Source organism: Hoplias malabaricus, chromosome 1 (genome assembly GCF_029633855.1).
Source record: "Hoplias malabaricus isolate fHopMal1 chromosome 1, fHopMal1.hap1, whole genome shotgun sequence".
Lineage (NCBI taxonomy): Eukaryota > Metazoa > Chordata > Actinopteri > Characiformes > Erythrinidae > Hoplias > Hoplias malabaricus.
This window is the reverse complement of record NC_089800.1, coordinates 39,686,009-39,747,238: the sequence shown is the minus strand read 5'-3', so window position 1 is coordinate 39,747,238 and position 61,230 is coordinate 39,686,009. Positions and strand designations below refer to the sequence as shown.

At 38.3% G+C, this 61,230-nt stretch overlaps 2 protein-coding genes across 5 annotated transcripts; both read right to left on the bottom strand.

Annotated features, from left to right (window-relative positions):
- Positions 1–27,584: 27,584 nt before the first annotated feature.
- Positions 27,585–34,515, bottom strand: linc.pou2af1 (lnc RNA pou2af1). 3 transcript variants are annotated; one of them, XM_066680153.1, is made up of 5 exons: positions 32,799–34,515; positions 30,534–30,625; positions 30,290–30,338; positions 29,478–29,707; positions 27,585–28,835 (listed from the first exon to the last, which is right to left on the bottom strand). In XM_066680153.1, the coding sequence occupies exons 1-5, from the start codon at positions 32,803–32,805 to the stop codon at positions 28,494–28,496; spliced, it is 720 nt and encodes a 239-aa protein (XP_066536250.1). In that variant the 5' UTR covers positions 32,806–34,515; the 3' UTR covers positions 27,585–28,493. The 3 variants fall into 3 exon arrangements, with proteins under 3 accessions (XP_066536250.1, XP_066536252.1, XP_066536251.1); XM_066680155.1 differs by lacking the exon at positions 32,799–34,515 and adding an exon at positions 31,827–31,942; XM_066680154.1 differs by lacking the exon at positions 32,799–34,515 and adding an exon at positions 31,411–31,511.
- Positions 34,516–35,206: 691 nt separating this feature from the next.
- si:ch211-213d14.1 (POU class 2 homeobox associating-factor 2) lies at positions 35,207–60,515 on the bottom strand. Of its 2 annotated transcripts, XM_066685351.1 has the most exons (5): positions 60,381–60,515; positions 56,676–56,776; positions 43,696–43,735; positions 40,992–41,290; positions 35,207–37,303 (listed from the first exon to the last, which is right to left on the bottom strand). In XM_066685351.1, exons 1-5 carry the CDS (start codon positions 60,388–60,390, stop codon positions 36,914–36,916), a joined length of 840 nt encoding a protein of 279 aa, XP_066541448.1. In that variant the 5' UTR covers positions 60,391–60,515; the 3' UTR covers positions 35,207–36,913. The 2 variants fall into 2 exon arrangements, with proteins under 2 accessions (XP_066541448.1, XP_066541457.1); XM_066685360.1 differs by lacking the exons at positions 56,676–56,776; positions 60,381–60,515 and adding an exon at positions 51,470–51,567.
- Positions 60,516–61,230: the final 715 nt, after the last annotated feature.

The following is a 61,230-nucleotide window of genomic DNA, read 5'->3' as shown; positions in this document are numbered from 1 at the left end:
ATTGGTATGAGTAGATTATAGCACATGTACCATGTTGATCCACCTTGTAGATCTAAAGCCACAGCTGTGCTGGTCATCCTCTAGTCCAGAGGTCTTCAAATCTGGACCTTGGATCCAGGTTCCAGGCTGGGATTTTAAATTGGCTATCTGATTTTACCCAAGCTGCATCTGCTAATAAACCAGGCTAGCCAGCTGACAGCTGTAAAATCCTGGCCTGGAATCTGGATCCAATATCCAGACATGAAGGAGTTTGTTATACATCAGTGGTGAGAGGATTCTGGCTGAATATTTCTGGTTGGTGGACTATGACACTGAGAACAACATAGTGCATCTATATCAAGTTGACCAAATGTAAAATGTGTGTAGAAACAAAAGAAAAAAAACATTTGAAGGTTTAGGCCAATATGAGGTACACAGCAATTTATTATATTAATAAATAGGCAAAAATGATTTAAATATATTAATAAATTAAATATAAATATAACAGTAGCGCAGCAGGTAGTGTCGCAGTCTCACAGCTCCAGGGACCTGGAGGTTGACTCTCTGTGAGGAGTTTGGTGTGTTCTCCCCGTATCTGCGTGGGTTTCCCCCGGGTGCTCCGGTTTCCTCCCACGGTCCAAAAACACACATTGGTAGGTGGATTGACAACTCAAAAGTGTCCGAAGGTGTGAGTGAATGTGTGAATGTGTGTTGCCCTGTGAAGGACTGGTGCCCCCTTCAGGGTGTGTTCCTGCCTTGCACCGAGTGATTCCAGCCCCACCCCGACCCTGAAGTGGATAAGCGCTTACAGACAATGAATAAATGAATGAATAAATACAATAAATTACATAAATGTCTTAACATCTAATATACAGTAGAGATCAGAATTAGGGAACAACTTACATAAATTTTATAGTCACAGCCTATCCCAGTTTAACTTTTTGAGACCCTTCGTCCTCATATGCAGACATTACATTTCTGCTTCTCTGCACCATTCATTCATGCATTATCTGTAACCACTTATCCAATTCAGGGTCGTGGTGGGTCCAGAGCCTACCTGGAATCACTGGGCGCAAGGCGGGAATACACCCTGGAGGGGGCGCCAGACAGTCACCCGGAGCGGGAATCGAACCCACAACCTCCAGGTCCCTAAAGCTGTGTAACTGCGACACTACCTGCTGCGCCATTGTGCCGCCCTCTCTGCACCACGATATATATATATATTGGCAGAAATCTCAGCCAAAAGTTTCTACAGCCAGTAGAGTACAGTGCAGAGAGAAACATGGGCCAGGTATAAATTCTCATCGAATATTTTGTTTGAAACTATTTATGTACAATAACATCTCTAGCTTCATATGACATGGATTTTTGACAAAATATCCGTAAAAATTAAGTACACAAGTGAGGACATTAGTACTACATTACGTCATTGGTTGTGCTTCATTTTATCATTACAGGGAGAGTTTAAATGTCAAAAGCAGAACAATTGCTCAGTACATATGAGTACATTGTTTTTTGGGAGAACTACTTACTGTAGAAATCTAAAATTTAGTTTTAGGACTAATTGGGTCCTTCTGATCCAAAATGGCAAGGATAAATTTTAAATATTAAAATAAACTTCTGTCCCTATATGAAGAAATTGTTTTTTTGCAAAACGACTTTGTGTACAAAGACGAAGTTTAGTTTTTATACTTGTTAGGTCCTACTAATCCCAAATAGCTTGGAGAAATTGAAAATGCACACCAAGCTAAAGTCTGGGTCTCAAGAGGTTAAACTTATCCAAACATCAATAGAATGGAGGTATAGCAAATTCTATAAAAAAATAAAAAATAAAAAAAAATCCTTCACATTATTGGCGTTAATCTGGCCCTGGTGTTTATTTCTTCAATAATCTGACATAACTGGCAACAGTGTGATTCTTAAAATATTACAGCTTTACAGAAACTTTAATTCATTCAAGTCCACATACTGATCGTCCACATTAGACAAAAATGCAAAAGAACCATATAAAGAGAGGAAGTTACTGGGATGAGCAGTGGCTGAAATTTTGGAGAATATGTTGTTCTCATTCAGATGTTATATGGTGTCATAGTGCAAACATTCTTTTTTTGTCCATTCACAACTTTATAAAATATTCATTTATATGTAACTTTATCATTTGTGCAAGTATATTGTCTTTGTCTTTATTTTTAATTGTATTTAATCTGTATTTTAGCCAGGCTAGTGGTATGAAAATAAGAAATGTGCAGTGTATGTGGATTCCTTTTAAGAATGGGGAGATCTCTTTAAGAAATAACAGTTTCATGACAGTTTGGGAACAGTTTTTTGTTGGAAATCATTGGTTTGAAGATCAGACGTCTGGAACAGGTGATGTGCCAGTAACATATGTGTATTATAGTAATTGCTGGAGTCCTCTGTGTGCTTTCAGTAATGTTTTTTCATTGATTGTTTTGGCTGGAACCTGAGTTTTGCCCAGTATTCTATGATCAGATGACTTCTCTGTTCATCTCTATTCTGCAGTTCCACTGAACATTTAAGAGACAGTAGAACTTGTTCAGTGGAGACCTTGCACCAGGGTGATCAGGGGACAATTGCAGGAAGACGGTATTCTTCTTTCAGCAGTTGATTGTGAACAAAGCCAAAAGAAATTTGGGGTTTAACTCGTGGTGTAATAAATAGACGAGTTAACACTTGACAGTAGGCAGGTCTTTTGACTAAATAATGGGTGGAAGTTTCATCTCTTAGGAACTGAACTGAGCAATGTATTGGCTGGCCCTGTTTCATCAGAACATCATAAACTGTGGTCTGTGTAGAAACTTACACTGAAAATCTTGTCAGATATGGGTCTATGGTTCTAAGAGTGGCATGTGTCTGCATGCCAATCTAACTTTACACCATGATGACACCCAGCCCTCAAAGCCATAAAGAAGCAATATATATTCTATTGGCAGACTGTTGAGTAACTGCTCCCAGTGAAAGTGATGGGCTAGGTAACTTAGTGTTTAGCCTACAGCTAAGAAAACAGAGCATTTTTAACAGCCCAACTGCATGTCCAAAGTCCAAACCCTGAAGCTAGGCTGGAAGTGGGACTTTGTTAATCTGTATCAGTGTTGCCTCTACCTCACAAGTTAAATCTTATTTAAAAACATGAAATTTCAACTCCAGTTTTGTAAATCACACTTGCGTAAAAACTGTTGTTCACTTTTTTTTTTTAATGAGATGGTTATTTTATCTCAGGTGGTGAAATTTATGCACTGTCAAATTTAATAACAGTATCATCAACACCTAAAAATAAGCATACTTGGCTGGAATTTATTGTTCTCAGACAAGTCCAAAATTGGTAAGATTCATGAGATATATATCAACTTTTGTATCATATTTTATCTAAAAGATCTTACTGTGATTTATAAGTCGAGGACACTTTGTTTCATCATAACTTATTTAAACAATGGACGTAGTATTCACTGTCAGAAAAACAGTCACTGTGGTGGTGCCCCAATATTCAATACATTTATTTAGATAATAATATCTTTATTTATTCTATAATAATTGTAGATTTTAGAATTGTGCTGATTTCATACGTCCCAGTACAACTACAGGACTTATTTAATGTTCTTTTATTTTACACAGTTCTATAATGAAATTTTATAAATGCTCACCTCTCCTTCTGGAAAAGAGAATGTATTGTACCTTTAGGGAATGGAACAGGACTTAAACACCACTGTGGTGCTTTAAAGGTACATTTACACTGTGTTTGAACCTTTAATGACATGTAACTCTACTGTCCCCTTTTTTCCTGAGTGTATTTTCACACACATGTCCACTGGAGGCGCTGTTTCACAGCATATATTCAAAATCTCTCTCACATGCCCAGTTTTCTGTTAGGGATAGCATGACACAAATATAAAACACTGCTTTTCAAACTGTCTGGACTTTGCGGTTAGATATTTTTTGTAATTAAATTTAGGGTTGGGGTTGAGTTTTAAGGCAGCTTTTTCATACAGAGTTGCCAGATATTCATGTCAAATTCATTCAAGTTCTTTTGATAATATATGTACGTTTTCACCTTGATACCAGTGTTTTTTATGAACACTCAGTTGAATGGCTGTTAAGGAAAATCAAAGTGTTTTTTTCATTCATTCCTTGATTCATTCCTTCAATTATTTATCTTCTGTAACTGCTTCACGTTTATCAGTGCCACAGTGGGTCTGGAGCATACCCTGAACACTCACACCTGTGGATTTTGCATAGCCGATTCACATACCTAGATTGTGGGAGAAAACCCACACAGGCAAGTGGAGAACTCACCAAACTTCTCACAGATAATGACTCGAGTATTGGAACCAGGACCCCATGGCCCTGGAGCTATGGCAGCGATAGAACATAAAACAGTTTTAAGTGGGGCACCATAAAACCAACAAAATAAGCTAAATAAATAGGTCTTACAACATTAAGACCATATTTTGGGGCAAATACATTTCAGTGGAGCTCATCAGACTGGACAGTTTTGCCCTGTTGGCCACACTTTCAAAAGCTTGAGTGTAGAAGATGACCAGAAGATACAGGAAATAGAACATGACAAAAAATATCTTCAATCATTTCCTGTTTTGAATGTTATTATCTTTTCAGAAAGTTGAGCAGTCATAACATATAACAGCATGCTTTTTTCTGAAATTCCAGGTTTAATCGAGGTTTGATGCGGTCAAGAAAAAATGTTTCCATGTGTCTGGCACTGCCAGGATTTCTCCCTGGCGTCTCTTGGTACTTCAAATTCAAGGTCAACAGGATCTAGGCAAGTCTGCACACATTCTTAGTCCAAGCGGAGGAACTAAACATTCATGCCAAGGACTGAGTTGGAAAGGCAGTGCTGGAGGGGCCCACAACCTGGCAAGCTCACTCCCAGGATGATGAGATCAAAGAGCCAAGGATTTGAAGTATTATGTGGAAGTTCTCATAATTAAATCCACCTCTTTAAGTGGCTTGAAAAAACGAGCTGCCTAAGTCAAACCTACTGAAAACTAGCCCTATTAACTAAGCAGGCTTAAGACGTAGATTGCCTAGAAAACCGCTTTCACTACAATGGGATGAAGAGGTACTGTTTTCAGGAGATGTTAAAAGGTGCATGACACATCAACCGCATTGATGCCTCACACCTAAAGAGATCTCATGCAAAAGGACTGGCTTATGCTGGATGAGCTGTGGGAAGTTCGAGAAGCAGAAGTGGAACAGGTTATGGTTATTAGATTAATACTCTTGCTGGCAAAACAACACAAACATACGTGAATTTCTTTGTAATTCTACATGTTTATGGCAGTGATCCAAAAGATACTGCTATGGTTTTGGGCGTCGTTAAAATAAAAAATAAAAAAATAAAACAGAAACTCAAGAAAATATCAGATCATCTATGACTTTGCACAAGGCCAAGCCTGTGTAGCTGCTTTCTAAGAGCACATGTTGTAACTAAATGAAAAGTGGAGCTTAAGGATTAGCTGTGATCGATAAGCAAAAGATTTTAAATATAACAGGTGTAAGATCTACACATGAATATCCAAAGTACTGTGGCAGCTGGCTAGGACTGTCTCTTCACTCCCTACATTCCAGTGTCTCCTCCCCCATATCCAGCAGAAGCTGCACTGAGACTCCTGGGCTTCCCAATGCCCTGGTTTTCTACCGGCTCCTCACCTGCAACAAGGTCTGACAGTGGTAACATGAGACTTTGTGAACTCCATGCTGTATCCATGTACATGTTTGAGAAAAAATAAGGGAGAAGAGGAGAAACTGCTGTATCTGGCTGCCACTTGTGAGGCATAGATGGGAAAATTTGTCATAATTTGACATTATTTTAAAAACCCTAATTCAGCTCCTGTCCACTGGTGTTGCTTTTTCAATGAAACCACTCCAACCTGACGAAGAGCTAAAACATAAAGCAATTTTAGTTAGCAATAGTATTACACACACCCAAAACACACTGTACCAAAGACCCTACCCATGGCAACAAGAGCTTCAAAACTGAGCACATATCCTACTAAAACAAGTAACCCAGATATTCCTAACATTTCCCATAATTCATAGTTATTTTTCAATCCCTAAATCAGCTCCTGTAGATGGGTGGCAGTGTTTCACTAAAACCATGCTTAATCATGTACTTGAAGAACAGCTAAAAAAAAAAGTTAGCAATAGCATTACATACACAAAACACTGCTGTTTCTAACAATGTTGGGGATTTAGAGTGAGGTTTATGGATTTTTGGGGTTAGGTTTAGGGGTTTCAGGATTAAGGATTAGGGCAAATTTTAAGGCAGATTGTTCATGCTGATGTGCCAAAAATTCAAGTGAACATTCACAAACAAAAATGGGGTTGTATAAATGCAGCTTATGATTTGTACCCATTGTACAGACCCTGAGTTCATACTATGTGTGAACAAGCCATTGCTCAGAAAATTACATTTTCCCTAATTTCTTCATTCATACATCTTCTTTAACTGCTTGCTCCTGATCCAGGTCACAGTTGGCCTAGACAGACCAACAACACTAGAAAGATGCAAGTTATTAAACATTCACCCAGATGCTCACACCAATGAACAAGTTCACACAGCCAATCAACATGCCAACCTGTGTTTTTGAAATGTAAGAGGAACCATGGAGCACCTAGAGAAAACCCACACAGACAAAAGGAGAACACATTAAATTTGTTACTGACAGGGACCTACCCGTGACCCTGGGGCTGTGTGGTAGTGCACCCATGCCACTCCATATTGTTTACTTGTGTCTCAATATACATTCTCTGTTGGTTTGGGTAACTGTTATCTTTTCAAAATAAAAGCATGGACAGAAACACTTGTGGATCTTCTTTCAAATCTGAAGCATGTACGGTACTTAAATCTGTTCATCTGATGGCGACAGTTGGTGAAACATTTGTTTTCACATTCAATTTCCTTTGAATCTCCTTCTATACACTTGAATGAGCTTACATATAGTCTCCTCAGAAATATCTCTTGGAAAATGATTAGCATCTGCCATCTATTTTATGGTTTATTTGACTGAAAATTAAATCAATGTATGATGGTGTCTGAACTTTGAGCAGCACTGTACACACACTGTATATGTGTTTTCACATTTCAGTGAATTCTCATCTGATAAGAGTGTAGTGGAACTCCTCTGAACCTAAGAGACTGCACAGGGAACCCCCTATAGCAGTTTGCAAATAATGTGTAAGGCAGGTGCATGATGGTGAAAATGATAAGGTGCTGTTGCACTGATCCTGATTTTGCTAAAGGTCTTAAAATCTTGAAGTTTATTCAACTCTATCTTTTCCTCTAAACATTTAGTATCATTAAGCAAAACAAAGAGTAAATCTCAGGAAGTAACTTTAAGTTCTGGGAATCTGTGCCAATAAAAACATTTTTTTTGTATTTTGTAAGTTACATTAAAGTTTAACAGTGAAGAGATGCAGTTGCTCAGAGGTCATTGCAGTTGCTTCGAACTGAAGCAATAAGATTCCTCTCCTTTCCCAGAGGAAAAAAAAAAACAGTCTATCTGGTTTAAAGAGACAGAGGGAAAACTCCAGCTGGTGGGCTTAAGCAAGTGCCACGGGGAAGCCTCAGGGTCTTCTAGACTTCCAGAGTAGGCCTAATGATTAATGTCATTTTGGGGAGAGGACATTTTGGCCAGACAAACATCACCCTGGGCCTTCAGGAATCCCTATATATGCCACTGACTGTGAACAGGATTGTCAGTTGTTTCACTCAGATCTCAGATGTTATTGCAGTTGGTTAAACTTGAAGAACTTCTGTTTTAAATATGAAAACAGGTTAAAGGGCACATAAAAAAATTAACATATTTTCAGTGCTTTTGCACATTAATATGGGAATTTTGAGGCTACCAACCCACACACTGTGAAACATGAATCCCCGGAGACAGTTTTATGTGTTTAAGAACTGAATCTTAACTAGGGTGACCAGACATCCTCTTTTCGCCGGACATGTCCTCTTTTCAGGACCTAAAAAATGCGTCTGGACGGAATTCCAAAACTGTCCAGGATTTTGCCGTCCACAGTCTTCCCCCTGTCCCAATTCTTACAAAAAGCCCTAATCCCTTTCTTGAAGTGTGCACTTCGATGACGTATGATGACGTTATTGTAGGTGAGCAAAAGGGGCGCGCCGGGATCAAGTCGGAGCTCAGAGCAGAAATGGGACACTTCGCCACGCGCACCTTCTTGTGCTTACATCACTTTCAGCCGAGTGTGTTGAATGTTAAAGTCATTTATTATAGTCTCTTCTTCGTATTTGGAAGCGTTTCTGTATCACACAAGCCTTTCACTTTCTGCTCTACCTTTAAAAAACTAAAAGTCGTCACTTCTGTCCTTATAACGACACAAATACAAGGACACACCTGACCGTTACTTAATCAAGATCATCTGCGCATTTTTTTCTGTTTAACATTAAATGTAGAAGAAAACAGACCAACTCTCTGGATCATTAAAGCCGGAACTGGGGAGACCTAGCGATGCTCTGATCATTTATCAAGTCTGTATTTCTTCTGGTTGATAAAAATATGGTGCTTGCTTTTAGTAACGTTTAAAAAACTGTTGAAAGTTAGACTCGTCAGTTTCTGTCATGATCATGAGTTTTCTGGTGTAAACAAGTTACTTAAGTTCAGGGCTTTAGTTTAGAAGTTCACTATAAACAGAAAATAGCATATTTTAATGATAATAAACTGTCAAGAAATGACAAAATTATTATTTTATTATTTTTGCTTAGGGCCAAATGTTGAATGGAAATGAGTCTGTCAAAAAAAGCATTTGTTTTATATGTAGTTAAAGAGTATCTGTTTATGTATTATGTTTCTGCAGCATAGTTGCATGGTTATGGAAGCATTTGTGCTGCCAACCTGCCCCATGAACCCTGCCCCCTCTTTTTTAAAAACTCAAATTTGGTCACCCTATCTTAACAGTGTTAAAGAGTACTACATTTGAACACTCACAGTGCTAATTTAACAACAATAGTGTTGATTTAACACAGGCAAATTTGTTGTTCAGAATAAACATGCCCACACTTCTGAGTCTTTGAACTCTGAACTCTGCAAAACAGACATGATGAAAGCGGAGCAATGAGAGAACTGAGCTACAACAGCTAACATCAACAGCTGTACGTCTCTTGACTCTAGGGTGTTAATGAAATGTTTTGGTCAAAATACCACTGGGACCAAACAACACAGCGCTGTTCTTCCCCTGTCTAAACAGCCCTATTCAGAACTTTAAATGAGAATGAGCCACAGCTCAGTTCAGCGTGAGAGCCCAGGAGCGAGGAGTGGAAGCTGTGGGTTTTAGCCATTTTCGCGTAGTTCTCTTTCTTCAATGCTCTTGTTTTCGTCTTATTTAATCAGTGCTCTTATTCTCTGTGTTTATTGTGCGAGTTTTGCTCCAATTAACCTCCTCTCTGTGCTCTTGTGTAAATGTGGGTTCGGCAGTTTGATTGGAAAAAGCTCAGAGAAGCAGGTGTGAAAATTCAATTATTGCATAACTTTTGTGCCCACTTTGTGACACGTCTGTCGAGCTAGTGATTTACTGCATGTAACACAAATAAGGGACATACGATGTGGTCTGTGCAACTGTTAATATACATTTAATATTGTAAGTGGTCCTTTTTTTAATTTGTTAGCATTTGTCTGCAATATATTTACAGTAAGTTATGTGTCAACAAATTTTTACTAAGAAATTAACAGAACATGTCATTTGACCGGACTGTTCAATCCAAAGGCTTCGGTTTGCTCTCAACATTGGTAGGGACACAACGACCTGCCCTGCCTCTCCTAGCTTGTAGGTCTCTTCCTTTCAGCCAACCACATGCAAACTTGTCTAAATTTCTTGTTATGCAGACCAAGCCTCTGGGAAGACACTTCAGAAAAAACCTAACATGACTTCACTTCCAAGTTAATGCGTGCATGTCAGATGCTGGGGATGATTCTGTCCTGTCAAAATATCCATACCCTCCATTTAAACATATGACCTTGAGGCAAATTTGCATAGAGCTGCAGGAACACCCAACTGGAGATTTGATGTGTTTTCCTGCACTGGGGAGTGTAAAATCACTGATAGATTCTTAGTTTACTACACAATTTGAACACAGCAGCTGTAACACTGTTGTCTTTCTACTATTTTCAATTAAATGTATGCTTAACACGATTTGCACATCACTACATTCTGTTTTTATTACATTTTGCTCAGCATTTTCAGGGCTGTGTGTATGAATATATATAGGGAAAACAACCTAGCCTGTGTACACCTCAGATCCAGTGCATACAATACCTGACTAGCAAACTGGTTATAATTAAGGCAGGCTTAAAGGGACCATCAGTGATAGGTGAGAAGTGGAGGAAAGTGCTTAGATTTCTCAATTTACTCCCAACAGGTTCAGGCCAATCCATTCTGGCAAAGAGGCTGTGAGAAAAAATGTATCTTTGGATAAGAAACGCAATAGCTGCGAGCACACACAAAGCATGCTGTGGCCTGCCCTCTCTCTCCCTGTCTCCCTCCCAAATGTCTGATTGACCTGTACCACACATACCTTTCTGACAAGGTACAGAAATGAATAAATGATCATGTCTAATTTCAACTAAAATAGTACTTAATGACCCATTAGATTCACAAAGCCTGTTTGTGGTGTTTTGCCTGTAATCAAACAACTGAGTTAGTGCTATACTGTACTTAGGGATTTGTTTGTCCAATGTATTCAACACATATATATTCATACATTCATTATCTGTAACTGCTTATCCAGTTCAGGGTCGCGGTCGGTCCAGTGCAACACACACATATTCACACCTACGGACACTTTTGAATCTCCAATCCACCTACCAACGTGTGTTTTTGGACTGTGGGAGGAATCTGGAGCACCTGGAGGAAACCCACGCAGACACGGGGAGAACACACAAACTCCTCACAGACAGTCATCTGGAGCGGGACTTGAACTCACAGTCTCCAGGTCCCTGACTGCGACACTACCTGCTGCACGATATATATATATATAGTTTGATTAACTATTCTTCATTTAATTTAATGTCATTTTGTGAAGCATTAAAGAGCTGATTATTTATTTCAGATGTGCAATTGAACAGAGGTCATCATTTTGCTTCAGTTGTCAACCTTGACACATTCCACACTGAAAGAGGAACTAAGTTATGGCAACGTCTGACAAGCATGATCTGCTATATTAAATACATCCTTTTCACAACATGAACTGCATTTCAAAGTCTGGGCTGCCCTCTAGATAGGTTGCATTTCCTGGCTGTTTTGACTCAGAAGTCTATTCCTGTCTAAGACTGTTACTTTTTTTAATTCCGGTTACTTTTTAATCCCAATTTGAAATAGTCATCACCAATTTCATCCTCATGACAAGTACAGGCCTAAACACACACAGACGGTGAAGACAAGCACATGTTCTTCTGGTGATGACCTGGTAATAATGCAACGTCACTCGACAGTTCAACACACTAGAAGAGATCACCAAATACATGGATCGGCCACATCAGTCAACAGACACCCGCACTGGCTAGCATAAAGCCCTGCAGTCCTCTTCAAATTCAACACTTCTGTTGTCTCAACAACATCTAGACGTATAGGGAAAAAAAATAACTCAAGGTTGGTCCAAACTACACTGGGTCAATGCATCTCGGTGACAAGTAATGTAGTGCCGTAGCTGAACTTCAACACATACACAAACATACACACAGCACTTCAGGTGTTTTCTAAAGTAATTACATTTTTTTATGTGTCCACATTTTATCTAGACGGCTGAAAATCTAAGAAGTGAGATAAATTGGGCAAACCGAAGCCTTCTGTTTAAAAGTAAAATAGTTAGCATAATAATAATAATAATAATAATAAGAAGAAGAAGAAGAAGAAGAAGAAGAAGAAGAATATAAAACAAAACATACCATCTGTAATGTATTATTCTGTGGCTGAATTATAAAACCAGATAATATAAACATTCCCAAGTTCATTATTTATAGTTAATACCCTATACCCTATGAACAATCAGACCTCATAATGCTAATACCTCATAATTTAATTTAATGAAAATTAATTTATTGATGATACCATTAAATATAAAATGCAAACTCCCATCCCATGTTAAATCATAATGCTAAATTACATATGGTCTTTAATTTCACACAACATGATATTTTTAAAAACATACATTTTATTTAACTAGGCTAACATCAATGCTACACTCACAATTGTAATTAGAAAATAGAGTAATATAATCCAAATAGTATCCAAAATACACAAGATCAAGAAATGGAGTGGGGGCAAAAAAAACCTTCAAAGATTTCAATATTTACATACATAACAAAAAAAATGATAAGACATAAATAAATAAATAAATAAATAGCAATACTATTTTATGGAACACGCATATGTTTACAAACATATAATACATGTGTGCCTGCTCACAGAGCCCCTGATGTCTAAGGGGTTTGAGACTTTTATTTTAACTGCGGAGGGCCACTAAAGAACAGGTCATTGCTCAGACAGACCAATAAAGTGAAAGTAGTGCTTTAAGCCCGCCCACACTTCCCAATCAAAATAATGAACCGTATGTTCATAGAAAAACAAAGGATGACCAATTTTCCTATTTTGAATGATATACATGTCATTGATTTTAGGAAAACAAACCGTTTTCTACAACATAGTGAAACTAAATACAACAAAATATGAAAAATTTATATGAAGAAATATGAATTAAATAACGTTTTTTCATTCCTATTTTTAGCCAGAACAGGAAGTTTTTAACGTTATTAGCGCCATGTATTTTGAAACGGAGGAAATTATTCAGCTAGTAGATTAAAGATTAACATACTTGACCTATTTTACTATTCAATTAAAAATATGGTTAAGGACGACAAGGAGATTTCTGTGTACATTGAGGTCATGTGTGTCCAGAGAGGGTGTTCTAAGGCAAATGAGTAAGGTTGCCAAACCACAGCAGAACGGTGACGTTTATGTGGCACATAGTTAGGGTTCAAGCACTACAGTGCGTAGAACCCTATTGTATTTGTTACGGTTTTTCTTCTTATTAGGGGTCCAAGCACTGCAAGTTCTGGAGCCCTGTTGTTTATGTTCCGATTTTTCTTCTTTTTTTTCTTCTTTTTCTCCGATGAAACGCGATGGGCAGCCCAAACCGTAGGTCCTACAGACTTGTCGTTTGGTCAACTGGTAGTAAACCCTCCCACTACTCAGGTGCAAAGAATCAGCCCGATCAGCCTGATGGTGGCTCCCTATATCTCCTACCCTGTGTGGCGTAGAGACGAAATTCTTTTTTTCCCTGATTCCTCAGGTCAGACCCTACAAAAAAGCCTCAAGAACCCATAAGCTCCGCCTACTTAGATTTTGAGCTAATTTGCATAATATGCAAAATCGCACATGTATTTGAGCTTGAACTAGTCTCTGGAAATGTACCCAATATGGACATATGTGGTATCAGCAGAATCCTAAGAACCTGAACTTTATTAATTATTCAAAAAAAGTTGGAATTTCATCTCTGCTCGGCTTCCAGACTCAAATACAGGGGTTGAGCTCGCGTTCCAAAAATCACACAAATACAGCTATAACTCACAAACGCTTTCTTTGAAAGTTACGATACTTCACATGCTTGATCCCTATAAGGACTGGAAGACATGAGTACTTGGTTGTGCAACTGCAAGCCTAGGGGGCGCTATAACAACAAAAAAATTGTTACGCTTTACAGGATTGTCTGATTGACATGCGACTGGTATGCATGTAGTGGGTGATGTCCTGAATGAGATTCTATGACGATGATGTCATATTCAAAAAAACATGGCCGCCATTGGCCAATATACTTTCAGCAGCTTTTTAATGACCTTACAAAGGTTCTATCATCATGAGACTTGCATGGTATGTTCATGGCAGCACTTCCTAAGCCCATAAAAAGTTGCATTACGATAGCCACTAGGGGGTGCACATATTTTGATAAGTATTACAGCTCAGGTTCTTATGATTCTCTTGATACTGCATATGTCTATATTGGGTTTTGATCCAAGGACTAGTTCTTGATCAAGTATATGTCGGCTACATCTCATGTATGCCTGCAGACTCTGTTATGCAGATTCCCCCCCTCAGCCCCTCCCTCTCCTCCTCACAGACTATCACCTTTTCCCCTCCCCTCCCCCCCTGCCAGTCAGAGAAGGCCAGAGAACACAGACATAGAAATACAGATCTACAGCAATAAACACTAAAATTATGACCACCTCCTTATTTCTACATTCAATGTCCTTGTTATCAGCTCCACTGTCCACAGGAGCACTTTGTAGCTTTAAAATTACAAGGAGGGGTCCACCTCTTCCTGTGCATACTTTCATTGCTCCTTTTTCACATGTTCTTCAATGGTCAGGACACACACACAGCAGGTATGCTGAAAATATATGCGCTACTGTCTCTGCCTTTATTTCTATGATATAGACCAACAGAGTAGGTGGGTGTAACACTGTGGACAGTGAGTGGACAAAGGTTTTAAAATCTCCAGCAGCACTGCTCTGTCTGATTCACTCAAGAGCAGTACTCACACTGACCTATCACCAAAATGTCAGTGTCACAGCAGTTCTCAGAATGATCTACTAGATTGATCTACTACCTAAATCATCTCTGCTTTGTGGGGGTCCTGAACATTGGGTCAGAATCCAGGGTGAAATTCCAGAGTGAGTTCTGTGCTCTTTGCTGTCTCTGTACCCCAAGCCCAACCCTCACCTGTCTGCAGACCAGAAATTCACCCACTCATTCACTACCACTCCCTCTTAAAATCCTGCTCTGCTGAGACACCAGAACACCAAGGATCATATGTAAAAGCACTACAAAGTCTATCCTAAAGTGTGGTTCCTGTATCAGGAAATGTCATATGCTAACCTCTTGCTCTGCAACAGATTTCTTACTTTCACCCTGGTCTTCAAGGGTCAGGACACCCATACAGCAGGTATGATTCAGGTATTGGAGATATAAATCCCTCAGCATCACTGCTGGACTGGGAGTAGCCCACAATCAAACACATCCTGCTGACAGTGTTCTGTGTCCATTGATGACGGACTCAAGTACAAGCAACTCCACATCAGATCTGCTGTTTGGGGGTCCTGAACATTAGGGTGAGAAACCAGGGTGCAACTCCAGAGTGACATCTGTGCTCTATGCGGTCTCTGTCATCTGCTACTCCTCCATCTCACGCTACATCTCCAAAGAGATGCCAGAACAGCAAGGGCCACCTTACAAACACTACACAAACTTCCCCAAAAATCCCCTACTATCTCAGAACAGCTCATATGCTAGTGCTTTCTTCTTCTGCTAGTGAATACAGACTGTCACCTCTCCCCCTCCCCTCCCCCCTGCCAGTCAGAGAAGGCCAGAGAACAGAGACAAGGAAATGCAGATATTCAGCAATAAACCCTAACCACCTCCTCATTTCTACATTTAATGTCCATGTTATCAGCTCCACTGTATTTGGGCTTTGATGCGTTGGAAAAAAAGAAAAAACAAATAAAATTTACATTCTCTGGTACGGTTGATTTACGTTCTTCTACTGCAGGATTAGAAATGGAAACCAATTAACAAAAGGTACACAGACCGACAAACCACGTAGTGTTCATCCAAAGACTGCTACCAACAAAGAAACCTCAGCAATGTGTTTGGCAGCCTTTGCAAAATGTCCACGATGCAGCATGTGACATCTCACAGCAATCAGATTTGCAATGTCTCTATCTCATAACCTTCACATCATCTATGACTTTGGTGACTGCCGTCCATAGAGGGTTTTTGTCACTCCAGTACTCACCTTCTGGCGATTGACCTCACCACTGACATAAAAATTGACCTTGTCACCGAACAGAATGCCCTGTGCGTTCATGTTTGTCTAACACCCAGGTGCAAAACTTGACACATCTATCAGGGTCAGGTCATCCTCTGTTGCAGCTGGATCTTAAAGGGGTGCCACTTATTGGAATGAAAAATCTGTACAAAGGATGACTGTCTGACACCATATTCTTCTGTGAGACATTCCATGCTGTGTCTTTGCAAAGGCTGCCAAAACATTGTTGAAGTTTCTTTGTCAGTAGCGGTCTTCGAACGACCACTACATGACTTGTTGTACACAGTCCCTGTTTCTCAGAATTTGGCTAGGAGGGATGCAAAAGTGCTGTGTGAAATCTGTGGTCTTTCTGGGTGTATGTTGTGGAAGTCTGCGGCTACACTCTTAAAAATAAATGTGCTACAAATGGTTTTTGAGCGATGCCATAGAACAGGGGTAATTAATTAATATTCATTAAGGTAATGTATAACATGCATTATTATCAGTGCCATATCCTGTACATTAAAATAGCTTTATTGTTATAGCAAAACTGTATGTCGTTAACAACTGATGTCAAATCAGATTATAATATTAATTACATTTCAACATTTTTCCATATGATTTATAAATAATAATAAATAACAAATACTCTAAATAAAATGTCCTTCACTCATTTCAATAAACTGTACAAATAAAACAATGATTTTGAAAAATAAAATGCATATTTAAATAAACTTCCTAATGACTTTTAGTTGCAATTGACTTTACTGCTTTTCCATAACAAGCAATCTGATTGGCTCTTTATGCTGATGGACCGGACTCAATACATAAACAGAATCTGTGATCAGCGTTATGAGAATTTCAACCAGTTATCGTTCCCTTATTTTTAAAGTTTCTGGTTTGACCTCACACAACACTGTTGTCTCGAAAGTGAGCTTTTATCACGTCCCTTGGGCCATTTTTATTGGCCCAAGGACAGCAGTGTCTGGAGCCCCGCCCTGTATGTGTCACTCATTCGAGTCACAGTGCCCATCATAATGCACGTGTGACATGCAGAAACGCATGGGATTAGTCTGTGAGTTTCCTGGAGCGCTAAAACTGAACTGAAATGACTAGAAGAGTCACACAACTTAAAACAAACACTCCGTTCAAAAGTAAACAGCTCTTAATAGTTTATCAATTAGAGGTCCAAGTCCGTCCGCCTATTTGTTCATAACTAAACCGGTCTGACACATCTTTAATCAAAGCTTGTAAGAAGGTATACACGGATCAGCCATTACATTATGACCTCCTCATTGATTCAACACTTGCTGTCCATTCTCTCTTTTCCGCTGACCATAAAGGTGCAATTTGAAGCTCTACAATTACAGCATTTGATGTGCATACATTGTTTTTCGCGCTAGTGTGACTACAGCACTGAGAATGACCCACCACCCAAATAATTCCTGCTCTGTGGTGGTCTGCTGAGGCTCCTAACCAGTGAAAAACAGGGTGAAATTGGGAATAGAATGTATGCAGAATGACAGGTGAACTGCAGTAATTGCAAGAACATGAAATTTTGTGGTCAATGGAGCTGCAGGACGTGGAGAAACAAGAAGGAGGTCATAATATTATGGCTGATTAGTGATCTGTTAGTCTAGAATACAAAGCTATTTGAATCAAAATATTGTAATCACAGATTTTTAGCAGGCCTACAGTCACTCAACAGATACTGCTTTAACACAAATGTATGATGACTGGCTAAAGGAACTTGGCTAAAGTGTGTGTGTGTGTGTGTGTGTGTGTGTGTGTGTGTGTGTGTGTGTGTGTGTGTTAAACAGCTATTTGACAAGCAGAATTCAGGGTCTTCTAATTGGTGGAATAGTAAACATTTAAATTAGAGAATCTCATAGGGAAGTTTTAGACCTGTTCTATTTTCCATCTACATGAATGATTTATATTTAGCACAGAAAAAGCAGGATGACAAATATAAGCTGACAACTTCATCATCATGCATCAGCTCCTACAGATATAAAACCCTCAGGTCTATTACATGATGAATACGTGTCAGTGGTTGACACAAAGTTAAAAATTGAAAAACTAACAGCATGAAAATAAAAACACAACATAATTAAAACACAAAATTAAAACTATTTCCAGGAATACTTCAGTGGTTAAGATCATTGCATTATTAATGTAGGGTAATGTAATTAATTTAATGTAAATATAGTTTGTTTTTAAACCCCTCAGTGTTACTGCTGGACTGAGAATAGTCCACCGACCAAAAACATCCAGGCAACAGTGTCCAGATGTGCAGCACCAGATGAGGTACTGTCTTTGACTTTACATCTACAATGTGGACCAACGAAGGAGGTGTCTAATGGAGTGGAACAGTGAGTGGACACTGTATTAAAAACTTGAGCAGCACTGCGCACTAAAAACAATAAGTAAACAAATAATACATATAAAATACATAAACAAATGCATTCCTGTTCACATCTTATGAAGCTACTTTTCTCCATTTTGGTCAAACATCTGTAAACAAAACTGCCCATTCCCATCATTCTCACCAGGAATTATGGGTGACAGGCCTCAAATGAAATCATCAATACAGACCTCGCCAAAGGCCTAGTAAGTGTGCACAGTCGTCCACCTTCAAAGTCCTTGTGGACTGTTTAATTAGTCATTAATTGAAGCCAAAAAGAAGCCTGTTCAAGCCTGTATTTAGCAGTGATAACAATATTAATATGTGCATGTTGATTAAAAAGGAGGCATGGTGGTGCTGCAGGTAGTTTTGCAGTCACACCACCCAAGGAACCTGGAGGGAACAGTCCAAATTCACTTTATTGATAATAGCAAGCTTAACTGAGTTGCATCCCACGTAAATCATACCGGGGGAAAGCCAAAGCCCCAAGTGTATGTAGAAGTTAGTTAGTTAAAGAGGAGAAGTAGTTTCCTCCTGTTTTCTTCAGCACGAGATGGGCCACGTTTTCCAACCAGTCAGCAACGTCGAAAGCAGGAAATTGTCCATCACAGCATAAAGGTTAAAGCACTTCCTTGAACCTATTAACGAGTCCTAATGTGAAGCCGATGCTGGATTACTGGTGGGTCTCTGGTGACAAAATTATGTGCTATATGAAACACAAAGGTATAAATAAATAAATAATGGTTCTAGATAGGGCGGCACGGTGGGGCAGCAGGTAGTGTTGCAGTCACACAGCTCCAGGGACCTGGAGGTTGTGGGTTCGATTCCCGCTCCGGGTGACTGTCTGTGAGGAGTTGGTGTGTTCTCCCCGTGTCCGCATGGGTTTCCTCCGTGTGCTCCGGTTTCCTCCCACAGTCCAAAAACACACATTGGTAGGTGGATTGGTGACTTGAAATTGTCTGTAGGTGTGAATGTGTGTCTGTGTTGCCCTGTGAAAGACTGGTGCTCCCTCCAGGGTGTATTTGCACCCAATGATTCCAGGTAGGCTCTGGACCCACCGCGACCCTGAACTGGATAAGTGGTTACAGATAATGAATGAATGAATGGTTCTAGATCAAAATCAGATGTGTGATCAGTGTGAGAATTTGATGTACCGCGTGCATTATTCAAATCAACAGGCGTTGCAAACTTTTGAAAGCTGTTTTAAAGTTTTATTTTGAGCATCTTTACAATTTCTACAATTTTTATTATTTTCTAATATTATGCTGCTCAAGTACTCATCGGAAGGCTGTATACACCAGGTGGTTAAAGAGTAAATATGACTTTGTTTGTGTGCTTGGCTGAAGACTGTATACTGTCCCCAAAAGCCATTTATCAGTAAATAACATATCAATGCTTTTTAAGTAAAAAATCTGATCACAATATTTGACTTTTATTTACAAAAAACATACATTTTGAGATGATTAAAATGTATATTTGCTATTTTCTCCAGGGGAAGAAGGAGATGTCACATTTTGTAAACTCATCTGTTATCCACTATCCCAAGTTTACCAGTGGTGTATATGACTTTGAATAAAACTGAAATTCACCACCTACATCCCAGGGATAATTTTACATTGGGACGAGCATTGACTAATTTGGATCTCTAGCACACATTTTAAATTAGTATGCACAGTAATTGTACACATTATGTAAAGACATTAAAACCTACTGTATATCAAAATGTATAGTGTAGTGTATATAGTATAGTATATCAACAATTTTTGGAAAAAAATACAGTTAGGTCTTCCAGAATATTATGGGAGTTTAGATCCTCACAGAAATCAGGATAGTCACCTGGTTAGAAAAGGAAGATATCACCTGATACAGGTATTTATTATTTAGTTTTCAGCAGCACACACTTTTAATGGCTGACTGAAATTTATACCTATTAACCAGATTGTAAGAAAATGTTTTACACTCAAATGGAGGGTGTGTCCCATGTCCCAGAATCCTGAGGAGATTTTCTGTGGAATTTCCCTCACCTGTTCACACAGCTTCAGCTTTAGCTCACATTCTCCCCACCCCCCCCCCACCCCCACCCCCCCTCTCTCTCTCTGTCTCTCTCTAACTCTCTCTCTCTCTCTCTCTCACTCTCTCTCTCTCTCTCTCTCTCTCTCTCTCTCTCACACACACACACACATACACACACGCAATGTGCCTTTATAAAACAAATAAAATATGATATTTTTTTGTTGAAAAATGGCCTGACATTAATTATATCAAGCTCTAAATTGAACTGCAATGACTTCAATTTACGAGAGATATCTATTTGCAGCACTGTCCATAGGCAAACAAGACTAAATATTGCTGATAGAGCAGCACATTTCAGGAATTACATTGGGTGCAAAATATTAAATATGGCAACATATAATCAAGGCAAATTATATTATATATAAGTTATAATTACTCTATATAATTCCTTCAGCTCTTATTACTATTGCTGTGGTTGTTGTATTGTAAAACATACTACAGTGTTTCCTTTGTTCACACCCCATTAATCCTAACATTGGAACTGGTTTCTGTGTGTCATGTCCCTGATAATTCTCTCAAGCATTTTATCTTTTCTTTGACATCGAAAAATATTTGTAATTATACATTCTTCTATACAATTATGGAAGTTCAGGGTTAATTATAATAATCACGTCAAACATGACACAACAGATCAGAGTTTCCTGTATCTTCAGATTCGGGCATTGATTGATTGCTTTATTAATTAACATGTCAAAAATATTTAAATTCCCTTCATCTAAACCAAACAATTGATTATTAATCACAATATATACCGTGCATATAATATCACTTCTGATCTTCATATAAAGGCACACAGGACAATTTGCATCTCATAGGATATAAAGTTTCAAGTTTCTTTTTCTCAGTATTACCATCTGTTTTTAATTAACTTTGGTGGGTTAAAATTTATTTTATTTAACTACAGGTTAATTAGGTGAGTTAATTTTTACACTGATTTTACTTTGTACCCTCAGACCTTAGGAGGATAATTAAATTTGTCTATAATACGTAAGAGTATCCTTTAAAATTCAGATGAGTTAAAACATAAATGGGTTTGTTTTGATAATGCACTGTCTGAATTATATTGGCTCATATTTTACTTGCTGTAAAAGAGACATCCACCGATATACACCACAGAAGATACCAAAAATCGAACTAACACACACAGTTCAGGTGCCAGTCCTTCACAGGGTGACACACGCTCACACCTATGGACACTGTTGAGTCACCACCTAACAACGTTTGTTTTTTGGACCGTGGGAGGAAACTGGAGCACTCGGAGGAAGCCCACACGGAGCTGTGTGACTGTGACACTACCTGCTGCACCACTGTGCCGTACATATATATGTTCATAACATCTGAAAGTTACTTTGTGTCACCTAGATTATATGGGCATTAATCTCTTTTGATGTTTACTATAACCATCAAATTGTCATTTTGGCATAATTATCTAAAGCAGACTAGTGGCCAGCAAGGCACATTCACGTTTTACATCAAGTGACACAAAATGGCGGGAACGGCGCTTTAGTGACTGCAGATTCGATGGAACTGTGACTTTTAACCTGAGGCATGGACGTTGTTAGACCTGTTTTAGGACGGCTATAGCCTGCCCTAAATGTTCTTTAGCTCCCCCTAATTATTTCAACAAAATTTTTCTGTCTCCAGATAACAGTTGGCTGTATTGCTTTCTTGGCAGAATACCCACGAGAAGGTGTATTGAGTTTCCTGACAGTGAGTGTCATTTCAAGACAAAAATAAAGAAAAAAACATTAATTGAACACCTGTTACAATCTTTATTTAACCAAATTGAAAAGTCAATGATGCACTAGTTGAAATAGCATTATGCTAACAGAGGAAACCTGATTACTGATGAAGTTAAAGTAAGCCTGCTGAAAAAAGCCAGTTAAAATGTTCATGCATTAAACATTGCAGTATTTAGGGCAGACTGAACTGACCTCTATGTTCTTTCCTTACATTATCCCTGTATTTTAATAGTTGTTCGCAACTAATTTTTTTACTGCCTGTAGATGGATATTAAAATGTTTTGTAAAGGCAGCAGCTACTTGTAGCTTTGCTTAATCTGTACCTCATCAAATAAATTTGCAGCTATGAGGAAGTTACCCCAGGCCCCCTAATCATTAATCTCTAGCGACAGCCCAGACCTGAGGTACATGTGATCGTGTCCCTGCTTATAACACATAGCTGTGTTTTGAGGAAGTGGCTTATCTTGTAAAGTAAACAAAAATATTTCTCTGACAGGTTAAAATACATAAATAAATAACATGGAAGGCAGTTTTGTAGATTTATTTTTATTGGCTTCAACACTCGCAGGTACTTGATAATTTTGCTTCAGAATATACAATCCTGTTTTTTTTTTTTTTCATTTTAATATATCTCCTCATTTCAATTTTCATTCTTAATCAACATTCATTCATTGATTGTCTGTAACCGCTTTTACAGTTCAGGGTCGCAGTGGGTCTGGAGTCTACCTGGAATCACTTGGCACAAGACAGGAACACACCCTGGAGGGGGCGCCAGTCCTTCACAGGGCGACGCACACACATACACACACACACACACACACACACACACACACACAAATTCACACCTATGGACACTTTTGAGTCACCGATCCAACATGTGTTTTTGGACAGTTGGGAAACCAGAGCACCTGTTTGAACTTTTTTACCTGAAAGCTGTTAATCCATAAATATTGCTCTCCTGTTCCTTTTATTAAAACTTATGTCTGAGCTCACACAATGTATTTCATAATGGTCATTCAGAGTTAAAAAAATCATCAGATCTAAAAACTTAAAAGTCATGATGAAGTGTTTAAAACCAGGGGTTAAATGATGACTGTGTATTAAGACCAGGGTTTATTTATATACATTTTTCAAACATTTTTATCATTGTTATGTAAATTAAATTAAATGTAAACACTAATAAAAACAACATTTAAGTTTTATATAGGCTACATGTGGTTCACAATATTTGTTATTTGTTTAAAAGTTTAAAACAACGCTCATTTCTTAAATTACATCATAGGTAAACATTACAGTGCCTTGCGAAAGTATTCGGCCCCCTTGAACTTTTCAACCTTTTGCCACATTTCAGGCTTCAAACATAAAGATAATTTTTTTGTGAAGAATCAACAAGTGGGACACAATTGTGAAGTGGAATGAAATTTATTGGATGTGTCAAACTTTTTTAACAAATAAAAAACTGAAAAGTAGGGCTTGCAATATTATTCGACCCCTTTCAGTGCAGCAAACTCACTCCAGAAGTTCAGTGAGGATCTCTGAATAATCCAATGTTGTCTCAAATGACTGATGATTATAAATAGAATCCACCTGTGTGTAATCAAGTCTCCGTATAAATGCACCTGCCTTGTGATAGTCTCAGGGTTCTGTTCAAAGCGCAGAGAGCATCATGAAGACCAAAGAACACACCAGGCAGGTCCGAGAAACTGTTGTGGAGAAGTTTAAAGCATACAAAAAATTTCCCAAGCTTTAAACATCCCAAGGAGCACTATGCAAGCAATCATATTGAAATGGAACGAGTATCAGACCATTGCAGATCTACCAAGACCCGGCCGTCCCTCTAAACTTTCATCTCGAACAAGGAGAAGACTGATCAGAGATGCAGCCAAGAGGCCCATGAACACTCTGGATGAACTGCAGAGATCTACAGCTGAGGTGGGAGAGTCTGTCCATAGGACAACAATCAGTCGTACATTGCACAAATCTGGCCTTTATGGAAGAGTGGCAAGAAGAAAGCCATTTCTCAAAGATATCCATAAAAAGTCTCATTTAAAATTTGTCATAAACACACCTGAGAGACACACCAAACACGTGGAAGAAGGTGCTCTGGTCAGATGAAACCAAAATCGAACTGTTTGGCCACAATGCAAAACAATATGTTTGGCGTAAAAGCAACACAGCTCATCACCCTGAACACACCATCCCCGCTGTCAAACATGGTGATGGCAGCATCATGATTTGGGCCTGCTTTTCGTCAGCAGGGATGGGAAAGATGGTCAAAATTAATGGGAAGATGGATGGGGCCAAATACAGGACCATTCTGGAAGAAAACCTGTTGGAGTCTGCAAGAGACCTGAGACTGGGACGGAGATTTATCTTCCAACAAGACAATGATCCAAAACATAAAATCAAATCTACAATGGAATGGTTCAGAAATAAACGTATCCAGGTGTTGGAATGGCCAAGTCAAAGTCCAGACCTGAATCCAATAGAGAATCTGTGCGAAGAACTGAAGACTGCTGTTCACAAACACTCTCCATCCAACCTCACTGAGCTCGAGCTGTTTTGCAAGGAAGAATGGGCAAGAATTTCAGTCTCTCGATGTGCAAAACTGATAGAGACATACCCCAAGTGACTTGCAGTTGTAATTGCAGCAAAAGATGGAGCTACAAAGTATTAACGGAAGGGGGCCCCACTTTTCAGTTTTTTATTTGTTAAAAAAGTTTGACACATCCAGTAAAGTTCATTCCACTTCAAGTTCAAATCACAGATCAAAAGTTTAAACTGAGAGAATGTATCATTTTAAGGGAAAAATATGTTGTTTCAAAATTTCATGGCATCAACAAATCCCAAAAAAGTTGGGACAAGGCCATTTTTTACCACTGTGTGGCATCCCCCCTTCTTACAACACTCAACAGACATCTGGGGACAGGGGAGACCAGTTTCTCAAGTTTAGAAACAGGAATGCTCCCCCATTCATCTAATACAGGCATACATTTGTCACACTTTCCTCTTTATGATGCCCCAAATGTTCTCTATAGGTGAAAGATCTGGACTGCAGGCTGGCCATTTCAGTACCCGGATCCTTCTCCTACGTAGCCATGATGTTGTGATTGCTGCAGAATGTGGTCTGGCATTATCTTGTTGAAAAATGCAGGGTCTTCCCTGAAAGAGATGACGTCTAGATGGGAGCATATGTTGTTCTAGAACCTGAACATAGTTCTCTGCATTAAAGGTGACTTTCCAGACATGCAAGCTGCCCATGCCACAAGCACTCATGCAACTCCATACCATCAGTGATGCAGACTTCTGAACGGAGCGTTGATAACAACTTGGGTTATCCTTGTCCTCTCTGGTCCGGATGACATGGCGTCCCAGTGTTCCATAAAGAACAAATCGTGAATCATCTGACCACAGAACAGTCTTCCATTTTGCCACACTCCATTTTAAAAGACCCCTGGCCCAGTGCAAACGTCTGAGCTTGTGGAGCTTGCTTAGAAATGGCTTCCTCTTTGCACTGTAGAGTTTCAGCTGGCAACGGCGGATGGCACGGTGGATTGTGTTCACTGACAATGCTTTCTGGAAGTATTCCTGAGCCCATTCTGTTATTTCCCTGACAGTGGTATTCCTCTTTGATGTGCAGTGATGTGTAAGGGCCCGGAGATCACGAGCATCCAGTAGAGTTTTACGGCCTTGACCCTTACGCACAGCTATTGTTCCAGATTCTCTGAATCTTTTGATGATGTTATGCACGGTTGATGATGATAACTTAAAAGTCTTTGCTATTTTATGCTGGGTAACACCATTCTGGAATTGCTGCACTATCTTTCTGTGCAACAATGGTGGAATTGGTGATCCTCTTACTATCTTGGCTTCAGAAAGACACTGAAACTCTGAGAAGCTCTTTTTATACACAATCATGTTGTCAATTGACCTAATTAGTGTTAATTGGTCTTCCAGCTGTTTGCTATATGCTCAATTTCCTTTTCCCAGACACTTATTGCTACTTGTCCCAACTTTTTGGGGATTTGTTGACACTGTGAAATTTTGAATCAACATATATTTCCTTTAAAATGTTACATTTACTCAGATTAAACATTTGATTTGTCATCTATGTTCTATTACGAATAAAATATTGACATTTGCCATCTCCACATCATTGCATTCAGTTTATATTCACAATTTGTTTAGTGTCCCAACTTTTTTGGAATCCGGATTGTATATGCATATATATAACCACAACCCTGAACAGGATAAGTGCTTACAAACAATGAATGATATATCATTCATTCATTATCTGTAGACGCTTACCTGGAATCATTGGACGCAAGGCAGGAATACACCCTGTAGGGGGTGCCAGTCCTTCACAGTGCAACACACACTCATACATTCACTCACACTCACACCTACGGATACTTTTGAGTCGCCAATCCACCTATCAACGTGTGTTTTTGGAGTATGGGAGGAAACCGGAGCACCCGGAGGAAACCCACGCGGACATGGGGAGAACACACCAAACTCCTCACAGAGAGTCACCCGGAGTGGGACTTGAACCCATAACCTCCAGGTCCCTGGAGCTGTGTGACTGTGACACTACCTGCTGCACTATATATATAGTTTGATTAATTATTCTTCATTTAATTTAATGTCATTTTGTGCAGCGTTAATGAGATGATTATTTATTTCAGATGTGCAATTGAACAGAAATCATCATATTGCTTCGGCTGTCAACCTTGACACATTCCACACTGAACACCAGGAACAGGTCTGAAGCTGTAGTTCTAACTACACAAGTTAATGACTGTGTTTGTGAACCTTGGTAGTTCCAACAACGGTTTTGAGGAAACACTTGCATCGCAACTGCATCATACAAACTATGTAAGCTGCTAAGCAGCTAACGTAGTTGGCAACTATGCTTTTGGAAAGCGCACTTAAGAGTAGGTACTAAATGTGACATGTAAACTCTGCAGATTTCTGACTGGACAAAGAGACCTGTCAATCACTATGAAATACAGAGCTCCTGCACAAACACCCCACTTGTAAAATCCATGAAGTTACAGCAGCTTTCACGTTTGTATTTATCAGACTCACAGCGGCAGCTCATAACATTACCACAAGATGTTTTAAAGATGTTCAAACACTCCTTGGGTCGGTGGCTGATGAAAATCTCCAGTGAAAGTTGAACATGCAGCAAGGAAAACACACAATGGGTAAACAGCGCCTAACTTTACCGCTGGTGGTGGTGTGGTTTTACAAGCCCATGGTTCACGGTAGAGAAGGGTTTCAGACATCACCTTTTCATGGGGAGATTTGCTAGTGGAAAAGTGACCAGCTAACAGTCAGCCAAGCCCAGTCAAGTGGAGCCAATCCCATACAGTGGAAAAGCAACATGATGATAGAATAAATAACTATAAATGCTGTACAGTACAATAATGTTTATTAAGAGTATACTAAGCAGCCAACAAGTTACTGAAAATGTTACAGGATTTTTTCCAGTGTGAGAGGTCAGAAACTCATTGGTCATGTGACTTGTAATGTTGATTTTTTAAGTTGCCACAAGTTAACACATCCTCTCGGGATCAGATGAAAATAATGTTTTTTCCTGCTAATTTTGATGTACAAAATGTATCTATTTAAAAAAGAATTCTTCATTAATTACTGGGGAAATATTATACATACAAATATAAAACTGCCACACTTTTGCCACATTATGTTAAATCTAGCACATTACCACCCAGTGTGCATTTAAATGAGCATATTGTAATTTAATAAATGGGGGCCAAAACGTTTGCATACTGGTCTATAGTAGGTTTCCAAATGAAAGGATGAGACAGTGGGCCATTGTAAACTGAAGAGTCTTCAACATTTTCCAACCTAGTGGGGGGGAAGTTAAGGGAAGGATGATCACATCTGCAGCTTTACAAAAAATAATCATTTTATTGTTTCATAAAAAGAAGTACAATTTGTTCATCACTGATAGACACAAACATTTCTGTGTGTTTGGTTTAACGTTCCTAGAACATGTCTGGGTCTTTTATGAAAAAACTGTGAATAAAAAAATAATGGTGAGTGTTATATTCTTACAACAAAGAAATAATTAATGCAGGCTGAGTCTCAAACAGTTTCCTACTTCCCTAATAGTGCCCTGTGTGATATATGAAAGGTTTCTACAAACAAATAGTCAACTGAAAATTAGGCAGGATTTTAGCAGATGTATAACAGACATATAACGCCATACAATGCATTGGCTTTAGGTGGTGTACTTAAATGTTATTTTTTCTCAAAAGTATATTGTTTGTTTATGGGATTCATTGAGTTTCTGTGAAATATAAAATTTAAAAAAAAGCATGACTTCATGACCTACAGGGTTCACTATAAAGATAGCAGGGAGCCATTTGGGTTTGAGCTGAGGACTGGAATCAGAAGTGGTTGGTTGACACTAAACAGACAGTCATTGGACAAAGTGCTCTTTGAGATAGCACAGCTCAGAGCTGGGTGCATCTCTTCTGTAGTAGAAATCTTCCCCATAGCTATGGTGAAAGCAGTCTGAGGGGCTATAGTATTGCGAGGCCGCCGCTGTGTCTGTTTGCAGTGCTGGCCAGTGGCTGTAGCAGTGCTGGATATCATAGTGCTGGTAGTGGCAGCTCTCTGTGGAGAAGCATGAGCTTCCGTCCAGTCGAGAGGGAGAGCTGTAGCAAGAGGAGGAGGAGGAGGAGTGAGAATCAGGTGGAGAATAGCTGCTGTAATCACCGGGACTCGGGAGGCTGAACGAGCGTGTCGGAGAACCGGAAGCCTGAGGAGATAAATAAACACACACAGGGGAAATTGAAGTTACACATCAGCGATTGAGCTGAGACGGTGTAGTCTTCAAAATAAAAGCTGCTTCACGGCCCCTAACACTAGACTTTGCTTTGACACAGTCGGCTTATTTAAAGAATCCTGAATGAAAAAGTGTATCCTCTGTTAGCAGATTTTAAACGTCCAAATCAGTCCTTAAACTGGTTTCCTTCCATCTCGGTTTCATGGAAACTCCTCATAATGTAAGAAACGTTGCCGTCAGAATACTTCAAACGATTTATTATCGTTGATTCCTGTTTTTTACGGTCAACACAATATTGATGATTTACTTGAGTAATAGTGCTTCAGTAAAACACTCGTCCTGTGATGCCTGACGTTCCCTAATGCAAAAACAAACTGTAACAAATACAGCTGTTTTTTCCACTAATTACAGACCTATTTGCTCATAAATGTTGGGCGTACCTCCTAAATCCACTCCACTGATTTAGTCCCAAACTAATTCAGCAGCTAGAGCCACTGGATCAAAATTGAAGCCCAGTCTTAGACTGCCCTGTCCATTTCTACCGGAACTACGGAGATTACGCAAAATCTGACCGCTGTTTACAGTAAATCTGGAGAGTGGCTACAAAATACGCACTAAGGTGTTACTGTAGTAATCCGCGCAGGCGGGGATGTATCCATCAAGCCACGCTACAGAGCCGCACACCGCGTTTGGACCGTTCAGTCCGTCCGAGGGCACCGCACTCATCATGTAGTGCTGATCGAACGCGTCCTCCATCGAGGCGTGCGCGGTGTCCGCAAACTGGGGCGTGTGGAAATAAGGGTCCGGCGCCGAGCTCGCGGGAAACACATCTGCATGATGCGCAGCTGGTGAGAGAGAGAGAGAGAGGGGGGGGGGGGGGGGGTAAAGAGAGAGTGGAGAGTTGGGGTGGGTGGGAAAAAGGGGGAGAGATAGAGGGAGAGAGAGAGGGAGAGAGAGAATTTAACACTGGAGGGCGTTTAAATGACTGTAAAATCTTACGCTGATGAGATGATGTCACAAGAGCGACAGCCAACAGCTAAATCACATTTGAATAAGTTTATAAAAAGGAGAGCAAGCTGATTTGTATAACCTAAACTATGTGTGTATGTTTGTGTGTGTGTGTGTGTGTGTGTGTAGGTCCAGGGCTGTAATGCAATAGTCCAGTATGCTGATCGATGAAACTGATTTCGTTTGGGAGTTAGTAAGTGCAGATTTTGCTTTCATTTGGGGTAATGCAAGTGAAGGAGTCTATGTTTGCTGTTCGGCAACATCTTTGTTTAATTTTGGAGCCTAATATTATTCCATTCTTATAACTGCGGTGTAGTGATTTCCCCAGTAGACCGTTCCGTTGTTGTTTACGCGTGATCCAACAGTGCTGGGAATGCTATGCGCTGTTTGGATGTAAGGAAAGGTGTTGAGAAACCTACCAGGCAGCGGTGTGGGACAAGCTTCAGGAGAAGACAAAACCTGGGACTTCTGGAAGGAGAGGTTTCAGGGGGAGGGGCGAGAGACAAAGAGACAGAAAGATTCCCTTAATCTACATGCATAATGTCAACACTGTAAATAAAGTGCTCAGACAGTATAGAGGCGTGTCGGTGTTGATGGAACAGATGTAGATGAGTGAAGTGTGGGGCGTGAGGAATGCGCATGTGCGTGTAACACTCCTCTTACCCGGGATTCTGCCGCCTGCATTTCTCTGCGCTTCTGCAGCAGCTCCTTTACTGTGGTCTTCACCCGCACCCCCTGGTACACTTTAGGTTTATCTGCACAGGAAGGAATGAAAATGTATTAATATGTGTATTACGAGGGTGTTCAAATTTCTACATTTGAAAGTGTGTGTAGATATATATGTCCCAAAGTTTGTGAATATACTGGGAAAACCAATATAAAATCTGCTGATACAGTGTACACACTTTAAAGTGGCTTTTAGTTTCAACTTCCATGTAAGAATGTTTATTTATACATAATAAAATACATACATATGTTTGGTTTCAATAATATTGCAAAGTTTAAAATCTTTGGGAGAAAAGAGATATATATATATATTATTATTATTATTATAATTTTTGCATTCACATCTTTTAATTTCCTTTTTTTACTGTTTTAACGTCTCAAATAAACAGTACCTGACTATGTAATAAAATGTGCATTCTCATTTAAAAAAATGTAATTTGGTCAGGAATTACCCAATTGTTTCAGACACTATAGTCACTATATATGCATTACAATGCCTTAGTGTTTCTTTGCACGGTTAAATTGTTCTCGACTAATGAAGACGTGACATACACACGTTCAAATTCTGGGTTTTTTATTGATTTTTATTGTGTATATGAACATAGATTGAAATCATATTTAGTCCAAATACGTGGAACACACGATCATAAAAGGGATCTATGTAACGGAGAGTATCCAGTTTTTGGAAACACCTGGCGGATAAATGAGCAGAGTTTCCGGCTGATTCTGCAAGGAAGGGGTTAATATCGCGTTTCACTTGGCAGTGGATCGCTGCAATATCTGCGAAAAAAATCCTTTCCCTGCCTTCACTAACCTGCAAAATCAACGAAACCCGATTTTAAAATCGCGAGGTTTTGGCAGAAAATCTGATTAAGTAATATCTGGAAGAGTATCGGTATCTTCTCATAGAGCCGCTCCAACTCAACACCGCGCGCAGATGTGAAAGTTTAGGGAAATAGCTGCACGCGACCAGGAAACAAAAACGATGTGTTCTGAAGAGCAGGAGAACCGGGAAACGAGTGTAGGAATCTGCGGCTTTGAAGAGTAAGTAAAATTACGCAGTTTTACGGACGTGTCTATAATGAATCGCGTGTAAACACCTGAAGCTATTGAGTAAAACTTGCAAGAAAAAAACGGAGACAACGTGGAGCACAATGACTCTTTGTATATAGACAACCGTTTCTCTAAGTTGCAAGGTTCGCTGATATCCTCTTACGTCTATAAACATACAGTTTAAACTCGAAAAGTGTCGGTGTATCTGAACAAATCTCTGCGTCTTTTTCAAAAATAGAATGAAAGAAAATTAAAAGATTTGTCGCGAAGGTTCCGATCCAAACGTGGACACGTACAGCTGTTCTCCCCAAAAAGGGTTAAAGCTCTGGAAGTGTGTTAATAAACGGTGGATGTTTTTTTCATTGGCTGCGTAGTGGAAAATTTAGTGGGTCGAAATTAAGTGGGCGTCTTCCTGATACTTGCAAAATGTGTCTAAAATTTCACCCGATGGAAGAAAATCGAGCGAAAAATGGCTGCGGCAAAGAACAACGCCACGCCATGGCTGAGCACGTAGAGGCAGCGAGAACACACTCAGCTCCTTGAAGACGTGGGTTAGATGTTTGAGTCACTGTCCGGACAGATGTGGTGGTCCATTTTCGTAAGGTTTCCGACGAATCTGACTTGTATTGAGTGGGTTGTGAACGCCTTACGTTCCGTTTACGTTTGTAATAAGTAGTAAAAGTAAGCATTTGTTATGAAAATTCCCCCCAGATAAACCATCAGATTCCAAAAGCTTCAAATATAAAATTAAAATCATTGCTGTTTCTATGTTTTTCTTAAAATTGAAAAATCCACGAGGAGAATATGTGACTCATGATTATAAACGCACCTCTCTGTCATTACAGATTCTGCCTCATCCCAACTGTCAAAAGCCAAAGTACATTGAGCCCAGCACTCCTAAACTGTACAAAATAACAAGCTAATCATTTTTTACTTAAAAAAAATAAAGTAAAATATAACAGGCGCTTGTATTTTTTATACAAAGAAGCTTGTGCCTCTGATGTGTACTCTTCCCTTTCCTGAACGTCTGATCTCTGAAATTCTCAATCAAAGGCAATGATTTATAACATATCTCTTTTTTTCCATGCCTTCCAGGTCTCCCAACCCAAGAAGAAGGCAAAGTAAAGCCAAAAAACAAGAAGCACTTACCGGACATTGTGGCGAGAAGAAGATGGAGTTGAGGGAAACAGCCCAAACGCCTGCTCTTGGCACTCTTCTATGGCCAAGAACGAATTATTCACAAAAGTGTCCCAAAGTGTGAAGACAGAACCTTTTTAACCCTCTCAGCATATACAATAATATAGTAATATAGCTGGGGATGTATTAGTTTGAGTTTTTCTGCCCTCATCCCTACTATTTAAATCCCCAAGAAGTCCATGATTTGACAATGATTTGATTGCGCGTTACTTTCAATTTGAATATTCAAAGACTTCGCAAAAATACTTATATCTTAGTGATTTTCACTATTATAATGCATAAAACAACATCCCCCATAATAGAATATCATGCTATTTTACACTTTGTCCCAAAAACAAAAATATATTTTAACATTTTACCACCCTTTTGATATTGCAGCTCAGAGGCTGGTTGTAAAGCTCTGTTTGCCTTTAACAGCGGACTAGGGCACACAAACGACCTTATAAATTCAAATTTAATATCATAATAACAATCCACAGTGGATAACATTGTCGAAAAACAGCACATATGAGCATCTGAGGCCTAATTTTAACCTTTTTTCTGAAATATAGGAGTAGTGGGCGTGGCATATGGTAGCAGCCATTTTTGATATGAGAGCTTGTTCCTGCCATACCCTCACACCCCATCTGTGACTACACCAAGCACAAACACAAATTATTAAGCACTAGATTTCAATATGTGAAATTAAATCATGGATTTTTAATATATATATATATATAACGCCCATCCTCATGGTTTCCCATCACTGCAAATAATTTCACCTCAAAATTGCTACGTTCATCTCAAATACATATTTTAACCACGTCAAACCAGTGTTTCGTTTAAAGTGTTTATTTGAGTCGAATAAAACCAGAACAATGGATTGTTGCCATTTTAGTGCGGCAATGATCAGGTCTACTTATTCCAAAATTGACTTAGATGGTATTATTTTTTGCCGCAGTAAAAGCAAAAACAAAAATGTTAAATTTGTTCATAGAATATCCAGATTCGTCTACGGGATTTATTTCCATCAAACATCAATTTTTTTTAAAACTCAATAACAAGCGAACAAAGTGAAAAAAAAATCAGCTGATTAAACTTGTAGTAAAATCACAGATCAAAATGTGACTAGTTCTTTTTAACATGTTCAAAAAGTATCGTCTTTAAATTATTTGACAGTGTTTGGATTCGTAGGGTTAGAAGTGAAAGGTGGCCTTTTTATAGGAGAATACTACTACGTTTCGGGCTGTGTTTAACATTAATCCTTAATATTAAAGTAGCATTCATGAAAAAAAAGTGTTTTCTTAGTTCAGGTTAAAATGAATCCAAGTACAAGCAAATCTAATTTTATAAATTAATTAATTCATTGATGAAAAAACTTTTATTAATACTGATCTAATATATTTACGCTGAGAGAAAGATCCGAAAATAAAATCTAAATTAAATAGCGATATACATTATTTGAAGCAAATCAATCCTCAAAAACAGTTCATATTAACTTTGACCAAAAAACAACTGTTACAGATTTCATTAAGAGCTTTAATTGAATATTTATAACTTTTTTTGTCCAAAATAACACTTGCACATCTAAATAACAATAATTACAACATATTATATTAAATTAATAAATAAGAAAGACTAAGATAATACAATGATTAATAAAATTAATTTAGAGATTAAAAAAACTATTTTGCTGACTTCCCAAAATATATGCCCCATATTTAATTTTTTTCAAAAATATAGCAAAATAATCCCAACAATATTTTTGACAAAGAGTAAGAACACACCACAAATTGATATATATATATATATATATATATATATATATATATATATATATATATATATATATATACATTTGTGGTGTGTTCTTACTCTTTGTCAAAAATATTGGTGGGATTATCGTTGTACATGTGGTGTATATAATGCAGGGCGCTTTTGGAGATGTAGGATTCAGTGTTTCTCGAAGCAAAATTTCACGGATTTTGCTTCGGGGAAACTCCACCTTAAAGTGCTCTCATTTGGAGGCGACCCGCCAAAATGTTGCAGGTTCTTGCTGATTTTGTCGGGGCTTGACTAAGCCTGTATCAATAAAACCAGTTCCAGTCTCACATTAGTAGCTCATCACTGAGATGCTTCAAACAATAAAAATTGTATTAATAAATATATCTATTATTTTAAATCGTTTTCTTTTTTACTGGGGTTTGTTTAATGGTGCCGTGAATCTTTGTACTACTGTGTGTGTATACATAAGTGTCCTAGCCTTGTGTCGCCACCAAGTGGTGTATGCTGCATAACAAACCACTTTATTCTGAAAACTACCCCATGGCACCAATGTGCTATTATAGTTCTGTTATAAATATGTTATATGGTAGTGTAGCCCAGAGGGGTACATGTAGGCCAGTACACACAATTTTAACAATGCATTGTTATCATCATCATCCTTTTTCACCTAAAATCCCAAGAGTAATTACTGTAAAGTATTATGTATTCACTGTGAAACTGATGTTGAAAACTTTAGAAGAGAAACATCATGAATTAAGAAAAAAATCAAGCTTTCCTTTGAGTCATAATTCATGAGTTGTTCTTCCTCTGTAAATGACCCTTGCTCTGCTCAAATAATCTTCTTGAAATAACTGTAGGTTTCATATGTATCCTTAGGATTTAAAATGTTGCACAAACAGGTTAATGGAAACTGATCCATTGGGATTACACTCTTTTAATCTCAGTAATTCTTGTTTATTTACAATGATAGTCTCCATAGCTTTATCTCAGACTGTTGGACCTCCTCATGAATATCAAGGTCTTAAACATGCATATAAAATATATACAAGGCATTTTTAATATTCAACAGGTGGCATATAATCCATAATATTACTCCATTTACAAAATAATAGAAACTAAAATCCATTGTAAAGTACAATTACAAAATCAGTCTTCCTGATTCTGGTAATATGTCAGAAACACATAAGAGTACACTCATACCCATGACATACGTAGATAATTCTTTTCAGCAGTGGAAGAGAAGAAAGAGTTTTTGTGTCCTAAATTGTTAACGGAATAGAAAATTGTAAGTGAGACGTGAACAACGATCACAAAGAATCTATTTAATGAATAACCTATAAATCAGCATGCAATATTAAACAAAAATTTATTTTAACAATACCAGTTTATCTGGAATTGTACATTCAAGTAGTTTATGATTCCAACAAGTTTTGATTGAGATGTAAACCAACACAGTCAGAGTGGTCAAAAGTGAAATGTTAATTGTAGAGCAATTGAATCAGATTTATTTACTGGTACTGCAACACAACAACAGTCATTTTATTGTTTTTACCTAAAATAATCATTGCATCTACCTATTTTTAATGTATTTATTAATATTATTAATTTCCTTTTAAAGTTTTTTTTTTGTTTGACATCTTCAAAGTTGTAAAATGATATTGGGTTAATTCATTCATCTATCCAATAGTTAATTTATTTTCTGTAACCACACCATCATGTTCAGGGTCATGGTGGGTCAGGAACCTGATCATTTGTGCACAAATGAGCAACAAACGCTGGACAGGGTGGCAGTCCAACACATGACACCACACACTCAAACAGTCACTCTCTCACACAGCTATGGATAAGTCTACCAGCATGTCTATTTGGACTGTGGGAGGAAACCCACACAGGCACAGGGAGAACACAAACTACTCACAGTCAGTGACCCAAGGCAGGGCTGCGAGGTAGTAACATAACTGTGCACTGTTCCGACCCTAGGTTTGTGAATTTTAAATAAATTTGTTAAATGAAACAATCCAAAGAAAAAAAAATTATTTAGATGAACATAAATGAATATTCTACACTCATCGAAAAAACAGATCAAACTCTGTGCTACACCCGAAATGTTAATTACATCTCAACAATTGAATTATAGATAAATCCTGTGTGGATTTATGATGTGCTTTTTTATTTTAAATAAAACAGTCAAATTTAATGTCTCTAGAATGTCTCTTCTATTGGTCAGTGAAGTCCATAAATACAATGGATTGAAAGGACATGAGAGTGGTCATCATTGACACCAGTGTAATTCCAGAGGTGTATCAGAAAGCTCTCCTCATTTCATACTGTGGCCAGGTGCCAGTTGCATCCTCTTTAGCCCAGGGGATAGTGTCATTCAGTGCTGGAGGGTTATTCTCAGTCTCTTCTGTGGACAGGGTGGTCAGTTTGGCTGCAGATTCGCTGGATGTAGTCATGTAGGAGGAACATGTGAAGCTGCTGGCTGTGGGCTGGAAGGAGGAGTGATACTGACCATCGTCCAGAGAGTGAAGGGAATAGAACTGAGGCATGCTGGAGCTCCTGGAGGGCGTGCGGTACTGACCAGGACTGGATGCCTCTGAGCTGGACAGTGGCATGGTCACTGGAGCAGGTGCAAGTCCATCGGCACCCAAACCCTCCACTGCCTCCGTCCCTGCCCCCTCCCATGAATCCCTCTGAACAAACAACACAAACAAAACAGATCTAATTTACTGAGACCTACACCCAGACTGGCAGGAGGGCAAGATCTTATCACATCAGAAAGTGACAGTTTGGCCTGTAGTGTCACACTGATAATATCGCTTATCTCTTTGTTCCAAAAGGACAACAGGCCACTTCATGTGGACGTACGCATTGAGAGTGCAAAGTTAAAAAAAAAAAATCAAATCAAATTTATTTGTATAGCACTTTTTTTCCAACAACTGATGTTGTCACAAACCAGCTTCACAGAATTCCAGTAAAGATAAAGTTTTAACATGAAATGCAGAAATGTAAAGAATGTAAAAAAAATCCCTCAGGACAGCAAGCCAGGAGCAACAGTGGCAAGGAAAAACCCTCTCAGGGCAGAGGAAGAAACCTTGGGAGGAACCAAGGCTCACAGAGGGGGTGGCAGGGGGCTATCCTCCTCTAGTCAATCTAATCTAAAATGGCTGTGTATACACACCATGTGATTATTAAAGTAATGAGTACTAGGGATGGGGAGATTCACCGATTCACATCGGTGGTTCGGCACACATGTCTGCGATGCGACTGCACCGGTAAATTCAAGTTGCATCGGGTTTAATTTGCGGGTGAATTTACGGTGCATCTCATCTAGCCTTTTTGCATCGGCAAAAACCATGGTTAAATCGGGTGTTTTGTTTTGAAGTATCTATTCCTTATTGTAACGTATTTTCTGAGTCAACGTATTTTTTTATTGATTTCTTTTTTTTTTTCTGAGGCAACATAAGTCCTCAGGCACGGACTCAAGCACACAGACGTACACAACAAAAATGGAAGGAAACGAGAGCATTAGCAACGACAAAGAGATATTTAATGCACCAAAAAAGACACACAAATCAAACGTGTGACCATATTTTGGGTTTTTTAAGCGAAGTGGTCAACTTAACAAGATGCACTCAATCTGCAAGCAATGCCGTGGGGCTATAAAATACGTTAGTAGCAAGACAAACCTGGTGACGGCATGACGAACCTCCACGACGGCACGGTGTGGAGTAGCAGATAAGTCTAGCAGACAATAGTATGTGTTGGAAATCATAATTTTCTCTATGCAGATTTTCAGTACTGCACTTTTGAAAACTGTTCATCTTATATGTTTTATACATTTTGTATAAATAAAGACAAAGAATATAACTGAGTAATTCAACTGAATAAAATGTAATTCTCTGTCTGAATGTATTGAATTATGCATTTTTTATATTATGTATTGGTTTTACTCCGTTGAAAACAACCAGATGCATACATCCCTCAGATCGTTACAGAGAGTAAAGCAGAATTGTGCTATTGAGTTAAGAAAACTGATGGGTTAGGCTAATACATCCTCAAACCTCAACTAACTGTATCGAATTATTACTTATCAAACCAAATCCTCTTATAATTAAGTCATATCGTTATCAAATCATTTTTGAATTGCATTGTATCCTGAACAGGAGTGATTTGTATCTCATCGTATCGACAAGGGTTTTCAGTGTATCGCAATTATATCGTATCGGTGGCAGTGTATCGAGATGCGTATCGAATCGACCTTAGTGGTGAAGATATACATCCTTAATGAGTACATTTCAACACAAAGACACAAAGTGTCATTGATGTGAAGCACAATGCCACCCCCTTGTGGAACAGGGCCTTAAATGTGTGTTAGTTGTGAAACCTTGTGATACAATTCCTATAAGTGAGTGAGTATGTGTTTGAGTGAGGGAGTGTGTGAGAGAACTACTGAGTGAGAGTGTAGACTTTTCTTACCCTGTCTAAACAGCGCTGTTCAGAATAGCTGGTTTCAGCCACTGTTGAGAATGAGCCTCTTTTTACTTTCAAGTGCAAGGACCCAAGAAGTGAGGCGCAAGAGCAGAAATACTGGCTTTTAGTCTCTTTAGCTTTGTTCTTTTTAAAATATTTCATATTTAAAAACAGTACTCATTTATCCACACTGGTTTTGTGTGTTTTGCTCCATTTAATCACATCTCTGCTATCCATTTATGATGCAAGACAATATCTGAATTATTCAAATTTTCCCCCAGTTTTTAAGAGTTTGGCAGATCACGAAAACACGAAGATCTCCAAATTAATATTCTTATAAACTAGTGTTGCACTGATACCGAATTGGTATAAACACCGGATGCTTCCCCTTAAACACAGTATTGGTATCGGCTACAAAGAGCAACAATACCATATGCGTGTTGGAAATGGCCCACTACTCACTATTCCTTACATGTAGTACACAGGGCACTTTTTGGGACACACACCACGAGGTAGATACTGACGCTTGAATTTAAAGTCGGGGCATATTATAAACAGACTGGGTATTTCACACTACACGACTTTTTGTCAATTTTTGCGGAGACTGGGGATAACACATTATACGACCCCAAACTCCCCAACCAAACACTCGACTGGCGTTTCTTAGGAGACAAATAAATATGGATGTAAAACTTGATGCAGTTATTGTTTGCGCACACAAACAAGGTCCACAAATGAATATATATTAAAAAAAAAAAAAAAGCCCACATAATGTCTTTAGGTTGTGGATGGGAACACTTAGTCAGAGCAGTCTCAAAGTGCAGTGGGATCTCGAGATTAGTGTACTCGAGTGTACTTGAGGCTACGCTCCACCTTAAATGGTTCCGAACCATTAGCGTTAGCTGTAGCATGTACCATAGTGTGGTGACATTTAAGGTGGAATGGAAAACTAGTGTGTGGCGCACTGTTCTCCTACAGGTAATACTTGTTATGTGGGAACATGTGCATCCAGCACTATGCAATGTCTTGTAGTTATCCATAGCTTTAACGCTTAACCTGTCCTCCACCATAGAGCTCCACTGCACGTGCCTGTGTTTACTTTCTGTGCTCTGTTCTCATTGGCTGTTGACAGGATTGTTCAGAGTTGAGTTGGTGAAGAGTTCATCCTTCTACGTCCAAAGTCTGGTCGAAAAATAATCAATCGTGTTTGGTGGAAAAGCAATTGGGAGGGAAAAAAAAAAGGAGTCAGAGCTCCTGGCACAGTATACAACTTTCCCACCGACTGCACCAGAGCCTGCAGACTAGAGCCAACTCGACCGACTGGAAATCACAGATAAAACTGTGCTAAAAGTCGTGTAATCTAACCCCAGCTTTAACGCACGCCAAAGAACACTGACTTTGTTCAAGGAACCATAATGAAGCACGGTAACACAGGTCAGCAGCAAAGTACATTTCACAGTGACTGTACTTGGTATCGACAGATACTTGAACATGAAATATCAGTGGGGAAAAACGTGGTATCGGTGCATCCTTATTATAAACTAAGTAAGTGATTTTTTTTAAACAAACCATTTTAAAAATGTTTTAGTTTTAAAACATGGAGTTATCAAACTGCCTTAAATTTAACTAAATTCCTAACAATTTAACAGATTGAAAGAAACATTCTTCATCTATCCTTATTAGAATACCAATTCAGTGAGTAATTTTAAGATGAACTTTGTTAATTATTATTATTATTTTTTTTTTTTAAGTATAGAAGAAATATTTACTGAACTCTGAGGAAATGTAAAGCCACTTCATGGTTTTAGTACAAATGTTTCAAAGCCTACAAACATTTAGGATGCTCTATTTCGTAGTGTGCACAGTGTGAGGAAAAGTTTCATGGCATCACGTTACTAAGATTCTTACCAGTACAAAGTGGGACGTATCTCCAGGCAAGGGGGGCAGCAAAGTGGACAGAGCAGAAGAGGAGAAGATGGCGCTGCTTGCAGTGGGCAAAGCAGTGGAGCGGTAGTCACTGAAAGTCTCTGGATAATAAGAGTCTATGAAGGAAGGGTAGCTGGACGTAGACGCGTCACAGGAGACTGTCTTCCCATTCAGTGTGGAGGAGTAAACATCGGGGGAGAACTGCTTGCTGGAGGAGCAATACTCTGCTTCAGAGAGAAATGGCCTTCTCACACTGTAGTATCCCTGAAGCATATGAGAGCCTGGGTACAAAATAAATTCCATATGGTTTGTTTAATCTCAGCAGTCATGACATTTTAATGCTTTTATATTAGATTTATTATGCATACAACTTAAAGTAATTTTTTTTTGGTTGAATAAAATGACAATAATAATTATTAACATTAAGCATCAGTTACCATACAAATGGCAAAGCAGCAGGAGAAAAGAGCTTTGGAATTTAACTACATTCGCTTGAGTCCCAATGACCAGAAGGAAAAATGGGGGCAGTGGGAGTGAAGGAACAGCACAGTCTCCCCTCCCCACAACGGAAGTGTGGGTGTGCGTTCACTGCCCCTTGTGCTCTAGCGTGTGTTCACTGCCACAGATGCTTTAAATGCAGACGACACATTTTAAAGCTAAGGTAGGTGATTTGCCTTAAAGCATTTTAATTATAATTCTCGAAATACTCTTAACATACTGATAGCTGCCAGTAAGTTTAAGGATATGATGACATAAAGAAACAGATCCAAAAAAACAGCAAAGAAGTAAGTAATCTTATTGCTGGAGGGCGAGACTTTATCCTTTAACAGCAAGCCGATTGGCTCTTTATGCTAAAGGACTGGACTCAATCCATAAACAGAATCAGCGTTATGAGAATTTCAACCATTAATCGTTCCCTTATTTTTAAAGTTCCTAATTTGACCTCACACAACACTGTTGTCTCAAAAGTGAGCTTTTATCACGTCTCTTGAGCCATTTTTATTGGCCCCAGGACAGCGGTGTCTGGAGCCCCGCCCTGCTCATCGTAACGCATGTATGACATGCAGAAACGCGTGGTATTAGTCTGTGAGTTTCCTGAAGCGTTAAAACTGAACTGAAAAGACTAGAGTCACACAACTTAAACTTTTAAACTGAGTTGTTTAATTTTGAACAGAGTGTTTGTTTTATCAGTTACAGGTCCTGGTAGGGCCGGACTGGGACAGTTAAACAAAGGCTGGGAATCATGATTATGGCTCAGGCCACACACTCACAGATACTGTGTCTCCATAACTATGGCTAGTATGGTTTTTATGTGTATATTAAAGCCAAAACAATATATACATTATAACTATCCACTCTGTAATTACCAGCTCATTCATCAATTTATCTGAAAGTTATATAGTTGTACAAAAGGTAGTGTTGCTATCACACAGTTCCAGGGACAGTTTTTCCTCCATTTAAGCTACGCAAAACACAAACTCGGCAGTTTTATTGAGTGTGTGTGAGAGTGGATAATTTTTATATAGGCTACTTATTTTTTTACATGCTCATCACTGTAGAAAGACGCTGTGTTTTCCATTCTCTGAGTTTTGAAAATTATGAAAATGCGCATAAAACCTGAACGGGTTGGGTTCTGAATTAACCATAATGTTTCGGCTGGTGGCGCATGTAGCACAGTGTACGCTAAAGTGCCGAACTGAGCCACTGTTCCTGGGACCATAGACTTTTAACAGACTTTTCTTCACTTTCTCTTCACATATTAGAGCCACTCTGTTTTCATACCAGCACAACCTGAGCTTCACATTTTACTGCATATGTACAGCACTGCGCAAAAGTCAGAGATCACACAACATATATTTACTTTCTTATCAAAACATTAAGAACAAGTCGTATACGACAGAAAAAAGCCCCAACAATATTATATCAGACTTTTTGCTATAAAATTTGTTTTTGATATAGACTCCTGTAAAAAGCATTCTGATCAAAGCAAACCCTCACTCATCATCTCTCTGGTAAAGGAGCTGTCTTCTGATATTAATTTACAAAAGCGGCTGGAAACATGATTCATTTAGCATTTTTCTGCTGATAATTCTTTACTACGCATTACGTTTGGAAATTTGTTTGGATGGAAAGCCTTGTGTTTTCACAAGCAGTACTGTGCTGTTGAACTCTCCCGGTTCTCCCGATGGCCAGTCTGGATCAAACAGTGTCTGGGTCCGGGTCGTGGTCTGCCTATTCATGACCCCTGTTCTAGATGTTCTTATCGCTTTTGATGTTTATATGCTTTAGATGTTCCATGTTATCTTTTCTGTCTCTATTTTTATAGGTTGCTCAGTATTCAGGCATGTTAACACTGTCTATTTAATAAATAACCATCACTGTGAGTCCCTTGACTATCAGAGACTCACAAAACCCTTACACTAACTTATATTAAATATAACTTCTTTCATATTTAACTTTATAGATAAATAATGTCATGTGTTCATTTCAATGTTCTGTTCAAATGTTCTTTTTATTCTCCATATTGTTCTGAAAAATGCTGAAAAAATTATATTGATTATTGTTAAGCTTGTTATTATAATAGCCCCTGAAGTAAATGCTTGTCTCATTTTTGTACATAATTGTTTTATATACATTTTTTATAATCAGAATCAACAATGGAGACAGTAAAGATGTCAGAACTCACCAGTCATTTGGACATAGGGGCTCTGAGGAGATGACACCCCCTAAAAAACAAGAAAAAACAAGAATGGTTTGTCTTTGTTTTTGTCCTAGCCGTATATGAATATAATTGCATATACTCATGAACATGTACTCATGAAATTATTTCATTGGTTAATGGTGTGACAGCGGCTTGTTGAATACACTCAGGTAGATAAAGATCAGAAGTACCTGGTAATGTTCACATCAACCACCAGAATGGGAATGTAATGTGATCTTGTGATCATCTGATTTTGACTGTGGTGTTATTGTTGGTGCCAGAGGGGTTGGACTATTCCTATAATAACTGATCTCTAGTGATTTTCAACCAACAGTCTCTAGAGTTTACTCTAAATAGTGTGGTAAAGATAATACACCCATTGAGCTGTAGATCTGTGGACAGAAAATCACCTGGTTGATAGGAGTGGTCAATAGAATATAGCCAGACTGGTTTGAACTCACAAAAAAATGCTACAGTAACTCAGATAAACCCTCTGTTTATTTATGGTGGGCAGAAAAGTATCTTAGATTTATCAGATCCAATCAAACCTGGGGTTGGATGGGCTACAACAGCATCATTTTGGATTCTAATTCTGTGATCCAACAACAGAAAGCTAAGGCTGCTGTGGACTTATGATTGCCAAAACTAGAATGTTGAGAACTGAAAAAAATATAGCGAGAGCTGACCTGCGTCCCAGCTTGTGAGGGTGGTGCAATAGGGAAGGAAATGTTTTCTTGGCACATTTTGGTCTCAATAATGACCATTGGAGAACTGTTGCTGGCCATGTGCATTCTTTCATGGCTACAATTCACCCATCTCTAATGGATGCTTCAAGCATGAACCATGCACCATTCCACTAGGCAAAAATATTTCAAACAGGTTTCATGAACACAACAATGAAATTTTGTGGTCTTCTGGTGCCTTCATAGTCAATGTATCTAACCCCAAATTAACTTATTTAGTATGTGGTAAAACAGAAGATTCGCAGCATCAAAGTAGACCTGAAAAAGTATCCAGACGATCATGTCAACTTGAACTGGAATCCTGTTTTAAAATGTTATAATAATATGTATCATATATAATATGTTAAAATAAAAAAAAAATTATAATGATAATAAATAAATATCTCTCTCTCTCTTATATATATAGATAAATCTGCTTTATATACACTTATACCACAAATGGATTATATTAGAGAGAGAGAGAGAGAGAGAGAGAGAGAGAGAGAGAGAAGGATTAGTCTCAAAATACTTTATAAATGCGTAAATGTTAATCTACAAATTAAAAGTCACAAATACGTTTCACTATTCACAAATGAATACATCCCAATCTGTGTCTCACAGTCTGCAATTTGTACAAATACAGTTACATTCATAAATATATTTTTGGTTTTCATAGATATATCATCATTATATCATCATTCGTAAAGTCAAAGTCTTGAATTAAAAATTTTTCTGTAAATTGTTGAATCTGTGTTTGTGGATCAAGTCACTCACGTGAATTTTTTCATTTGGGTGCCGCAGTAAATGATGGACAGCTGACGCTGGCTGTGGATTGGCTAAATAAAAGTGATGACCAATGAGAAGCACATTTTCTGCCCAGCTCTGGGGTAAGCATTTGTCTCTCTGAAACAAATCACCCGTTTTAACAATCCAATCTCAAAAATACAGAACACAACGCGTCCAATACGCAACACAGCTTTTAGTGTCAGGATGATTTTAAAGTACTTTATTTGACAACCCTAGTCTGCAGCAAAATTAGGGAAATTCTGCTGGACTTTAATGTTGTTAAACTTTGGGCACCTCAAAAGTGTCCCACAGTGATCCCCCGCTCCTAACTAATTGTGCTATGAAGCTGAACTCAGCGACCAGGGCGTTTTTTTGTTCGAACATCCACATTAAATGTTATGCAAATGCGTTTCCATTCTGGTGACTTGTTCGCCTGCTGGCCACATTTGTGGATCAGGCTGCATTTGTGTTTGGATCGAAATGTGATCCACATACGTATAAATAATAATAATTATTATTCAATCACTGAGGGCGGCACGGTGGCGCAGTCACACAGCTCCAGGGGCCTGGAGGTTGTGGGTTCGATTCCTGCTCCGGGTGACTGTCTGTTAGGAGTTGGCGCCTCTAGTGCCGCGACCCTGAATTGGATAAGCGGTTACAGATAATGAATGAATGAATTCAATCACTGTCTATTTGCCCAGTTGTTTGTTTATAATAATATTAAACATTTTTTACATGTTTTTACATAAGCAAATAATATATATGTTATGTATGTTCTTATCCACAGTGATGGGTGAATACATACATACCTAAATAAAATAAGCAAAGAAAATGTCATCACCATCTTCATCAGGCTAATCATCATCATCATCAAAAACAATAATTAGAATACTAACTCAACTTTCTCAGGATAATAAGTGTAACAAACTTTTGATAAGTCTAATAAGCAAAAACATTGAAGAGTTATATGACAAACTACATAAATTCTATAACTCCTCTATGCGGTTTGGAAAGTACAGTCAGCAGAGCTCCGATGCTAAACTACAGACACAGAGCCTTAAACTAGAGGCACAGAGCTTCTGTACTGTTTGAAAAGCAGAGTTAGCAGTGTACAGGCTCTAAACTAGAGACCCAGAGATAATCTTTGCATGAAAGAGCTGATATCAACATAACTCTGGCTGCAGGGTAAGCAAATTTTGAGGCATTTATTTGAATGTCATTTGCCCGTCCCAAGACTTCCCCATATGACCTCTCCATGGCTCAGTGCGGCTCTGAAGGTAGGTTATGGAAAACAGGCTGTTAAAGCTAATCAACTCCCAGCAGAGCTGTGCTCTTGAGAGTAGCAGAGACAGAACAAACCACGGTATCATCAGAGACCACTACAGTGACAGCAGCCTAAAAGTGGCCAGTTTTTCCTACACAAATATTTAGTGACATTTCTTTAAAAGTCTATTTTTTAAAATTAATATTGAACATATATTGTTTGTTCAGTGACTAAATCATCCACTCATTAGTGCCAGGGAAGGCTATGTAAACACATGCAAAACTGTAGACCTGAAGAACGTGTTTGCCATCAATAAAATACAATAATAGAAAAATAAGTTGTCATTTTTATGAGTTTCATTATTCCCTCCCTTCAAAGGCTAAACTGATAGCACTGACAACATTGCAAGCAAGTGGTTTATACAGCAAAATAAGTAAATAAATACATCAATTTTAATAATCAAATACAAATCTAATTTTCTAATCACATTCTGGGAAAATTGTGATTCAACAAAAAACATAGCTCCACACACTTGAAGGACAACACTAACTCCCCTGTTCTGTGACATTATCTCATAACGCTAAGATTTGTTCTTAAACAGAGAATCGGCTCAACTAAACAATGTTATGCATTTAAAAGAAATTTAAAACATGAACATTTAAAATGTTCTCTATTACTTAAAGAATTTCCAAAAGATTTGCAAGTTTCAACTGCCGAGAAAGGACAACTACTATAATAAAGCCTGCGATACTCAACTCCTTCCACAGTTCAGTGGAGAAGCTAAGACACAGTACACACAGGTGTTCAGTGCTCCATCCCACTAGCAGAAACTGTTTTCATTCAAGTGTTTATTCAGCACTGATTGGCTGAGCATGCTCTCTATACACACAAGCTTTTCATGTGTTCCAAGGAAGTCAAACTTAAAGGGGACTTCCACTCATTTTCAGAACTGACGCATCACTCTGTCACTGCAATGTAAATTGAGTTTCTAATCGCAGTTTTGTGCTGCAACTGTGAGTCTATAACTTTCCAGTGATGTCACAATGCAGCCTCCTTAGACTGTTCCACTTGTGTGACATTGATTATTAAGACGTAACGCTACCTTGGCTGCAGCCTAGGATTTGGAATGCAGCTATTATGAAACAACAAAAGCAATAAGTTTTTAAATGTATGACATTTTTGAAATTAATATTTACATATTTTTTAAAGTAATTTTCCACTACTACCCCAAAACCTGATTAAGAGCATCAGCTCACTATAAAGCTCTTGGAATAGGGCCCTTGTTAACTGAGAGTGAGCAAGTGTGCAAGTGAGCGGGCATGTGTTTGAGTGTCTGAGTGATTGAGCATGTCTGTAAAGGCTGCTTTTGGCATGTCCGTAGATCCACACATGTAGATCATAACGTAGAGTCTTTTGGTGGATCTTAACAGAACTATAAACCAGCCTAGAGTATTTTGTGAATGAGTGAGTGAGTGTTGGAAATACAATACAATTTCCATATGGTGCTTTTACATTAACCACAGGAAAATACAACATGATAATACAGTTCCACTGATGTGTAGGCGTGTGCATAATATGTGAGTATACAAAATTGGTTTCAATAAATGCTATAATTCATCAAATAATTATTTCCAAAAATATTTGTAGGCCTAAGGCAACCAGAACTTGAGAGGGGTGTTCTGACAGCTTGAAACCGCACTAGTGTTAAATTAACACATAGTTTACAGTGGAGACTCTGCAGGTGCTCAGTTTCTATTTGTTTTTGCCCTGTGCACCTGTGTCTGTTACTGAAGGAAACACCTGAGGCCATTAGACTAACATTAAGATGAGCTGGAGTCCCCTCATATTACAGCAACCAAACCATGAACTCATCAACCTCCTTCCTGCAGTTTGGAGTAAGATTATTGTCAAAAATAAACGTGTGCATGCTAATCTACCTTCGTACATAAATATTTAAGTTTCTGGGCGGGCTTAAAGCACCCATTACACCTCATTAGTCAGTCTGAGCGAACACCTGTTCTTTAGCAGCTCTCTGCAGTTAAGATAAAAGTCCCAAACTCTTAAGACTCTCCATGAACACACATGTATTATCAGTTTGTCTGAAATTATATGTATACTGTGTTTTAACAATAAAATTTAACATGGGGTGGGAGATTGCACTTATTTTTTAAAGGATTATAAAATCATCTTAAAATTAAGTTTCAGGAACTTAAATATGATTTGCCTGCTCACAGTTTAATTATTGATAATGAACATGGGAGTGTATTATAATATATCTATCTATTAATGTAGTTCTCTGTGAAATGCACAGTTTCAAATTGAACAGAAAGTTTATGATTCTACACACCGCTGGTTCCAGATTTTCATTCTTCACTTCATACTCTATAAGGCAGATACAAGATGAAGGCCTCATATGAAAGCTGGAACTATCCTCTTTCCATTGGAGCAGTATTATTATGTAAAATATGGACAATTAATGAGGAATCTGCTTCAAATATAAATGAATATTAATATATACAAAAATGTCATCAAAAAGTTATAAATTGTTCATCAAATCAATGGGCTGGTTCTTGGGATTATGTACTGAAAAAGCATTATTCAGTCAAGTATTCAGATTTCTATATAGGAAATACTTGTTATCCTTGATTCTGGGAAAACCATAATTCATTCATTCATCTGTAACCACTTATCCAGTTCAGGGTCACAGTGGGCCCAGAACCTACCTGGAAACATTGGGCGCAAGGCGAGAACAGACCCTGGTGGGGGCGCCAGTCCTTCACAGGGTGACACACACACACACACCTGCGGACACTTGAGTCGCCAATCGACCAATCAACATGTGTTTTCGGACCATGGGAGGAAACGGGAGCACCTGGAGGAAACCCATAAAGACACAGGGAGAACACACCTCACAGACAGTCACCTGGAGTGGGACTTGGAAAAACAAATCACCTGTACTAATATATATCTTTGGCTATATAACTTGTATGTTTAAACTTGGCATCACTGAGATTATCCTAAAACTAACAAGCTCTCATCTGTCTTTCTACAACTTTTCTATCAAATATGAACCACTATATTCATCAGTTACCACATGAAATAAAACACAGAAATGAGGCTCTAATATGTAAAGAGACTAACACAGGTAACGACATAAGGGGACACCATAAGCTTTCATTTGATACCTCTCTCAGCACTTCAAAAGAAGGTGCAGCAGACCACACAGGTGCAATATATCGAATCGATTGGTCGTCTGCTCGATGCATTTTGCTTGTGAGTCCAGTGACATTTTTGACAGTTGCTGTGTCCAAAATGGCTCCCCATATTACTCAATATACAGTGCACTATTATAGCGAACTGAATTCAGGAGGGTAGTGAACAATTTCGGACACTAACTCATGCAGGTTTTTAACCAAACAATGCGGTGCATTGTGGGTGTCTGCTAGTGTACATGGGTTGTACACCAACTTTTGCGATGCATTGTGGGATTGTTTGAGTGCACTGAAAATTCTGCACTAGGCTTTTGGACACTCATACACAACGGCGGAACCCAAAAATAGTGCAGTATACAGTGAATATGGCGCAGTTTCTGACACACTGAGCGTTTTGTCACTTTTTTCAATTTGTGATCATAATCTACAAGTTGTACCCGTAATAATTCAAGTCGTATGCATAAATCTTTATTAGCGTATACTTTTAAATTTGTATTCGTACAAAACACACACACACACCAGACTTATAGGTACGACTTATATATTTATGCACGAATGTAGTAATATTACTCCATACCCATGTTAATTACCTAAAGAGAAACAGCTTAAAGCAATAGTACTGTGATTTTACTCTTAATTATTTTGGCTTCTTCGATTTACTACTTGAGCTAAAAGGCTAATTCTAACAAGTAACAGAACTTGTAGTCAAACAAACTGCCTAATAGCAGGTCCAAATAATTATACACGTCTCAAATGGCCTAAAGGACTTAATCCCTGATCAAAATGAATTAGTTTAAAGCATAAAATGATTTTATCACAAGTCATTGGGTGACCAGATGTGAGATGGTGAAAAAGAGGACACGTGTTGAGGGGGGGGGGCGCATGAGCTCTCGCCCCTCGCTGCCGTTGTATGCGTAGCTGAACCCATGTGTGCTTTTAGGTCATTTATACCTTTATTTGCTACACATGGGAAAACGTGAATTTCTTTTTTAATTCATCCGAGAACTTACATTTACGTTTCGGCATAGCTGCTCGAGGGTGGGTACCCGAGCTTAGCCTGACGTAAACAAGGACTACTGACGTGCAGACTGACCAATGAAGGTTATCGATCAATAACGGTAGCTCTACAGTCAGACCGTCCAATCAGAAGATTTTAGGCTACTTTACCACCGGTGAAAAGCTCCAAAAGATCATCCCTTGCTCACCACATCACAGTATGAGCTCCTGTGAGCAATGTGAAGTTTTTACGTAAAGTCTTCGTGAATTCAAAGTTAAAGACGTTCCTTCATAGATTCAGTGTACACCCGCAATACACCCGTAAAAAATCACAAGGATTCGCTCACAGCTCTCAGCAGGCGGGTCAGAGGTGATTGACACCTCTGTAAACCAAGAGCAGGGACTCAGACGAAGAAAAATAGAGACGATGTGTCGAGATCACTCAGCGGAGAAACGTAAAGCTCAGATTCAAATACAGCGTTTTCGCCCAGTGGAGCTTAACAGGGTCATTTACAACGTTTCATATAAATAAATAACAGGAACACGCCCCGTTTGATGTGTTTCTGGTGCTGTTAGGCGCGATGCCATGCGTTGGTCAGATCCACGGCTCTTGGTTACGTTTCTCCGCTGTTCACAAGCTCAACAGGACGGCTCTGAACTCGGAAACATTTACACAGTATTACATCTCACTCTGGTCTGCATCCACGATAAACAATGACCCTATCATGACTCTAACAGTTTATCTTTGGCTTTGGCTCATTTTGAGTAAAGTCACTTACAAATATTTGTAGTCGTGGGTTGCTTTTTGGGCTTGTTTCTAAAATGTTGCCTTTTTTGCTTCATAGAGATAATGCCCACGAACATAAGCTAAACGTGTAATATTTTCACGGTATGGAAGTCATGTTCATGTGTTGCCATCTATTGGCGACAGGATGCAATTACTGCCCCATTTAAGGTGGAACAGAATATCTGAAGAAGAAGCTGGCGAATAAGAAGCCAATTTCAGCGTTGTATATATTTTTTTCTGTATTCCACCCTGACAAGTAAATAAACTTAGGAACATTTCTCATTGATGGGAGTATCGGCTGATGTTATTACGGTGTAAGCGACTTTACAGAGAAATAAGCCTAAAATTGGGTCAAATTAACACACCTGGGGACACATGGTGGGACTAATACACGCAATGACTACAATTCATTCAGATATCTGAAAATGTATTTTGGACTAGTCGAATGTGAATTTGAGATATTTAATATTAGATATTTAATATTAATTCTGGATTTATGACTTATCAGATGACGAACTCGCTGACGTCATTAGAGATATCTTAAAAGACATTTTCAAAATATAACTGTAGATATGTTAAATTACTGTTCTTACTAGTCAGATTGTAAATGCATATATCTTAAATTGTGAGGTTGACTAGTCAAAATATAACTATCACTAGTCAAAACTCTGTTGTGGCCAGTGTCCAGTATTTAATTAAAGATAGTCAGACGAAAGCTATTTTACGTTAAAACGGCTTGCCATGCGAGGCGGCTCACTGGAAAAAGCCATGGTTCCAATAATCAGGAACAGAAACGGTTCAAGAACCAGAGTTCTTTTGGTGGAAATGCGCTATGGTTGACAGCAACAAATCAGTGTTTTGTTTGGTTAAACAAACCTCGCGATCTGATTGGTCCAAAACAGGGTCAAAAATCCACAACTGCAAAAAGAGATTCACACAAGCAGCAGAGAAGGTGAATGTGTGGATTTTTTTCCACCACATTCAAAAACTCCTACTGTCACATTTGGAACTTCAAAAATGTTTGCTCTGGCACATTTCAAGACATTTGAGAGGTACTGATTCACACATCCACAACATTTGATTTACAAATGTAAATCTTTTCTACATATTTAAAAATTATTTCTATATATTACAAGTATTATTTCTACATATGTGAATTAAAATTATTATTATTGTTTTTGTTTTAAATATGAGCATTCCACTATATTTGTGGATTTGAATTTTACGTGTATGTAGTTGTTCAAACCCAGTTACAAATTCCGTTACATCTGTGAATATTGTTTTACAAGCTCAAAATCTTTTTGAACCTTTTTTGTCTCCATACAAATGTAAGTCACCAAACTTGCATCATTTTCAATGATTACATAAGTGGGAAAACAGAATTGCCTACTACCCCATATTTGTTTTCTGGCATTTGGTACCAGCCATTAGGTATTAAATATTTTTAGGAGATGTTTCTGAGAAGACTACAAATTAGATCAACTGCCTGTATATGGAAGGGGAAAGTCAAAGAAAATATGTTTGCAAAACTGGAGTCAAAAAAGTAAATAAATAAAATGTACTAATCACGTAAGCAGTGATAGATAACTAAAACAGTCCTCATCAATTAAACTGACCTTAAAGCTTCACTCATTGAGAGGCCAGAGACTACTCTTGCTTCAGATCTGAAACCACAAATGTTTGTGTCAGAAAATCATTGAGTCTAAAAATGTGCCACTGTATTAAGCTCATACTGAAAAGGAAATGGACAAAAAAGGAGAACAAATGGAGCAAAGAAGCTGTATGTTTTCTCAGAGCAGTGAAGCAGTTTTAAAGCCCAGACTTCAACATCAGTGAATTTGTCAGGGATTAGTTTGATTGTAAGAAACAGAAAATACAACCAAGTTCTGTGACATAATTTTAGATATAAACAGATTTCAACAAAAACTGAATGACTTCCTATGACATAGGTTTTTGTCCTGATTTTGAAAAAAGAATAACATATGCTAAATATATATATATATATATATATATATTTTTAGAAATTATAAAAATGAAGGTGATGGTCTCTGACATTTGCACTTTAAACACACTTTAAAACCCTGCATGCATGCATATATATATATATATATATATATATATATATATATATATATATATATATATATATATATATATGTGTGTGTGTGTGTGTGTGTGTGTGTGTGTGTGTGTGTGTGTGTGTTTTATTTCTCATGTTCAGCAAGGATTATGTAAGAAAGACTTCCTACTGTAGCTGTTGTTGAGGCAGCAAGCCTGGCAAGTGTGTCCCATTGTTTTGTGTCATGTTTGGACCTGAAAGCTGTGGCCTGAGTTTGCTGCCTGCAGATGGCTTTTCTCTCTAAGTTAAAAGGCCATACACTAACAAAGCCACTTGAAAATAAGGCTGCCTTTGTTGTTAGCTGCACTTGATTTGCCCGAGTCCCTTTCAAAATCTCCTCTTCTTTTCAGCTATTGTAAGATGTCTGTGACCACAGTGATCCTCACTGGAGGCTTACAAAGTCTGACACTTGCTTTTATTTAGTTTTGTTGTGCGTCACTGAAATCATGGATGCACTTACACTGTTACATAATTTACTCATTTAATGTACACCTCAGTGATTGATTAGTCAGTACTGACCATTAGAATTTGAATGACAGTACAAACTGACCTTATTTTGTATACTGAAAAAGGGTTAGACAGAATTTCAGCCTGCCCTGGGGTTCTTTTTTTTGCCCCAAAAAATCAGGAAAAATGGAGGAGGAGGGGAGTGAAGGAAGAGCACTTTCTTTTCTGAAAACATCCACAGCTGACACCTAACCTCCAACTGCTCCCCAGGTGCCAGGATTACTGACTCATGGTGTGCACATTTGTTTTCTGTCACACTGGGTTAAATATATTGGAGTTAAGTATTAATAACAATTTTGGGAGTTGGACCACACCCAAACACCTCTCCTCAGCCCTATACATACCCTCCAGACTCACATCACTTCCACAACAGACAAACTCACTCCCTCCTCCACCATGTCTCCCTGCTTTTCTCCTCGTGTCCAAATTTCCAACGGAGGGGCTCGGCATCACATACATTTCTATGCTGCTCTGAACTCCTGCTCAAACTCTGAACAAAAAGACATCAAATGTAAACGCTGAGAAGTGACCAAAACACAATCACACACCAAATATAAACAGTGCTCAAAAACAAGAGAGGAAGCTCCCAGCAACATTAAAAATATATCCTATGTTTAGTACTGGGGCAGGTTTACAGTACTAGCCTCGTCACTGAAGTATGAGGGTCGAAAATACAAAAACAAAATAATTGTTTATTAATCCTAATTGTGGTAAAATTTACAATTAATCGTGATATAGATTTGTGCTCATATTGCTCAGCACTAGTCTTAGGTTATAAACAGTGTCACTCATTGGCTCATGCTGTTTCGTATTTTTGATATTGAACCTTGACATTATGTGCATGTTATTCTAACTTTTCAACTTTTTTACACTCATACACTCTCTATCCAAATGTCTGCAAACTTCTCCTCTAAGAAGTGACTACCACTCGTTTAAGTTCCCATTCCCATCCCATTTCAGTTCAGGTAAGTCCTATTACTGAAATTGATTTTCACTTGAGTGTCACAGACTCTATAATCCACTGAAAATTATTGCTCACAGAATGGGATGCCTTGGTGCTCCCATTTGCCTAAAGTCATATAAGGCAAATTGCACCTTTACTGTGGTGTTGCACATGAGCCTAAATTCATTATGCTCAAAGCCATGGGTTGGGAAAAGCATATAACCCCCCCCCCCCCCCCAGCACTGGGATGTTGAGTGTTGGCATTTAGTTCTTCGGAGGGAAGGTGTAAATAGCTATTGGATCTAGAAAAAAAACATCTGTACCTGACCTCACTAATTTTCTTGTGACTGAATGGCATCAAGGGTGGCACAGTGGCGCAGCAGGTAGTGTCGTGTTGAAGTCCTGCTCTGGGTGCTTTGACTGTGAGGAGGTTGGTGTGTTCTTTCTGTGTCCGCATGGGTTTCCTCCGGGTGCTCCACTTTCCTTCCACAGTCCAAAAACACACGTTGTATGGTAGATTGGCATCTCAAATGTGTCTGTAGGTGTGAGTGTGTGAGTGAATGTGTGTGTATATGTGTGTATATGTGTTTTTGTGTGTATATGTTGGGTGTGTTCCTGCCTTGCGGCCAGTGATTCCGGGTAGGCTCTGGACCTACGATGAATGAATGAATGAATGGCATCAAGTGCTCTCAGTTCACATCATGTTCAGATATCAAGTGTTGAACCTCATAGAAGTGTACAGTCTGTAGCTGCAGAAATGTAGGGGGCAAACAACTGTCTGACAATACCTTGATGCAAAATAATGGGTCTTTTACAGCATTGCTTTCAATAATCATTTCTTGGCACCTTCAGTATTAAAAGAGTGGGACAATTCTTAATAAATATTGGTTTATTTGTGCTTCCACATTCTCAAAAATGGCCAAAGGTTCATGCATAAAATTATGAGAGCAGTGCCCAACATACTGTATCCTGCTACACTTTGCCTGTATTTCCATCTCTTATTTGTGCAAAATCACACAGAAGGGAGTCCTGTATGAGACAAAAAGGACTTTGCCTTGAAAGGATGACTCTCAGTAAGACAGCTGAGGTCCTTGTTTTGGCTCATGGCTGGCAACAATGGAGGACTTGTTTGTGGTGTGCAGGAAGAGTAATGGTGCTCTTGGACAGGTGTGTGAGACGTGAGCCTTTGCATAGGCCAACCACACACCAAAACGGCAGCTTCTCTGCCTCGCCTCACCTCGGCCTACTGTGCCTCACACTCACAACCATTAGCACTGTGCTTATTGTTACTGGGACCTTTTCAGCTGCTTGTGTTTAGGTATTTGCTGAGAGGCTTTACATGACCACATGGAGGATCAGAGAAAAGGAAAAAAGCAAAAAAGAAAAGAAAGAAAGAGACCAAAAGACTGACAAAAGGGTCGCTGGAATAAAACGACAAGCCTGAGAGTAAATAAAGTGCAAAGCTACTAGATAGTCAACAGCAACTGTTTTCAACTGTCTGTCTGTATTCATAAAATAAGAGTGGCGTGATGGCATGAATGGAGTTGAAGAGAGTAGATAGGAACAATAAAGAAGGGCTGAATTTCAGTTGAGCGTAATGGCCAGCTTGAAATTAGATGTTGGACTTACAGTAAAACGAGGTCCATTTGTTTGTCGTGACCTCTTTTCTGCTAAGAGGTCTTTGACTGTGTGCTTGACCCTCACCCCCTGGTACACTCGCTTGGAAAACTCTGGAAAGGAAGGCAAAAGACATAATAAATGCATCGTAATGGTAAACACATTCATATTTAGGACACACTCTTTAACACACACTCATATTCTGTAATGATCAGAGCTCAGACCTATGTGTTTTGTTTCCAAACCAATCCATTAATTTAATAATTTTCCAAAAAAATCTGCAGTATTTCCATAGACTCAAAGTTAAGTCTAAGATATTTGTTGCCTTTTCAGGATCTCAGGATCATCTGTTGGTGACAGCTATGAGATTATGAGTACCCTTTTTTTATTATTATTTTGAATTTGTAAATAATTTGGTGAATTTTGGAAACTCCTGTTTTTCATTTGTTTTCCTTTGACGTTCCCATCTCTCAATCAAATGAGAAATGAATAACTTCATTTTATGTCTATTGGAGCTAGAAATAAAATACAATAAAAAGTGGCCTATGAATTTTACACTGTACTATATGTTTACACATTATTTGCGTGATTAATCATGTCTAGAAATTATTTCTCTGTTGAGGCAGAAAGTTTTCTCATTTGAATCGATTATCAGTGGTGTGTAATGCATATTACAAACTAGTTCGAATGTACTGGCGCCCCCTTCAGGGTGTGTTCTGCTTTGCGCCCATGTATGGAAGCAAATCTGTCTTATCAGACTTTGAAATATTACCATCTTTGAATTTGAAGCACTGATTTTTTTTTTACTGAAATTATGCATCTGAATTTTGCTGCTTTTGAATTTAAGTCTTCAGATTTACACCTCTGAATATTTTGCTTTGCAATTATGCATCTGAACTCGTGAATTTTCAAGAGCACATTTTCACTGTTATTATTCAAGGTTAAGGTTATTCAAAGTGTCTCAAAAATCTGAAAGGCTCACTAAAGACACAATATAACAGACTATTGATATCCTGAAGATGAAGAAATTCTACTGTGGAAATTTTTTGTAATGGCCCTGTGAACATATATGTTTTATGGAAATAATTCTAGATTTATATGACTTAATTCAGACTGTGGAATTTGCATTTACATCCCTTTTAAGTCGCCACAGAGGCCCCAGTCATGTGGACACACTGTTCATGATCAGGAAAATACTGCTGTAATTGTTAGCTGCACACTAGCCAGCTAACAGGACAATGAAATAAACATCATGGTATAAGATGTATTTTCTTTCAGTAAGCTTTGCTATCAGATTTACAGATTTAACCCACTGCTGAGTCTATAATTATGGTTGAGCTAAAGAAAACCGTATTCAAAAACAGAGATGTTACTGCTATGGACTGTTGAAGGGGCCCATTTTAATTTGATGAATTATGCTAAACTCCCCAGACATTTGTGATTCTTGGTTTAAAGCATTCAACAAAAAAGAGGACCCTGTCTTTGTTCTGTTTTTTAACTTTATATTAATGTAAGCCAAATACTGCACTCATTAGCCATATCCTTAATTTTGAATTATTAAGGTATTAAAACTATTTATATACATCAATATTTGTGAAATATCCATAAACCATAGCTTCACACAAACAACATTCAGCCATAACATTAAGACTGCTTCCTTTTTGTCCACTTGCTAATTTTACTAGCTCCTTAACACTCTTTATTTCAACAATTTCAAACTGTAGTCTCCTGTTGCTCTGCATGCCTTGTTAGCATCCTTTCACCTTGTTCTTTAATTAATAGTCACAGGAAATGTTTTGGATAGTTTATATAATTATATAAATACCTGGGTGTGCATTGGAGGATTTATTCCCACAATTTTGAAAAAAAAAAAAAAACTAAATTGAATTCTCATTTGAGGATGTAGTCTATTAGAATTTTCCTCATCCAATGTTGGAAATTCTGAGTTATTAGCTCTGCTCAATCATAGAATAGGACAGGTACCATCAAGCTATTATACTTAGCCAATCACATTGTAAGAGTGCAAATAGATGTGGTAAAATATGGCAAAACCCAAAATGTGGGTAATGCTGTTTATCTAAAACACATTACATGTGTTAATTTACATATCCATTAAACACATTTGTTTTGCATTCTTGATTCACAATTATGTGCTTATATTTATATATAATACTTTATAATTATACTGCTTACTAAATCACTACAAATAACATTCCTGGGTAGCACGTCTGCTTTTAAATAAAGTGGAATATTTGCAATTTAAAATTTCTGAGATAGGAAGTTGCATGCAAAAGCCATCGTAGCATTATGTAAAAGACCCCAGATTTATGAATGACTAAAGGTGAACTGAAGGAGAATAATGAGGGGTACTGCCAGCAGGGGCACCACACACACAAACACACACACACACACAAAATTATAATACATTTGTTTAAAATAGTAATTTTTAAAGGCAGTTCAGGAATGCACCTTCAAAATTATGATTTTTACCTTGTGAAGTTCCAGAGTAATCTTCCTTGCTCTAAAATAAGTTCCTTAATAGGCCAACTGCTTAGGTGTAGTTGTCTTTAACCTCTTAATCATAAGTAATTTAAAGGGAATTTCATGAAATTCACTGATTTTTCAAAGTATGTCTTTATAAATGAACACACTGAGTAATTGATGCATGAAACATTTGTACAGTAGTTCTGAAATGAGGTTTTAAGAAGTGAACTTTAAAAAATCCATTCATGGTGAGAACATATTGTCACCGTTCAAAGAAAATAGTAACTTTATAGGTTTATAGGAGAAGGAAAAGCATTCAGCAGAAGTGAATGTAAATAAAAAAATGTATTCCAAGCAATTTTGAAGCATTGCCATTGGTCCATTCACCATTAATATTTTATACAATTTGAAGGACAGCTGGTGTTCAAATGATGTAGTAATTTAAAAATCTACAAAAATGGAGATGCACATTTGTTCTTTCGACTGCGATGATATCCAGGGTGTAAGGCAAACTAAACCCCAAACACATGTTTCTGTTTTGTATGTTAATGGCTTTACATTTTTTATAATAAAATTATAATCAATATTCAAGTAGGGAGCCTGATAATTTTATGAATTACCAGGCTCCCTACTTGAATGTATGAATGACTGGGTGAGCATGTAATGCCCTGCAATGGACTGGAGTTCTATCCAGTGTGAGTGTCCTGTGCCTAATGGCACTGCCAGAATCCATTTCAAGATGTTAGAAGTGAGGGAAGAGGAATGAATGAATGACTGAATAAAAAAGCTATAATTGCATTAGACATTATGATCCCTGGTTATTATCACCATCGCTATATATTTCTCTAAAATAAACAATTTCACATCAGAATTTCACATAGTAAAGTTTACCTCTTAATGGGTGAATTACACAGAATAAAACAATGTGGAATACTTCTTTAACTTTAGGTGTAAAAGAAGGGAATTGAATTTGGGATCAATATACAGGCCTTAAAGGTTTCAAAAACTACAAAATATAATCAGCCCCAAAACCGAAAAACAACCATAGACACAAAAATATTAAAAGGCTTAGAGAATTTGATGAAGGGAAGCAGCTCTACAAACAGAGGCCAATAAATGACCTTTACAACCCAGCTCTTTAACATCTTAAAATGTTTAATATCCAAACCCATATATAAAGTTCATAAATGCTCTATAGAATGTGTTGTAGATTGGTTTTAAGCCTGATCTTACCAGCTTCCATGTTGCAGGTGTTTCAGGTTTGTGACTGAGAGAATGTTCAAAGCCAGTTCTCTATCCCAGTATGACGACTGTGTCTTCTCCAAAAGTCTCTCTGAGTTTGATCATTATATCAAGATGTCATATGACAAGAGATGCTGCTGAGCCCCAGGGAAACCTTTTCTTGGCCACCGAATGTGTATGCAGCTTTTGAAGTGACCATCACCCATTTGTTTAAATGCAAATAACTGGCAGGACGTTTTTCCAATATTTGCATCCAGGTTCTAGATTAGAGAGGAAATGACACAAATGACAAGGCAACATGCTGTTGGTTGATGTTTCTCTTGTTGATATTATATGTACAGTATATATAATATGGTATCACGTTTTGTACTGTCGATAAACTGGTGCCAAATATCAATTATTATATTGAAACAGTCAGGTGCTTTTAACAGACTCCCCCTAAAATTTGACTTATCAAAGTCACTACTCCATGACTCCATGTGGTGGCACTAATGAAGTCTAATGAAGTTACTAGGGTGAAATTGCAGTGAAGAAAAAAAATCTCTGGCAAGCACATCTTCTTTCAAGTAAAATATGTCTGGGCCAACTACGGGTTTTACAAAAATTAAGGCACAAACAAAATGGACAAAGACTTTTCTTTTGTGATTTGCATGATCTGCAATGTAAAAAATAAAGCACACAGAGGCATGAAGCTAAGTGGTGCACATTGTTGTACTTTGTCTCATATTGTTTGACATATGAGCGGCACGGTGGTGCAACAGGTTAGTGTCGCAGTCACACAGCTCCAGGGACCTGGGGTTTGAGGGTTTGAGTCCCGTTCCGAGTGACTGTGAGGTGTATT

What these genes read in the sequence shown, in the direction of transcription:
- linc.pou2af1 (XM_066680153.1), bottom strand. An exon ending in TGCAGGCGGCAGAATCCCGG is followed by an intron (nt 30,339 to 30,533) that starts GTAAGAGGAGTG and finishes CTCTCCTTCCAG; the next exon opens with AAGTCCCAGGTTTTGTCTTC. An exon ending in TTGTCCCACACCGCTGCCTG is followed by an intron (nt 29,708 to 30,289) that starts GTAGGTTTCTCA and finishes CTCTCTCACCAG; the next exon opens with CTGCGCATCATGCAGATGTG.
- si:ch211-213d14.1 (XM_066685351.1), bottom strand. An exon ending in CAAATGGACCTCGTTTTACT is followed by an intron (nt 43,736 to 56,675) that starts GTAAGTCCAACA and finishes CTTGTTTTTTAG; the next exon opens with GGGGTGTCATCTCCTCAGAG. An exon ending in CCCCTATGTCCAAATGACTG is followed by an intron (nt 41,291 to 43,695) that starts GTGAGTTCTGAC and finishes TTTTGTACCCAG; the next exon opens with GCTCTCATATGCTTCAGGGA.